At 34.7% G+C, this 51,430-nt stretch overlaps 7 protein-coding genes and 2 non-coding genes across 14 annotated transcripts; 7 read left to right on the forward strand and 2 right to left on the reverse strand.

Moving 5' to 3' along the window:
* The first annotated feature begins 3,320 nt into the window (after positions 1-3,320).
* Positions 3,321-6,408, forward strand: LOC7454337 (deoxyhypusine hydroxylase). The gene is made up of 7 exons (XM_024600496.2): positions 3,321-3,610; positions 4,116-4,249; positions 4,345-4,583; positions 4,653-4,791; positions 5,080-5,206; positions 5,791-5,909; positions 6,002-6,408. The coding sequence occupies exons 1-7, from the start codon at positions 3,445-3,447 to the stop codon at positions 6,035-6,037; spliced, it is 960 nt and encodes a 319-aa protein (XP_024456264.1). The 5' UTR covers positions 3,321-3,444; the 3' UTR covers positions 6,038-6,408.
* Positions 6,409-8,668: 2,260 nt separating this feature from the next.
* On the forward strand, positions 8,669-10,452 carry LOC7476899 (LOB domain-containing protein 16). The gene is made up of 2 exons (XM_002306797.4): positions 8,669-9,329; positions 9,834-10,452. The coding sequence occupies exons 1-2, from the start codon at positions 9,039-9,041 to the stop codon at positions 10,182-10,184; spliced, it is 642 nt and encodes a 213-aa protein (XP_002306833.1). The 5' UTR covers positions 8,669-9,038; the 3' UTR covers positions 10,185-10,452.
* Positions 10,453-18,375: 7,923 nt separating this feature from the next.
* LOC7476900 (uncharacterized) lies at positions 18,376-23,191 on the reverse strand. 2 transcript variants are annotated; one of them, XM_002307602.4, is made up of 8 exons: positions 22,937-23,189; positions 22,583-22,858; positions 22,234-22,433; positions 21,780-22,130; positions 21,453-21,653; positions 21,221-21,291; positions 20,186-20,325; positions 18,376-18,835 (listed from the first exon to the last, which is right to left on the reverse strand). In XM_002307602.4, exons 1-8 carry the CDS (start codon positions 22,974-22,976, stop codon positions 18,477-18,479), a joined length of 1,638 nt encoding a protein of 545 aa, XP_002307638.4. In that variant the 5' UTR covers positions 22,977-23,189; the 3' UTR covers positions 18,376-18,476. The 2 variants fall into 2 exon arrangements, with proteins under 2 accessions (XP_002307638.4, XP_024457851.2); XM_024602083.2 differs by lacking the exon at positions 21,453-21,653 and having other exon boundaries at positions 22,937-23,191.
* A 382-nt stretch (positions 23,192-23,573) lies between these two features.
* Positions 23,574-23,662, forward strand: LOC112327680 (small nucleolar RNA Z102/R77). The gene has a single exon (XR_002982104.1). It is a non-coding gene; the product is annotated as a small nucleolar RNA Z102/R77 (small nucleolar RNA).
* A 72-nt stretch (positions 23,663-23,734) lies between these two features.
* On the forward strand, positions 23,735-23,818 carry LOC112327678 (small nucleolar RNA Z102/R77). The gene has a single exon (XR_002982102.1). It is a non-coding gene; the product is annotated as a small nucleolar RNA Z102/R77 (small nucleolar RNA).
* Positions 23,819-27,062: 3,244 nt separating this feature from the next.
* Positions 27,063-29,938, forward strand: LOC7476901 (uncharacterized). The gene is made up of 5 exons (XM_002306799.3): positions 27,063-27,279; positions 28,090-28,204; positions 28,929-29,018; positions 29,190-29,288; positions 29,401-29,938. Exons 1-5 carry the CDS (start codon positions 27,212-27,214, stop codon positions 29,500-29,502), a joined length of 474 nt encoding a protein of 157 aa, XP_002306835.1. The 5' UTR covers positions 27,063-27,211; the 3' UTR covers positions 29,503-29,938.
* A 1,622-nt stretch (positions 29,939-31,560) lies between these two features.
* Positions 31,561-33,926, forward strand: LOC7476902 (1-aminocyclopropane-1-carboxylate oxidase homolog 12). Its single transcript, XM_002306800.4, has 3 exons — positions 31,561-32,783; positions 32,883-33,204; positions 33,554-33,926. Exons 1-3 carry the CDS (start codon positions 32,236-32,238, stop codon positions 33,806-33,808), a joined length of 1,125 nt encoding a protein of 374 aa, XP_002306836.1. The 5' UTR covers positions 31,561-32,235; the 3' UTR covers positions 33,809-33,926.
* A 2,322-nt stretch (positions 33,927-36,248) lies between these two features.
* Positions 36,249-38,521, forward strand: LOC7476903 (uncharacterized). Its single transcript, XM_024601835.2, has 2 exons — positions 36,249-37,942; positions 38,026-38,521. The coding sequence occupies exons 1-2, from the start codon at positions 37,788-37,790 to the stop codon at positions 38,489-38,491; spliced, it is 621 nt and encodes a 206-aa protein (XP_024457603.2). The 5' UTR covers positions 36,249-37,787; the 3' UTR covers positions 38,492-38,521.
* Positions 38,522-40,388: 1,867 nt separating this feature from the next.
* On the reverse strand, positions 40,389-47,119 carry LOC18099667 (transcription factor bHLH155). 5 transcript variants are annotated; one of them, XM_006383636.3, is made up of 11 exons: positions 45,726-47,119; positions 45,360-45,530; positions 45,026-45,110; positions 44,817-44,858; positions 44,231-44,290; positions 43,318-43,437; positions 41,914-42,978; positions 41,702-41,803; positions 41,206-41,337; positions 40,955-41,080; positions 40,389-40,768 (listed from the first exon to the last, which is right to left on the reverse strand). In XM_006383636.3, exons 1-11 carry the CDS (start codon positions 45,824-45,826, stop codon positions 40,688-40,690), a joined length of 2,085 nt encoding a protein of 694 aa, XP_006383698.3. In that variant the 5' UTR covers positions 45,827-47,119; the 3' UTR covers positions 40,389-40,687. The 5 variants fall into 5 exon arrangements, with proteins under 5 accessions (XP_006383698.3, XP_024456962.2, XP_024456961.2 ...); XM_024601194.2 differs by lacking the exon at positions 45,360-45,530 and having other exon boundaries at positions 45,726-46,860; XM_024601193.2 differs by lacking the exon at positions 44,817-44,858 and having other exon boundaries at positions 45,726-46,860.
* Positions 47,120-51,430: the final 4,311 nt, after the last annotated feature.

Genomic DNA, 51,430 nt, shown 5'->3' on the forward strand with positions numbered 1-51,430 from the left:
AGAGCTCCCTTGCCTTCAGACAACTTGTGTAGCCTACTTCGGTCACCGTTTGTAACCTTTTTTTATGTTGTTGAATTCATTTCATCGAGATTTTTCTAACGGTACTAGAGGTATAGTCACCAAAGCTTCATTGTATCTTTGAGATCTTTTTTTTGCTTCTTTGTTTTTTCTCTCAAAGAAATAAAAAGAAAGATCTTAGAGACACGCCGAAACTTCGATGAGGATACCACCAACACCGTTGAAAGATATTGACGAGATAAATCCAATGACATCAAGAAAGGTCACCAACGTGACCAGAGTGAATCACACGAGCCATCCAAATATGTCAGAGCTCCCTTGCCTTCAGACAACTTGTGTAGCCTACTCCGGTCACCGTTTGTAACCTTTTTTTATGTTGTTGAATTTATTTCATCGAGATTTTTCTAACGGTACTAGAGGTATAGTCACCAAAGCTTCATTGTATCTTTGAGATCTTTTTTTTGCTTCTTTGTTTTTTCTCTCAAAGAAATAAAAAAAAAGATCTTAGAGACACGCCGAAACTTCATTGAGGATACCACCAACACCGTTGAAAGATATTGACGAGATAAATCCAATGACATCAAGAAAGGTCACCAACGTGACCAGAGTGAGTCACACGAGCCATCCAAATATGTCAAAGCTCCCTTGCCTTCAGACAACTTGTGTAGCCTACTCCGGTCACCGTTTGTAACCTTTTTTTATGTTGTTGAATTCATTTCATCGAGATTTTTCTAACGGTACTAGAGGTATAGTCACCAAAGCTTCATTGTATCTTTGAGATCCTTTTTTTGCTTCTTTGTTTTTTCTCTCTCCTCTTGTAAATTAAAAAGAGAGAGAAGAGAGAAGGTAAAAAAAATAAAAAGAGTCTAGAGATACACCAAAACTCTGATGACGATATCATCGTACCCTTGAAAAGATCTCGACGAGTCGAATCCAACACCATTATCAACCGTGATCGAAGTGGGCAACATGAGCCGCCTGAAGGTAAATGAGCCTTGACACATTTGGACGGATCGTGTGACTCATTTCGATAACTGTTTTGTGTCCTTTCTTGGTGTTGTTGGATTTGTCTTGTCAATATCTTTTTAATGATACTGATGATATCATCATCGGAGTTTTGGTGTCTCTCCGAGATCTTTTTCTTTCTCTATTTCCTTGTTTTTCTCTCTCTAATTTCTCCACTGTCTTTATTGTAAATCGTGTAAGCCTATCTTTAGAATTTGAGAGAGTCGCAGATGACACTTGCAACTCGCAATCTGTGACTCTCTAAATTATGTTATTTTTAAAAATATTTTGTATATTGTTTTATTTTATTCATTTCTTTTTTAAAAGAGCAAAATACTCAAATCCATTTTATGTTTTTCTCTTAAAAAAAACCCAGGTAGAGAGTGATTTGGACTTGGCTTGCATATTGTTGTTCGTTTATGAGGATTGTGTTTGTTTTTGCATTTAAAAAGACATTATTAGAAATTTTTGAATTTTTTTTGCTTTAAATGATTTCTTTTATAATTTTAGATCTTTTTGATATATTAATGTCAAAAATAAATTTTTAAAAATAAAAAAAATATATTATTTTAATATATTTTCAAATAAAAAATATTTTAAAAATCAATCATTACCAAAATTTCAAACATTATTGAAGTCTTTGAATTTTTTTAATGGCTTTAATCAGACTCGATAAAATGTGAAAATGGGTGAAAATATGTGAAAATGGGTTCAACCTTTCTAGCGTTTGATATTATAATAGCTTTTGTGGTTATATTTGTTTTTAGAAAAATTTAAAAAATATTTTTAATTACAATTTAAAAAAATAGATTTAAAAACATACGTTTTGGTTGAAATTATTATAAGATGAATTTTTGCATATATAAAAAAAAAGAGTTATTCTAGCTTCCACAAAATTAAGGTTTGAAATGCAATTATACGTGGAATCCATCACAAAAAGCATAAAATTATTTGATTAAGGTAGTGTTTGTGATTGTGATAGCGGTTGTTTTTCAGAGTGATTTTTGTTTGAAAATGTATTAAACTAATGTTTTTTCATTTTATTTTCTACATCAACAAATCAAAATAATTCAAAATCAGTAAAAAATTTAAAATTTTTCAAAAACACTTTTTGAATATAAAAACAAACTCAACCTAACTAGATAGGTTTTTTTTATATGATTGGATAAAAAATAAAAGCTATCACAGTAACAAATTATTTCTATATCTTCTGTTATAAAACCAAAATATATGTATATACAAGGGCGCCATCGATTTTCAAATATATATGTCCATCTAAAAACATTCTGGAGACAACATTCTACAGAAAAAAAGAAAAGAAAAAAAGGATAGCTGAAAAAGAAAATAGAGGGTTGAACCGGCAACTGATCAATGTTGAAGAATATCAATGAATTACTTGTAATTAGTGGTGGATTATCACTAAAACTCTAAGTTAACTAGCTATTTCTCCTTTAAATTCTGGAGGAACAGCAATTGAATATGGAAAACATGTTGAATTGACTCGGTTCAACTCGGGTTAATATTTAGATTTTGCAACCCGTGTTATGAGACTGTGATAACCTCATAGAAAATAAATCAAAAAATATATTGAAACTCAATTTTCAATCAACCAAGTATCGAATAATGAAGTTGAAAAAATCAATTAAAAATGGCAAAAAAAAAAGACTCGAGTCAACCCGGTTTAACCTTCCAAACCTGGATAATGAGACATGAATAATCCAATAGAAAATAAATAAAAAAATTATGAACCTCAATTTCCAATCAATCTAATATTAAATGATGAGAATGAAAAAAAAATCAATTAAAATAAACCCCAAAAAAGTCTCGAGTCAACCCGAGTTTACTTGTAAAAGTCTTGACTCATGTCATGAAACTAAAATAATCTCGTAAAATATAAACCGAACAAATTATGAAATTTAATTCTCAATTAATTTAGTTGTTGAAAAATAAAATTATAAAAAATTAATTATAAAAAAAACAAAAAAAAATTGAATCAATTGAAATAACTTGTAAAAACTACTATTTAAATTATAAAATTGAGATAATTTTATAAAAAAATAAATTAAAAAAATCGTAAAAAAAAAAAAAAGTTGTAATACTGCAGGAGGAAGGCACCGGTGATCTCCCTCTTCAATCAGGTTTTATTTTTTAATTAATTAATTAATAAAACCATGGCCATTGCCAACAAAATCCATAGATTTTATAGACTATTCATCGATGGGTTCTATTATCAAGAGGGGCAAGAAAGTCACTGTCCCCAATTACAATGGCCCAAGCAACTTATATAAATAAATAAAAAACACCGTATTTTTACAAGTTTGCAAAAGAATTAGCAGCGGATTCTTGTAATTCTGCGTGGCTTGGTGGTGCCAGTGCAACAAAGACAACTCCAGAACAGCCGCTTAGCAGCACCGCTATCTCATGGGTTCATTGAAAGCAACCATCCCAACAGATTCCCGGTCCAACTTGGAGCAATTTCTTTTTGATCGGTTGCTCGACCAGAGCCAGCCCATCCACGAGCGCTTTAGAGCTCTCTTCTCTCTCCGTAACCTCAAAGGCCCTGGACCCCGCAACGCCCTCATTCATGGTTCCTCTCTCTTCCTCTTGTTTTTTTATTAATTTTACCTGTGTTTCGGATTTTGTTGCTTAGTTAACCATTGAAAGGTGTCTTATGAGTCGCTTGGCTGGGCTTTCTGGAAACAAATTTTGTTGATTTATGTTAGAAGAAAACATCTGATTTTGGAATTTGATTTTTGGAGCGTGTCATTGTTTAGGTGGCTTCGTTTTGCTCAACAATTGCTCGACGAAAGAAAGTTACTGTCCTTGTTTTTCTAGTTGAACTCTATGTTTGTGCGTGTGAGTGTGTAGATTATGCTTAAATTGGTTCTCCCTTACTACTTGATAATGTATGAGTGATGGACGGAATAAATTATGGGCGAGAAAGTTTGATAATTTCTACTTGTTAACTTGCTAATTTTCTATCTAAATCTGAAGTTTTCCTTCTTTTTTTTCCCTGAAGAAGTAGAATTTTTTATTTTAAAGTTAAATTTGTGGTTAAATAATTTTTTTTTCTTTTTTACTTGCATCTTCAGCAACAAGGGATTCTTCAAATTTGCTGGCACATGAGGCTGCATTTGCGTTGGGTCAAATGCAAGATGCTGAAGCTATCCCTGCTCTGGAAGCAGTTCTAAATGATCTTTCTTTGCATCCTATTGTTCGCCATGAGGTGTGTTAACATCAATGTGTAGCATCGTTTTTTTCTTTGTTATATTGTTGATGGTACTGATTTTTTCTATGTTGTTTTCACTGTTATATTTACAGGCTGCTGAAGCTCTTGGTGCAATTGGTTTAGAGAGTATTGTACCTCTTTTGAAGAATAGCTTGACTGGTGATCCGGCTCAGGAGGTTAGAGAAACTTGTGAACTGGCTCTCAAGCGAATTGAGGAAATGAATGCTACAACAAGCACTGTTGATGGATCATCTGTGGCTGAAAAATCACCCTTCCTGTCTGTTGACCCAGCCGCACCAGCTTCTTTAAGCTCTTCTGTTGATGAGCTGAGGTATTTTGTTTATGGACCATTCGTACTATATTTGGTCAGATTGCTGACCGAACTCAATTAACTTTTCAGGGGATTTCTTCTGGATGAAAAAAGAGGCATGTATGAGCGCTACGGTGCTCTTTTTGCACTTCGGAATCATGGTGGGGATGGAGCTGTTTCTGCTATAGTTGATTCTTTGGCTGCAAATAGTGCACTGCTTAAGCATGAGGTTTATTGAGCTTTCTTAAACCAAGTTATGATTATGCTCATTGTGACTTGTCTTGCGTCATCCTTTAGAGTGGACACGCATACGTAATTATGATATATTCTAGTGGAAACTCAGATTGTCTGATAATTGGTGAGAGTTTTACTTTGGTAAATAGTAATAGTGTCTAATGAGAATCACTAATTAGTTCTTCCTTTCTGAAATTTATTTGGGATTATAATAGTGCTATAACTTAAATATGTTTTTTTTTTTTCTTGTTTCTTTTCTCAAACACTTTTCTATAGTTTTCAGGTTGCTTATGTTTTGGGCCAATTGCAAAACAAAGCTGCTTCAGCTGCCCTTTGTAGAATACTTAGAAATGCAAATGAGCATCCAATGGTCAGGCATGAGGCTGCAGAAGCTCTTGGTTCCATTGCAGGTACATCATTTGATCTTATTTCTGTTGTGTTTTTGTGATTCTTCTTATTATGATCAAGATCCAGCAAAAATGGATAGAAAATTCTTTTAGTTTAAAATCTCTGAAATGGTTGTAGAAGATATATAAAAGCATGGAATTCATTGTTGTTGGATAAGTTAACGATGCTCTGTCATAACACCCTTTGGAGTAATAATCTATGAATATTGCTTGAGGTTGAAGAGAGAATCTTATGATTGTTGTCGCTAAAGCAACTCCTTGCAATTATGTGTGGGTGATGATAGCTGTTAATTTCACATAAACACGAGATTATTTTCTATTAAAAAAGAGAAGGGGAAAAAAAGGCAACTATGTTTTTATGTCATTTATGTGAAGATTGTGTACTTCTATTGCTATTTCCTATACTTAACTGTCCTAGTTGGGGCCGTGTAACTTGTGGCAGATAAATCTTGTCCTTTTTCACTCAATATGCTATGTAATTATCATTCGACTTTTGCCTGTATGTTTGTGCACAATGTGACCTTTGAAACCTAGACTATATTCAGTCTGGCTACTGTAATTAGTTTTTTATTCTGACTCTCTCATAGATGAGAAAAGTGTTGCGCTTCTTGAGGAATTCTCAAAGGATCCTGAGCCTCTTGTTGCACAAAGCTGTGAAGTTGCTCTGAGCATGCTAGAATTTGAAAGATCAGGAAAATCATTTGAGGTATGCTTTTGAAAATTAAACATCAGAAAGACATTATATTTGCTAGTTAGCATACTTTAGAAGAAATGACTCTGTAATTCTCTTCCTTGCAGTACCTCTTCATGCAAGACCCTCTAGCACAAGCTTAAATTAACCGCACTTCTTCATGCCAACTTTACTACTCCTACACGGTACCAGTTTTGTTTTTTATCTCGTCAACGAGTAGGCAGTCTTTGTGGGATTGTAAGCTAGGAAGAATGTCATGGGTCATACAGAGACTCGTACTTTCTGGGGCCATGGCTTCGCTGATTTATTTATATTGGGGGTCATATAATCTCTGGTTGCTTGGGAATATGATTTTGTTCAACTTTTTTACAAACTACTGAGATTACCTTTTTTACTCCATCTCCATCTTGCAACCTGTTGGCGCTTTCTCCTGTGTTTGTCAGGAGATGCGTGCAGATGATTTTAACAAACACTATTCTTTTCATGTATAACGAAAATTTTATTTAGCCTTAAATCTCCTTATACTGATAAGTTCAGATTATATATTCTTTTCAAAAAAATCTTAATATCATTCACGAGTGATGCGTGAAAATCGCTTATAAATGTCAAAACACACCATGCTATTTGCGTCAAATTGTTTAAATACAACAGATTATGGGCATTGGTATTATATATTCAACTCTTTATGGGCTGCCCTATTTTGCTATCCATGAGTTTTTCCCTCGTTGCATGAAGGTTTTGTGAGTACTATGCTGGGATGCAAGTAAACAAGCACCCGGGCCTCAAGTACAGAGCTGTAGGTCGTGGTGGTGTTCAAAATTTAGTCCTGCAATTGCTCTCCTGGAAAGCAAAATTCTTAGCAGGACCAAGACCATCCCAAAAATTCTAGTGTCTGAGCACAGGTGCATGTGGTCTGTGGCCCTTTGTAACGAGCGTGATCAAGGTAAAACAGTCGATCAATTTTGGGTTCTCTATAAGCGTCTACCAAGGATTGAAGGAAGCTTTAATACAGAGTGGATGTCCAGCCACACGAGTAAGGTGGAGAAGCAGAACTATAAATTTGAAAGTTCCCGCTTTCATGCAATGTCACTCGCGTCCAAGAAGAGGGATAGATGTCCCAATCTATCCCGTGAGCATAGAAGGGGAAAAAAATATTGGCTAATAATCTCGAAAATCTAATTATATGATTTTCGCAATACGATCGCATATGCACAATTAGCTTCATTGAAAGCGAACAAGTTTTGAGTTCAGCTCAAATCTCCATCTCAGAAATTCAAGGATTAACGAGGAAAAAGTTGGGAGATTTTTGCGTTTAGAATAGAGGTCGGTGCGTTGGTTAAACTCTTAAAGCTTGCATGTGTGCCATGTGCAAGGACGATGTGAGAAATGGAATCCAAAATGAATGATGATTATGTCATAGTTGAGAGACTAGAAGCTGGAAAGATTTTTCATGTTGATTCCCAAACTGCCTGAAATGTGGCAAGGAAGCTGTGATGCAGTGACAAAGGTGAGGTAAGAAACATGATAGGGTATGTACTTTTCGATGCAAAGTGCCATTTTCCTTTGTTAGGGTGACGAATCCTTCATGCTGTTCAAGCTGCCTGCCCCCTTTGCTTTACATGATGGGCATAATTAATTTTATGTTGTTTAGAGGGACGTGGCTGGCTGGTCCTTGCGCCATTTCCATGCTCTTCCCCATCTCTCTCCAGCTGGTTCATTGTTGTGAGGATGTGTTCCTCACCTTCTTATTGGACAAATTTGTTAAATGTTCGACTTTATGCAGTGGAGTTCTTTCACATGTGCTGATGCAAGGGCAATAATGCTTTGCATATTCTCTCCACAACAAGCTACGTCCTCTTCAACACCTTGAGCTGTAAATCGTTGTCAAGAACATGCTTCACTTCGATTTTGGAGGATGACCACCGGGTGTTATGACCAGAGGAGCAATGGAAATGGCAAGGCAAATCGCAAAAGACTGTCAAGGCAATGCCCCTAACTGAACTTAAAACCATGAACATGCTCGACTGAAGTTTTATTGACGGATAATTGAACGTCTGTGCTCTCAAGCAAATGTAATCAATGCAATACATGTGGCATAACATCATGAATCGCTATAGCATCGTGCTTGGAGTCGAGGGATTTTGCTTTTTCATTTGATTTTTCGATTACCAGCTCTAATAACAACATTTATATATAAAGAAAATGATGGGCTCGTTCCAAAGTAGCAACTGTTGCCTCTTTAGAGAGGCATCATGCTTGTCTCTTGTGATCAATGCAAGCATCATCCGCGAGGGTAAACACACGCTACTTTCACTTCAACTTTTCTAGGACTGAAACACTCTTTAGGCAGGGGAGCACTAATTCCATGACATGATCAACAGGAGAACCCTAGTTTCCATAGGTAACAAAAAGTCAGCTTTGCTTCTCTAGGCAACCAAGTGATAATAAACAAATGGGCATGGTGTACATAAACTAACGTCAATGTCCACCGATTATAATTCATAGCCAGTCATCTCCTATTAAACTACTGCTACAAAAACTTACTTTCAAAATTAGAAGCTTGCAAGTAATCAAAGATTTGTCCCTTCAACATACACTAGTCTATAGTTAATCACTCAAGATGACTTAAATTATTAGTTTAGTGTCGGTAAACAATCACCGGCGGTGGAGGCTTGAGTAAACACAGCCACAAAGCGACAAACAGCAGCAGTTCCCAGGTGCGGCGTTCGGCGGAAAAATAAAAAAACTTGGTAAGCAAAACTCCCAAAAATCAAGCTTGAAAAAGTAGGAGTAGGAAATTTCAAAAGCAAGCTATGATTAATAAATGTTTTTTAATTAATAAAATGATCATAAGATGGCAATAAAATAGAAACCTCATATTTGCATAAACCCATTAATAAATGTTCCCTGAAAACCGTACATGATGGTCTTCAATGTCTCCCATTCACTCCTCTTATAAGAGATCCTTTATGTCACTTAATCCTAAAGCCCCCACCACACTTGATCCCCTAGCCAACCTTGCCACACACATTAGCCTCATTTTGTTTTGCACCATTTCCTAGTGTGCTCGTGTGCCTTCCTTTTTTTTTTAAAAAAAAAAAAAAAACTTCAAGAAGATTCTCTCCTCTCTTTGTTTCTCCCATCATGGCATCATCAGGGACAGGCACTGGCTCCCCTTGTGGAGCATGCAAGTTTCTCCGGAGAAAATGTGCGTCCGATTGTATTTTTGCGCCTTACTTTTGCTCTGAACAAGGGCCTGCTCGATTTGCAGCCATTCATAAGGTTTTTGGTGCTAGTAATGTATCGAAGTTGTTGTTGCATGTCCCGGTTGCTGAACGCTGTGAGGCGGTTGTCACTATCGCCTATGAAGCTCAAGCAAGGATCAGAGACCCCGTTTATGGATGTGTTGCCCATATTTTTGCCTTGCAACAACAGGTTTCTGAAAATCTTTATATATAGCATATTCACCATTCATATAGAATATCTTTCTCTCCTTTTTTTCATATGTTTTTCAAGCATACCATGGATCATAGATGGTACAAGATTCTCCGTTCTTGACTGTGTTTCATTTTTCATTTTTTTTTTGCTGGAAAAGGGATCGTGGAAAAAGAAGAAAAAAGTCTAGTTTTTTATTCCCACTAGGATTTATGATTTTCTTTGAAAATCAATGCATTATACAGTGTTTTTTCATTATTATTTTTTTCTTTTTAATTGAAAGCTACGCCTGAATGTTCAATTCTTACTGTAAGCTCAGAATCTTTATTTAAAGAATTTCTTTTTAAATTAAACCCATCAAGTATTTTTCTTTTGTTGATGATAGGGGGTGGGTCTTGCCGTGTGAGTCCTCAAATCATGCAGCTGGGTCATATCTCTAGAGATACAGTATTTCTGTACAAATTAAGGAAGTTCTAACTTTTGGCAACTCTTCTTGTTTTGTAGGTTGCATGTTTGCAAGCACAGTTGATGCAAGTGAAGGCTCAACTAGCACAAAATCTAATCGATTCACCACGCATTAATGCAGAGAATATTCACCATCAGTGGCAAGGAAATAACATATCTGGGGTGCCATCATTTCCAACTCATCCAAATTACATCAATCCAATCTCTCCACAAAGCTCACTTGATTCAGTTGACCTCATCAGCAACAATATTGATCGTGGGATGATGAATATGCAAGATATACAAAGCAGAGAGGAGTTTGCATTCCAATCTCGTGCAAAGGTCAAAAGGCCATGCAATAGCGACCTGGGTGAGCTTCAAGCACTGGCGCTTAGAATGATGAGGAACTGATACTGATTCATCATGGATACCATCATGTTTCTCTAATTTCGGCGTTAGCTCATCGCATGGAAGATCATGTATATATACTGAGACGACCCTCTAAAGATACTTCAGTTTTGATCATCATAAGCCTAGTTAACAGAGGCATTTCCCTTCTGTTCAATCAGAACAATATCACTCACATTGTAACAGCCTGGAAATGAAAACTCTATTATCTGCTACCTCCCCCTGTCAAAAGCTACTGCTAATATTTAATGTAGTCATCTTGTGTTTTATATTCCTGTAGGACAACTTAATTTAATTCTACTAGCTAGCTAGAGTGGTTAACTTAATTTTTGAAGATAATTTAATTATTATTATACAGCAATAATTAATGGGGATAATTGTCCTGTGTTCTTCTAGTTTAGTTTTGCTTATCAATGTAATATTATAATTTGGAGCAAATGTTCTAAATTCTTCACCTATTATTATGATTATGGGGGGATAAATTAATTAAGATGTATATAGATACAAATTTGAACCTTCTGTTGTCTTTTCTGTAGGTGTTCTAGATGGCAATATTAGTTTTTTTTTTCTTAAATGAACATATTAAATTAAAGATATTGAAGGAATATATAATTTGAAAAATATTTATCTAAATAGCAAGATTTTAATATGTCGTGATTCTGAATCATAATAATTTATTTTTTTATAAAATTAAATCTTAAGGTGTTTTATAAACTTGACATTTATTTAATGTCTCAATTTTCAATTTTGATGTCTTTATACAATCATAAATTGAGTTATTTGACTAAATTTTTTTGACAATTGCATTATTTTATTAAAATCTTAAGGTATTTTTGCGCAAATAAATCAAAATAGCTAATGACTTTGTAGCTGGGATCCCAAGGTTAATCTATCTTCTTCATGGTCAAGAGAAATGGTCCCGACTGTCCTTACTGTCACTTCCAATTAATTATGACTTGGAAAACTTCATCTCAGGATATGGGGATTGGAAATTAGAGAGGAGGTGAGATTGCTATGATTGTAGTGAAGGGCATAGGCAAGCATAGCACCCTCCCTTGTGTTTAAGGACCCACTTGCGGAGGGTCTGTATGTCCTAATAAGTAAGTTTACCTAACTGAAATACTCTTTTATGAGATTTTAATAGATCCAAACTATGACCTTGTTTCCATATATGTAGACAAAGTGTTCCCTCAAGTAGATGCATTAGGCTACATCGATCATGAGTAAGTAGCTAGCTTTGACAACTTTTTATCAAACCCATTGAAGATGAAGGAGTTGCTCTGTTCTCCAAATTCTATAATAATGTTAAGCGAAGAAGAAGAAGAAGAAGAAGAACTTAATTAATTAAGCCAGTGAGAGAGAGAGGACGAGTGATTGTTAATCCATATCATCGGAGATTGATTATTGAGCAGATGTAATTACAAGATTACAACCGTTAAGGAAGATCAAATTGCTCAAACTTGTGTATTGCACCTTAAATATTGATTGTTCCAAAGGGCAAATAGAGGACCTTCAATGGGAGAGGCATGATGCTCCACATGGGTGGAACCAGGGGGAGGCAAGCAGGGACCGCAAAATATTTTAGATTTTTTTATTATTTAGTGTTTATATATAGAATAATATGGTATTATTTTATTTTAAATAAATAGATTTTTTAATAATAAATTATATCTTGAGTTTTGACCCTCCCTGTTAACTAATCCCAACTCCGCCGCCGATGCTCCATATTCCGAAATGCTAAGGAACTTGAGTTTTTGACTATTTAGATAATAGATGATTGCATGTTCATGCCAATCTTTAAATCTTCATAAATAAAAGAGTAGAGGGTTGATGAGAGATCTTTGCAAACTAGTTTGTTTTTGTAGGATTTTAAGACATTTCGATAATTAAATCCATGATTTTAAAATAATCAGTTGTGGTAAATGAGCATTAAATTCTAAAAACAAAAATATTTATTTTTAGTTCATGAATGATAAATATTAAAAACAGATTGTAAATATCGTTAAGATAATGCTACTTTGATTTATTTTTTTTGTTTGAGGGGTTTTTTTTCTTATTCTCATACAAGTGAAGTGAAGAAGTTTTTCCTTAAAAAAAATATCTTTTTTTTTTTTAAAAGTTTTCCTTATATACCATGCGGTATTTCCTAGCACTTCCTACAAGAACATGAAAAAAAGAGATTATTTTATCAATGCTTTACCATTATTATATATTATTTTTTAATATCTATTAATAATATAAATATGAAAATATAAAGAGAAATTCTTTTTCAATTGAGTTAAAATAGAAATACTCTAATTAATATCTAGTAGTTAATGAAACATGAAAACTGTATCTTTTAATATCAAATAGATAATATATAATGAGAATAATAAATGTTTGAATAATTATAGAATAAATAGTGAAGGAGAAATGAGATGATGAAGTGCGGCATAAGGGATAAGGGTGGTGACTTCTGGATAAAGGAAAAAATGTTCATCTTCAACTCTACGACGTGGAGCATAAGGATAGACACCAAGTACGTAGAGCATAGGGATGGTTTGGGCATATGATGTATATTACTTCTACGTATCTCTTTCTCTATTATTATTCAAGGATCGATGGTTTATACGTATCTCTTTCTCTAGAATCATTGGTATTATTTTTTATTTAATTTGATTTGATTTGATTTTTTATATTAAAAACCAAACTAAATTAAAAATAAGTTCAAATTGATGGGTTTTGATTCAGTTTATTTTTATTCTAAATTGGTAAAACCATGATTTTTTTATATGCAATTAAAACACATCTAACAACAAACACACCAAATCATAAATGCTATATCCAATAATACAATACAATTAATTAAATAGACTGTAGCGCTTCCGAATCAGAGCCCCTGGAGAAATTTTTATGCACATTTAAGGACTACGGTTTCACGGGTTTGGATTTCAAACTAAACCAGTTTGGTTTGATTGATTTTTTTCTTTTAAAACCAAATCCTAACTGAACCGAATATTTTTAGGGGTTTGGTTTGGTTTTTTTAGTTTCTTCAATTATTTTTCTGGTTACTTGTTTTTTTCCCCCTCACCCCTAATTAAAAGAAACATGCCTTTTCGACTGTGGCGGTATATATGATTGCCGGATCGATCCTCTTGTCATCCCGGCCGCTGGCCTATTGGAAAAGCAGCCTTCGGGATCTATAGATTGATTGAGAAAGGCTCAGTCGTCCAAGAGAAACTAGAAAAAACAAGATGTAGATCTTGCTCGGAGGGGAAAAAGAAGATAGCACTGTGTATTGAGGAGGGCTATATATTGAGTGCTCCACCTTCCTATAGAGCTTGGCATCCACAACTCGAGGTCGTTTTCTAATCAACCTTCCTACAAGACAAAATACGAGGCGACCTCATTGGATAGAACATTCAAAGGATAATCTTCATGTCTTGGATTCAAAACATCTACGTCCATAATGCTCTCTATATATTGAATCTCTTCAGCTATAATAGATAGAATGTACAAAACCTCTGTTGGGGATTGTTGTGGTGTAATGCCATTAGCTGTCACTAAAAACGTGCTATTAAACTCTTCGGCAAGTGGGTTTTTTTTACTGTTGATGGGTCTGTTCATACACCAGCAAAGTAATGTGAACTTGCTGTTTATTTTTTAATAATTTATTTTGTTCCTCAAAATGTTTTAAGGTGATTTGATGCTAATTGAAGGTTAATTGCTTTTATTTTTTTAAAACAATGATGGAATTGAAAGAAAAGAGATCGAAATGAAAAGAATGTTAAACATGGGTGGCGTGTCAGAGATTTCATGAAAAATACACTTAGATCCTTAAATTTTAAAAATAACACAATTTATACAATTTAGATCCCTTTAAATTTTAAAAAATCACTTTTGATACTAAAATTTATATGTATTATTTTTCAATCCCTGATTAGAGAGAAGAGAGAGAGAGGTTATTAAATTGTAGCGATGAGAGAGAGTCTTTGTTCAAGCCATTTATAACCATCAAAATGGATTATTTATTTATTTATTAACATGTATGGTTCTTGATTTATTTGATTGCATACATGCATAAACTTTTTTATTAAATTTTAGAGTTTTTTAACTAAAAAACACGTTAAAAAAACCTGCATATAATTTTTTTATAAAAAATAAATATTAACTCGAGACAAAACAGCGGTCAAACAGCTATTGATTACCTAATTGGTGTTATGCTTTATGAGAATGATAAAAAGACGTTATAATTTTCTATTTATTTCAATTTTAACTAACCAACTATTGAACTTTATCATCTATGAGTTGTTCATCTATAATTATTTCAATTTTTTTTTATAGCAACGACAAGACAGAAGTTGGGTTCAAGTGGCGGATAAAATGTAAAAAATCCCTATCCTGGAACTGTGCAGCAAAGTGTTTAAGAACCTAAAAACTAAAGAAAAAACAATACATTTAAAAAAACAATAATCTTAATTGTTGTTGATTTGATTAGTATTTTAAATATCATAAGAACAAGAGCACACTTGGTCAAGCCGCATTGGATATTATTAATCAAATCCCATTTTCTTCGAGCCCATGGCCATGACCTCGAGAGAAACGCAGAAGTGTATACTATAAGTTGGAGCCATTGTAGTCAAGCACCGTGTAACATCTTCCACACTTTAGCCCCCAACATTGGACAATTGAACACAAACAAAAAGAAAAAAAGAAGAAGAAAATGTTATTTTACACCAATTCCTCTAATTAAATGGATAATAATTGGTTGATTGTGAGTTCAAGAGAGCCATGTCTCAAGAAAGCTATTTGAGAGTCAAAAAAGAGAAGGCAAGAAACAAGAACTCCACTTCCCTTAACACCACCAATAAATTTAATTGATTATTTAAATAGTTCAAAAGACGAAAAAAAAGAAAAAGAAAAGAAAGAAGAAGAAGCTTTATGCTCTCTCTTCTTTTCAATGGCCTCTCTTCTTAAAGGGGAGGAGGGGATGCTGATTATGATGGAGCCATTACTAACACTTATTCCTCCTGCTATTATTTTTGTCTCTTTAAAAATACTGCAAAGAGATGTTTACGATGGTGATAGTTGATGTTTTTTAAAGTATTTTTTTATTTAAAAAATACATTAAAATAATATATATATTTTTTATTTTTTAAAATATATTTTTAATATCAGCACATCAAAATAAATAATAATAATAATAATAATTTAAAAAGTGGGACAAACACCACCAAAATAATTTAAAGAATTAGTGGCGGACAAATTTCTAAGTAAAGTGCTGTAATTTCCAAGTATATATGGCACTAATATTTGGGAATTAGATAGTGGGATGTAGCTAAATTTAAAACAATTGTTTAAGATAATTTAAATATTAGAAATGTTAATTATTCAAGCAAGGGTCTACCCTTCTAAAAGGAAAGATAGAGAGGGGGAACATTCGCCAAGAAAATCAAGATGCCTCGATTTTGTTTTTCATCAAAATTTCCCTAAGTGTTTAGAAAAAAAGTGGACCACCTGATTTATGGTACGATTGATTTGCTGTAAAGCAATTTTCATCCACATGACAGCACGACAAATGTCTATGATGTGTCTATTTACTAAAAAAATACTCACATTATTAGCCAAATAGAAAGAAAACAAAGCACAACACAAAGTTGAAAGCAACGGTTGGGTAATTATTAGGGTTGAGTAAAAAAATCAAAAAATTGAGAAAACTAAGAAAATCAGAAAAAAAAAATTGAAAAAACCGAACCGTGAAAAAAAACTGATTAAACCGATTAAAATTTTGAAAAAAACCGAACCGAACCCAAACCGAAAAAAACCAAGCTAAACCAACAAAAAACCAAGCCAAAACCGAGCCAAATCGGAAAAAACCGAGCCAAACCGAAAAACTAAAAGAACCGAGTCAAACCGGTTTGAACAGGTTTTGGTTCAGTTTAGGTTTTTTTTTAAAAAAAAATTTGGTTTCGTTACTTTTTTTTGATAAAAACCAAACCGAACAAAAAATAATCACCCCTAGTAATTATTGTCTATTTGTTTTTATTCTTCAACCGGTTTTTAAAATTGTTCCTTAAAAGAAAATATTAAATACATATTTTTTAGATATTATTTTACAGTTTTAATGTGTCAATATTAAAAAATTTTAAAAAATATTTTAATATATTTTTGCAAAAACATCTTACATCGTATAGCTAACAAATACTTGGTACAATTGAGTTATTCATTAATTTTAATTTTAAGCCAAGTTGAGTTTTAAATTAAATTAAGTTGAGTTTTAAATTAAATTAAGTTGGAATTTATTCCATATCATTCGGTCAACTATATTAAAACATATTTTAATTTTTTATTATAAAATAAATCTTAAAATAATATTATTTTAAATTAATTTGAATCTTTCCATGATCACCAAAACTAATTTAATAACTTTACTTGTTATACACGCATGCACATGTATCATAAGTAACAGTGAGGGTTTTGTTTTAACGGTGAGGGATCGTTTTCATATTTATGTTAGATTTCATTATTATTATTATTATATGGCTTTGAATAGTACCAATTACCAAAGCTATTATTGAAAGAAGAAAGAGACCCAAAGTGTTGACTAAGAGAATTTGCACGCACGTGCAACCTTAGCCGTTTGATTGTAACGGAAGAATATGTCCTTACATGTAACGTAACTGCCTTTTTATTTGCGGGAAGAAAAAGAAAAAAAATCATGTTCTGTTATTTGTATTGGCCACAATTTTCTAACCATATCATATCATAAATGTGTATTTTGGGTTTCGGGTTGGTTGCGATTAGAAATGCTTTTATTTTAACTAAAATTTTAAAATTTATTTATCATGGAGAATATTTATAGCGTTCGAGGTCCATTTTAAATTACAGTAAGAACTTAGACACGAGAAAAATATAAATTTATAACTTTTTTTTAAATTTGTTTTTTTAAACTGTAATTATAAAAATTATCACAGTATCAAACACACATCTAAATATTATTTAATGATGCAGCCAACCGCGAGGTTGGCCATATAGGCATTTAATGTGTATTTGGCGTTCTGTTAGCTTTTGCAGTGTGATTTTTAAAAAATAAATAGGTTTTAAAAAAATATTTTTAGTTATGGTTTTTTAAATTAATAGATTTAAAAAAAATATATATTTAATTAAAATTATCACGAGTCAAGTTTTCATATGCAAAATAAATTAAAAAAAAACATTATTTTAGCTACATACCCAAGATTTAAAACACAGTTACATGTGAATTACAGTGTAAAAGACAATTTATTTGACTAATCAAAATTTTTTTTATTAGATATAAAATAAGAAGTACCACATAAGTGTCTTGTTAGCTTAAAATGGGTCCCAAGGTAATTAGAAAATGTGCGAAATAAGAAAAGGAAAAAGAGAAGCCCATAAAAAGCTATAAATTGGGCTGACCCAAGAGTTTCCGAGGTTGCTAAAGCTATTATCCATAAACAGTTTGTTCGGCTTCTTCAAAACATGTTTTTTGAAAAAAAAAGAGGGGGAAAGAAAAGATCGTTCTGGGGTGGTTAAGTTCGAAGTTGGATCATTGTTCTTGACTTGGCTGCGCTGAGAATAAAAGAGAACCACCACCATTGAAAACAAGTGTAGTAATAATCGAAATACGAGAGGTGTAACTCAACTGGTCAGATTCTAAGTTTATTTTCTAAAAATTACCAGTTCGAGTCCCTCAAACTTCAGGGTCACTGGAGGTTTATATAATCGTTAACTTCAGAACCCGTAGGATTAATCGAGGTGTACGCAAACTAGCCTGGACATCCACGTTAATAAAAAAAAATGTAGCAATAATAGCAACCATAGAAATAGTTCAACTGGTCAAGCCTTGATTTGCTCCCCAATAATCACGAGTTCGAGTTCTCTCAGGGTCACTAGAGGCTTACATGATCATTAACTTTAAGACCTGTAAAATTAATCGAGATACGCGCAAGCTGGCTCGGATACCTACGTTAATAAAAAAAAAATTGTAGCAATAATTGCTCCCAGGAGAAAACAAGTGCAGGATTCAGACAGGCATCTGGTGGCTCAGAGAGGATTGTCATGGGCAAATGGTTTCCGGTTCTATTTGGAAGAGTTATGGATTTAGTCCCTGTCAGTCCATGAATGTTCAAGAGAATAGCCCATAACTGAAATAAACCAAGGAACCACGATGGTGCAACTCTTGAGAAAAACAAGCTTTAAATTCTCAAAATTGCCTCTATGATTATGCAGATCTAAAATTAACTTCTGATTGACAACATTTAATTTTTTTATTACACAACGTTATTGCAACATTAATTATTTGAAAATGCTTTCATTATTGGTACCAGGCAAACCTTTAAGCACATCTCTGAGAGCATAGTAATGGCTATCACATTTGTGGTCGGAAATGATGTTGCCGGGGAGGACTATCCTCTCGAAATGCTCACCTGGATGCCTCTTCCAGAGCGTGAAAAGCTCCATGCCTCTGCCACTGATAGTGTGAGCATCAGTGTTGATGTCCCTCTTTAGATAGTAAATGCTCCCAGGAACAAACAACTCCTTCGGCAATGCATTGACATTTCGTTCCTTTTCAGGGATAACAGCATTCTCTGTAGTAGCTTTGGAAGTTGAAGGGGCTGCAGGGATAGCGAGGGATTCTCTTGTGATGGAACCATCTGTCGAAAAGAGAAGCAAAAGTCAGCAACTTTATAGGGAGGGAGGCGAGAATAAAGTGTATGGGATCATGAAATTATCTCAATTGTTATGGATTAAAATATTATTGTAGCTAAAGGGATGACAAGAGGAGCTCATTCATGTGTTCTTTCACATGGGTTCTAAAATTAAAATGAGCTCCTGAAGAATAGACAGGCTGTTCTACATGGCTTCTCCAACATTGTTACGTTCCATAAGACTACTACTATCAACTGCAGTGGGACACATATGAGACAGATTAAAAAAAAAACGCCAAATATAAACAAAGTTCTGAAAAAAATCAACCAGCCTAGGCATCATTCTGAAATCTTGGTTCGAAATAAATCTTTGTTGAAGAATTTGAATTTATCATGGAATGTTAGTTTGTACAATAAGAAGATAATGCCAAGGAAAAGAAACTTAAAAGGTCTTTTCATCTAATCTTGATTTTGGCAGTTTCATGCTTTTCTCTTATCATGTGACCTTCCTCCTCCTGCATACTTTTCTTCAAAACCTTCTGCATTATTCTGAAACTGTCGCAACTTCTCAAGAAATCCACCCTTACTTCTATATGTGCCTCTCTAAAAAACCCTTATTTTTTGTCAAATAGCAACATAAATTCCCAAATTCAGCTAATACTCTGGGTACTACAAATGATCACAGCACCCAGGCAGACTCCAAACCCTCTTTTCTCGCTTTATTCAACTCCAAAATATTGCTGCACTGCTTAATCATTACCAATCCTCAATAACAACATAATTTTCTGCTCTTGGCATCAAATAAACCAATCAAAGAGCATTCCAAACACCTAACCAACAGCTGACAGAAATTCTTGTGTCCAGTTTCCAGGCCAAACAGCCATAAAAAAAAAAAAAAATTGAACCCTAAAAAATCTATTAAACACCAACAACTTCTTGGTTCAGTGATACGGGCCTTCAATATCCTCACTCAGTGATTGGGTTTAAGTCTTACCGCCAAGTGTTAGAACCCAACTCCATGGAGGAACTCTGAGCTTCAGTCATAACATAGGTGCAGTGATGGGCCCCCTCTAGATGTGACTGTATACTGTGGGGCAATGTGCTTTGTTGGAAGTCCAGGTAGTCTATCTGCATCCCGGTTTTTGCCCACAAAGAAATCTACATGCCTCTATACCATTCTTTTAAAGTTTTACCAAATGCTAAATTCCCCAAATTCAAGCTTGCAACAAATAGACAAGGCGAACTCCTAAAACTCTGCCTAGTGTCAGAAAGGTTACCAGATCATTTGATACCAACCTTAAAAATACAAAGGTTTTCCCAACAGTCCAGAATTAGGTCGGAGCAGGATGGTCTTACCAGGAGAATTTTTATTGCTACCAAATTTAGCATAATCAGCAAGTTTCTGAGCTACATCCTGAATAGAAGTGACAACCTGCTTTGCATTTGTGACCAAACCTATCACACTCTTCCAGTCCTCCTTCTCAACCACACTCATCCTGTACAAAAAGCAAAGAATAAAGTGGATGCAAAATTGTTGCCAGAAAGGAACTTCAATATCTTAAAAGAAAACTACATGAATCAAGTAATATTGCTAAAAACAATTTGTTCATAGACTTGCGATATTCTTCTAAATTGGTACCTATGAACTCATTTAATGCTCAGATTTTAGGAAGATCATTAAAAGAAACTACAGATGAACAAATGAAATGCAACTGACAGAGTGGACAAGCTTTGACCTCCCAAGGACCCCATTCCTTATGCATGTAACTTAGTAACAATTTTGGATCCCCACTATAGCCAATAATTGACAACCCTCACTTCTCTTTGTTGTGTCAAAATTCTCATATGGTGTAGACTAAATTACAAATCAAGGGAATTTTTTTTTTTCCGAAATGATATGCTGCCAATTCAGGTTCTGTGCAGTTCTGCAAATCAACAATCCATACATGAGAAAGATCATAAAAGTAGATTCTAGAAACGTGTTTCCCAACCCATCCCAAAAATCCCCACAATAAGATTACACCTATTCTTTCATCATAAAATTGACAAGAAATGCAAAGATAGTTCAGACAACAGGGATGTATACGATTCATCATTTCATCTAACCTGAAGAGAGTAGTGATGGGATTTACTTATGCATTCAAAATTCCTAAGATGTTCCCCATGTCAACAATCTTAATTTCCAATTTTTGAACCCTAAATAATTGAATTCTGAAAGCTCACAACTCCCATAACTGATAATCTAAGCAATGGATGTGCACTTTCTACACACTTGCATGATATAAGTCAAGTTGATTTCTATTCCTTCTAACTGATGCTCTAAGCTAGTCCATAGAGTGCATGTATCTACTGCATTTTTTCCCTTCATGTTGTCAGCATAAGCATACTTACCAATCAGTTTGAAGAATTTCCTTTCTCAGTCTTTCCAGAGAAGCTGCACTTAATCTAGGTATGATGTCGTCCTGCAAAAAGAGGAAATTGAGAAACACTAACAAATGAAAATAAGAGACAACACTAAAATCAAGGAGCACGAAACTGAAAGATCCTTTATCCTTTTTTCTAGGAAGGGAAAAGGCTTCGTGTGAAGAACACCAATGACAGAGAGTCAAGTGCATCAGCCCACCTTCATTACTACGTTTATAACAAAATCAGAGCAACTTTCAGCAAGTTCTTTGGAGACACAGGGTGGACTTGCATAGCCAACAGCAGTAACAATGTCTGGGCTAAAACCAAGTTCCTTAGGTGACTTTTTACGGAGCATGATTGCTAGCAAAGAAGCTATTGCAGCTCCAAGAGAATGTCCCACCAACCTTAATCTAAATCCCTGTAGATCAATTAGTTTCACCATGACAGCTTTCTTAACGGGAAAAAAAAAAACAAGATAAAGAAACCTGATGTAACAGTAAATTGCCCCCTAGAAAAGGTAAGGAAAGAGTTAACTTTTCACCACCTCGTATTTCTCTAAGCATTTCCTTATGGTTCCCATCTCATGACTAAGAAACCAACGAGCAGCTTCAGTTGTGCCAAAGTGGGTTGAATAGCCTTCAAATGTGACTTCTCCATCACTTGAGGAAACAATATCGGTGATAAGGTCATAGACAGTATGAGTTCCACGAATTCCAAGAATTACTAGTTTCTTTCTAGGATCAATGGCAATGTAATATCCAGGCCTCATCACACTAGAATTTTTTACAAACTTAAGAACATTGTTTTCACGGATCATGCTATTCCTTACAAGTCCAGAAGGACCATCCTTATAACAACCTTTTGCTAACTCAACATGATAGATAAGATCATGGACCTATATCACAAAAAAATGCCTGACATAAGTACAAGAAAGAACAATACGTTTAACATCAAGCACACAAAATAGATTCCTCGGCAACAAAGGTTTTAGAAATTACTATCGACTCCGAAAAAACTTCAACTCCCTTAACATCCTCAAAAAGATTTAATGACGCCTGACGCAGATAAATTAGATACAATCCTATCGTGAGATCACTCAAACTCCAACCCTCAATGGCAATCTTGCTCCGCTGAATGCTAGCAATTATTTCCGAAACCGATCGGGTACTCGCTGGAATTTTATTTCCAACCCCATTCCCTACAAAAACCAAAATTAAAAAAAAAAAATCAATGACCCTCAACTCCCAATATCTACATCAATTTTTTTTTCTTAAAAAAAAACTTCATTCCTATTATTATTACAACAGAAAATCATATCTAAATTAAAGTGCTAATTAACTAACAGACCTGTAGAGAGAGCCCACCTGCATAACTGGAGAGCAGGTTCAAGAGCTTTAGTAAGCCAAGCAAGCTCTATTTTCCCCTTATTATCACTCAAATCGTCATCACCAGAGCTGTAGTTGCTAAGTTCACCTCCAGATTTTTTATTAGTCTTTGAAGAAGAAGGAGAAGATACTTGAGCTGATTTTTCTGATTTTGACATTTCTGATTGGCTCCTGTTTATAACACCATACAGAAACTTCCTGCATGTTTGTTGCCTTTTCAATATATTATTGCTACAGTCTGTCAATTGACAAAAACAAATTGTTAAATTTCAGTAATTCGAAAAAAATAGGGAGACGGGGTTCAGTTGTAACGTACACATGTTGTGGAAGAGGCGTTTTAGGTATCGGTTTGCCATTCTGGCGGCGGCGGCGGCGGCGGAGGCGGTCAGGGCATAATATAGGCAGCTTGATTGTGACACGAAGCACGTTATTAGCTGAAGATTGCTAACTATGTGACGGCGAAAGCTCGATTTGGATATAACAAAGCAAGCGGTGAGGGAGCAGCTGGAGGAGACATGGAAGATGTACGGAAGCTAGCGTGTTCAGTTTTTGAAGAGAGAGATGGTTGGTTTTGCTATTATGATACAGATAGGAGGGTGTTATGGTCACTAAAGAAATTAATCAGATGGGCTTAGTTACTGTGGGTCTTCTAGTGCTTATGGGCTGTGGGCTTCACCTTCGATCGACGGACTAAAATGACAGCCTGGCATACCCTGATCTCTCTTCTCTCTATAAATGACTCTCTTTAGGGTTTAGGGTTTGCTTCAATCCACAACCCTCTTCCACATTGTAAATTCTCGCCGCTTTCCCTCTCACCCTTGCTCTCATCTCAACAACATAATTAACCTTTCCAGCAGTGTTCTTGACACTGTAATCACAATTTGATGAAGTAAATAGGAATGCAATAGCAATTTCTTTATTTTTATTTATTTTTCGTATGATTTGGTGGAGGAGAATGAGGTGATGATTATGATATGTTTCCCTATTGGTTTGATTGCCGTGATGATGGCGTCGACTTTGTATTAGCTCTATCTGATCATTCTCTTCCACATCTATGCTTTATATCAATTAATTTTTTATTTATATTTTAGATTCTATAAGGAGGTTCTTAAGAGAATGAAATGATGATTATTGTTTCCCTATTGGTTTGATCTTGCCGCAATGATGGCATCATTGTATTAGCTCTATCTGATCATTCTCTCGGCAATTTCATTGTTCTTCTCTTCATTTGGCTTTTACAGTTTGATAAAATCTAATATCTATTTATTGTATGGATATTTGGTTTGATACTCCATATGTTATGTTTGGGTCATTTAATTGCAATTTTGAAAAAATCATGCGTGTTCCGTTGCTTACTTAGCTCGTCGTAATTCGGCAAGGGACTGTTCCGTAAATCCGCTGTATAACATAAATGTTCAAGGCAGCAGAAATAAATCAATGTGCTTTCATCATTGTTTACTGAACAGTTTTGTCAGTGTTGCTTTAGTTATCTGGGTCTGCGGGAGATTACATGAAATATGATATTCGAGCCTATATAATATTAGTTCTGATATGATGTTGTTCTTGATGCCAGTTTTTCAATCGAATTAGACGTTGATTAACTTCTATGGACGGGGTTATCAACACTGACGAAGCAAGAATTTTGAACTTGATGGTAACATTCCAGAAAAATGCGAGGATGCTGCATTTACATGCTGAAACCTACCCGCGTAATAACTATCATGGAAGGTTTTCACTTGCTCTCGCCCACTTAATTAAGTTTGTGGTTTAATGTCATAATTTCAAGCTTCGTTAAAAGAAATGGAGAAAGCACATTCTATTCGCTGTTAAAGAAGAAATTTGAGGTGAGGGTGTAGCTGGATAATATGAATATTACAAATTAAAAAATTTATGAAATGAATATTATAAGTCAAATCTGGTCAAGTGTTATATGCTTAAATTGTATATTAAATAAAAAATATTTTGATTATTTCAGCTTACAACAATGAAAAAGAATGTGTTTCATTTTTTACGATTTGTAGCATGCTACCCATGTCTTTAAAAAAGTATTTGGTCATTTATTAGTTCTATTAGAATATGCACATATTTTAGGATAAAATAAATAAATTCTCAGCCCCCTCAATTATCAGTCAAGATAGAATTAATTTTGAAATAAGTTATTTGATGTAATTAGTTTCGTGAATAAATATGAATACTTAATCAGGTTCTTCTATTAACTAAAATTAATTCCCCATTAAGAACATTTGTTGCTGGAGCCGAAATTCTAAGTGTGTATGATTCGGGAATAGAAACTTTTTTCACCTTTTTATCTATTTATTATCAACTCAAACAATTGGTGCCTCAAGTTGCTTCTCCTCTCACCTTAAAAGCTTTGGATTCGAGTTCCATTTTCAAAGATACAAGTGCATAATTCACACTATCTTTATTAACTTTATACAAATTATCTCTACCTAAGTATCTACATATACCACTAAAAACTGTTGAATATTAAACTACATGCATTTAGATATACTATATCACAATACATCTCATCTCTATATTTTTCAATGGAAATACTTTATATACATGGGCTACTCTTATATCTCCTACAGATTTAATCCATATGATTTTATATGGTTTGAGATTTGCTTCTAATTGTAATTTTATTGTTTTAGAAATATGTTTGCCAATTATATTTTTACAAATACCACTATCAATAATAAAATCAAACATGTTATTATTTATATTACATTGGGTATAAAATAATATATTTCACTGTGAATCCAACAATCTTTGGTGTTAGTAACATCTTTATAATCAAGTACGTTTAACTTTCATCATTACCAGCATTTTCATCATCTCCATCAGGTTTGCACAAATTGTCTTTGTTATTAGAAAATTCTAGCATATAGTGACCTTTAATCACGTTAATTGATTTTTGTCTTTTAAATCGTGGTGGTCTATTTCGGTCTGATAAAGCTATACGGTCCCTATCAAATTTGTCCTCACCAACACCCTTTATATAGACACTTGGATTTTTCAAGAATAGATATGGTGTTAGACTTGTCTCGAGATAAGTATCTAAACAAGTCCCTCTTATTTTCACGATCCTTGTTTGCGTCAACCCGTCGTAGTTAATCCACTTTCTCAGTTAAGTCTTCTATGGTATGCTCATGTCGATCAGATTTATGTGGTAGGGTTTTTCGTGTTGTCTTTCAAGCCTTCACGGTGCCCTAGATGGCCTTCACTCCTGCATCACGGAATAGGTTGTGACCGTTTTTGTCCATCAAACAAGCCAACTTGTTCTAATAGCAATTGATGTTGTGTATAACGGGGATAGAAGTTAATGTTCTTAAGTCTTAAGCTTACTTATTTAAGTTGTGAAGAAGTTTAAAGAAATTCTATAGTGTTTTATAAAATTTGAACAATGATTTGAATGTGAATCTCAAAATAAAATAAACATCTTTATTTATATTAGTTTTAGATCTAGAATCATTTATATAAAAAAAGATTAATAGCTAAAACTTAGATACTTTATAAGTAATGATTCATAATTAAAATTCACCTAATCAATAGAATCCAACCAGTGTTAGAATTTTTAAAATAAACAAATTCTTGTAAATCACAACAATTAAATAAATATTACAATAAGAATAATCATGCTATAAAAATAATAAATAGTGTTCTGCGTTAAAATATTATCTTGGAAAATAAAAGATTTATTGTATAGAATATAAATGACAACTTAGATATAAATGACAAAATATAATAATTTAGTAGGCCGAATTTATACAATAATAATAATAAAAATGATAATAATAATAATAATAAAATAACAATTTATTTAAAGTATCTTACTAATTAAAAAAAAATAAAAATGACATTTTTTAAAAAAAATCTTTCAAACACAAAAACTTCAAATTAACAGGAATCTTTTATGAAAAAACAATTACAATAAAAAATAATGAACCAAATACTATTTTAAATCAAGAGGTTGTTTTATATTCTTATTTAAAACCTAACCTTAATCTAATTTGTTTTTTAAAAAATCAATTTTTAATTTATTGATTTAACTTATAAAATGCTCATTATTTAAAAAACATTCTTAAAGTCATTTAAACATTACATGAAAATTTCAAAATTGAAAATTTGATAGACCCTCTTAATGTTTAATAAATTAAGAATTATTTTTTTTATCTAAAATTTTCTCAATATTTTAAAATCACTCCAATCTATTTTAAGTTACAAAATAGATTAATTTATGCAATATTTTTCAAAATCTCGAGGGTTATTGTATCAATTTACCCTGCATAAAAAGTAACCTTAAGAATCTCCAGATCAAAATCTCCTTCTTGCCCTTCCTTCACATCCAACTCGGAGACAACAACCCGTTTAACTCGTAAATATAAACAAATCCAATGGCATGTCTTAAAATGAAAGATCACCTTTTATTTTTTTAATATTTTTCTTGATATATTAATTATTTATTTCTCTAAAAAATAAATAAATCCCTCAAGTCTCTCTTTGCCTGTCCTGAAGCAAAGCAAAAACAGAGACAAAGAGATTCACTGCGTCTCTTACTCTGTCCCTCTCCCTGACAACAAAGCACCAAATGGCTTTCACTTCATTTCTTGGACGAGTCCTCTTTGCCTCTGTTTTCATACTCTCTGCTTACCAAGAGTAACTCTCTTTTCCTTTCCATTTTTGTACAATCTTGATAAACTTCTGCTCTACTCCTCTCATCATCATCATCAATTCGATTTGGATCTGTTTAGCCTTAGGTTTTAAATCTAACACTAAACAGATAGATCTGCACTTTCATTACCTCTTAAACTTCTTTTGTAATTTTAGTAGTTTGCAGCTAACTAAGAAACTTAATTTGAATTACTAATGAGTTGAAGCATTTATATGTAACTTATTTGAATTAATAACTTTTTTTTTTGTTTACTAAATATGTGCTATTAGTGAAGGAAAAAGTTATGTGGTCTTTGGATTTATTAGTAAATGCATCGAAAAATAAAATCACTGCTGAAATCATGACCAGAATAGAATTGAGGTTTTGGGTCGATGCTAATTAGTTTATGCATTTGCCCTGTCTTTTTATTTTTCTTGTGCGGGTCAACATTTTGTGCTAGCCCACTTACTTTTTTGGAGACACGGCATAAGTTGGATATTGACAAGATTTGTTATTTGGCTTGGCATTAGTTTTCTGTTAAGAATTTTATTCTTTTCTTTTATGATGCAAGATTGAGAAATTTAATTACAGTTTTCTTGGATATATTGATTTGAAGAACCAGCATTAAGCTTTTGATTCCTTGAATGTGGCATTGTATCTTCCTTTTGTTTGGGAAAAAAATTTATAACAAAGCATTTGATGCTGTTGAAGCAGTTACTATCTTTTGTTTGTGAAATTATGGGTTCCTCATTTTCTTGTTTTTGGTAAAAGGATTCTTCGGATGATATGTTTTTATAATCTTTCCTTGATTTCAGGTTCAATGAATTCGGGGTTGATGGAGGACCGGCTGCGAAGGCACTGAAACCAAAGTTTGGTGTGTTTACCAGTCATGTGCAATCTCACGCCGGCATACAAGTACCGGAAATTGAAGTGAGGATCTCCCATATGCACATGCCATTGAAAGATTTCAGAGAAAGATAATAGGTGTATTAGCAAGATAACAAATTTTGAAAAATAAAAACCGAAATGAGAGGCTGAGACTTATCTTGAAGTTTAGTGTTTAATGATTGCTTTTCTCTTCTTTTTTGTGAGCTTTCTTTTGTTATGGCAATGGGTCAGTTGGCATCTTGGATTTCAAGGTGGAATATCATGAGCATGCTGTATGGTGAAGCAGAGTCTCTCTGTAACAACACACCATATGACAAAACCCTGCTTATTAGAACACAAAAACTTTGCTTGTTAGAACATTTTGGTGGTATTTCAAGCAAGTTCAAAATCAAGGTTGTAAAGAGAGCTGTCAAAATAACTAATACTAAATTCTTAGCATACCTCCTGTGTGTTTGCATGCACACATCTCAAACTGATCTAGTGATTGGAAGGCAATGATTAAATGGCTTAAATTAATGGTGACCTGTTGAATTCTTACGACTGTTTTGCATTATCGAACAATGGGTGTCCATTTTGGCACACTGGAAAATCATTATATACTGGATACCTGAGGAATAGGACTTGTACGGGCAACCTGTGTAGCCATGCAAAGATACACACCCATGATTAATGATTTTGACTTGCAACTAGAATGTCCCACACTCCCAGTTTGTATCTGTATATTGATTTATTGTTTTGTAATCTTAATTGATATATTTATATGCAGATCAAACATTTAGTCAGCGCTGCTATATTTCTCAAGGGCATTGGAGGCATCCTTTTTATCATTGGCAGCTCTCTTGGAGCCTACCTGCTGGTTGGTACAAGAAACATGCTGTGTATTTGACCTTTTTGGTTTTCTTATGGTTATAGCTATTAGAAATGGTGGCTGTGTATTTGACCTTTTTGGTTTTCTTATGGTTATAGCTATTAGAAATGGTGTATCACATACTCTTGTAGTGAATATTGAGGTCCTTTCTTGTTCCAGATTATACATCAGCTGATTGCAATTCCAATCCTATATGATTTCTACAACTATGACAGTGAGGAGAAAGAGTTTAATCAACTTTTCATCAAATTTACACAGGTTAGATTTAGCTGATTCTGTACAATGTTTCTGTTCTGTAAGATAGTCACTATTGTTTTGTTTTCTGCATGGTTTTAACAGTTTTAAATTACTTTTCATTCTTTCTATGTAGAATATGGCTCTCTATGGAGCACTACTGTTTTTCATTGGGATGAAGAACTCATTTCCCAGGAGACAGCACAAGAAGAAGGTTCCTAAAACTAAAACTGGTTAGAAACAATTGGCTATCAGTTGGTAGGTATCTCTTTTTCAGTAAGGAGCTAATAGGAGCTATTGTTGTTTTGTTCATTAAACATTATGTACTTATCTATTTATTTTAGAAGAAAAAGAACCTGTGTGGTGTTTTTCTCCCTTGTATTTCATGGGGATATTTAGAGGTGTTATTTTATGCTTGTCATTTTTAAGTTGTTCCTAGTATGATATTTAGAGGTGTTTATATACCATATCGAAGGAGATCATGGGACCAGTCTATGTTTGATGAGGTCAAACGTGCATGTGTTAGCCCGTGGTCCATGATAGTACTGGTCCCTGTGTGACATGATAATAACTCCAGCTGTTTAGTGAAAGAAAGGACTATGAGATAAACAAAAGTGGTACCAAGATATCGTTGGAGCCATATGAATGGGACTTGACTTTCTTATTTTCACGAATTTCTCCTCCAATGTTATTCCAGCGTTTATTTAGTGGCTTCCGAAGAAGATTGTTATTTTTACTACTTGGCTTGGCTTGGCTTGACTTGGGCTATTTTATTTTTTTGAATAGTGAAAGAATAGCTGTGGAAAAGGTTAGTTGTTTTGAGTATAATAAGTGTCACTGCAATCGACTTCTAAGGTCACAGTTGTTAGTATAATCATATCCTGTAGTTTGATACACTGAAATCCATTACAAACTACATGTTAACTATTCAGATCTCTTCGGGCTTTGGAATTTTGGGCGATTATCACTCATTGTGCCCGACTTTTTTCTTGGTGTTGGTTTAGAAATGCATTGGTCGCCGTGTCAGGTTGATAAGAAATGGTCAATTTGCTGAAAAAGTACCCTTCCTGTGTTCCTCATAGATGGCTGGTTCTTTTCCCTGTTGTCCTGTGGAAGGCTAGTATGCTGATGCTTGTGAGTTTGGCCCTTTGTTAGCGAGGAAGCCGTTGTTTCGTTTTCATTTTACCTGTTTTGTTGTTGACATTGCCCTTCAAATGGTTGTTTTTATTCTGAGTTTGTCCAGGTGTAGCCGTGCATGTTCTATGGAGATCCTGTGATATTTTGGCCCCTGAGCACAATAATCTCCAGAAACCAAACGAGGGGATTGCCTGTTTCCTTCATATCTTCTCCCTTGTTTGTCTGCTTGTTCAAGTATCTTTTTAATAATGCCTTGTATGTTAGAGCAGCCTCCCCCCAATAATTTGCATCGAATGAATGCCACCATCGTGCTGCTACGATTTTCGACATGGCAAAATGTTTGTCCCAGTTCTTTATCCATATATTGTCAGAGCTCATCAAATCTTTTCGAAATCCTTTGCTTGGTTTTTAATAGATTTGTCAGCAATAATTTAGCTCCAATGGAAAACGCGTGCTCAGGTAGCGTTTTATGACTAGCTGCTACGTATATGCTTGACAATTGATATGTAAATCTGGTATGTACTGTAAACTGGAATCTGCAAAAAGAGATGTGAAACGTGGTCCATGCTTCATCATAAGGTCATTTTCCTGTTGCTATGCTTTTCTTAAATGGTTTTTCAGAGTTTAGTTTAACTGTGTTTTTTAAAAAATTTAATTTTTTGTGTCAAATTAATTTTTTTGGGTACTTTTAGATCGTTTTGATGTGTTGATGTTAAAAATAAAATTTTAAAAATAAAAAAATTATTTTGATGTATTTATGAAAAAATTTTGAAAATCAATTTCTATTGTTGTTCCAAACACCTTGTCTCTGAGCCCGTTTGATATTGTGGTAGTGGTAGCTTTTTAAAGTGTTTTTTTGCTTATAAATGTATTAAAATAATATATTTTTTTTAAAAAAAAAATATTATTTTTGATATCAACATATCAAAACGGTCTAAAAATACAAAAAAAAATTATTTAAAAAAAAAAACAAAAATACTTTTCAACTATAAAAACAAACAGATTCCTAGACCTATTTGGATTTGTGGTTGGAATTGTATTTGGTTAAACCTCATCTATCACATATCTACATAGGTCCCATTGAGATTTTTTTGTTCTTGAATCTATAAAACTATAAAAGCTATTACAAAACCAAATAGTTACTTAACACTTGAGTTATATGCCATGAATATGCTGAAGATAACAGGATTTGTTATTCGCATTCTTTGCACACGGCTTGTTTATTAAAATCTAATCTTGAGATCGGAGGTTGCCCTCAGGTGTTAGGAGAGGTGGTGTGGAGCTGGGCATACCTAGATTTTGATTTATACAAAGAAATTTGCTCCCAAGCTAGCCATGTTTTGGGAGGTCTACAACTGATTTCTTCCTTCTTTTTTGTATAGGTTTCCCATGAGCTGAATGTATTGAGTGTTTTAAGTAATTTCGCACATTATCCTGGCTTTAACATGAAAATCCTAGCTCTGACCCAGGTTCAATTATTGGGCAGGGATTTCTTCTTTATTTTTGTTGAAAACTAGAGATCTAACAAGGGCAGATATTCCCAAGAAAGATGCATCGCTATCGGCATTTTGAGGCCAAACAGTGAGGGAAAGGACGTGTCTTCCTACATGTGTTGTTACTTCTCAAGAATAAGATTTCAAAAAGAAATGTCAAAAAAGGGTTGTCTTGGTATGTAGGCCTCTTGTCACATTTGCTTGCTTACACAAACGCATCACTCTACCATTTCCTCCATTCAGCATGAGCATCATTTTCTTTATTCTTGAATTGCCACCACTAAGTGCTCTATTTAGACGCAAGTTCCTCTCGCCAATAACCACCCATTGTTGCTCAAAACATGGAACTCCTGATTCCAGTAGCTGCAGATTCCTTTCTCCAAGATGAGTCCAGCTATGACAAGGGTAAGGCAGTGAAGGCATTTGATGAAACAAAGGCAGGTGTTAAGGGACTAGTAGACTCTGGAGTAACAAAAATCCCCAGGTTTTTTATCCACCCACCGGAGGATGTGGAAAAGTCATCATCCGACAGTATCCATCTGGGACTTCAGGTTCCAGTTATAAACTTCGAGCACTTTGAAAGTTGCCGACGATCAGAGGTGGTCAATGAGATTCGCAAAGCGTCAGAAATATGGGGATTCTTTCAAATGGTTAACCACGGGATTCCTGTTAGTATCTTGGATGATATGTTAGCTGGTGTGAGACGATTCCACGAGCAACACCGAGATGTGAAGATGGAGTTTTATTCACGTGACCGTAAGCAGCCAGTGAGGTTCTTCTGCAATGGCGATCTCCTTGTCAACAGAGCACCAGCAAATTGGAGGGATACAATAGCATTTGATTTCCAAGATGGTAAACTGGACCCTGAACTCTTTCCTGAAACTTTCAGGTACTGTAAATGTGCAACATAACCCGAAACTGTCTTGTCTATAAATTCATTTCTTATAAGGAAACTTTTACTATGGGATTGAAATAAATTGTCTTGCAGAGAAGAAGTCAGTCAATACATCAGACACATGATCCAAATGAAGAAGACACTATCTGAACTAATATCAGAGGCACTCGGACTTCCTAGCGATTACCTCTCAAGCATAGAATGCATGGAAACTGAATCGTTAGTGTGCCACTATTACCCGGCTTGTCCCGAGCCAGACCTGACGTTGGGTGCCACCAAGCATAGAGACCCATCTTTAATGACTGTTCTCCTGCAAGACAACACGGGTGGCCTCCAAGTTCGCAACCAAACTCAATGGGTCGATGTCCCTCCTTTACAGGGAGCTCTAGTAGTAAATATTGGGGACTTCATGCAGGTAAAATACTTTGTTTTTTTAACTCTTTTTTTCTTCTTGCGTGGCTACATTTGCACTTGAGACAACCAGAGGCAAACTAGAAGGAACAGAAATGCTAGGGGGAAAAAAACTAGTCTTGATAGGGTTCTGTAGCATTTTGAAAAGAGCAATTAATTTCCTACAAATTAAGACTTGAACCTACCTCCATTCACATGCACGCACCCGATAATTCTTTGTCGTATAAGCACAAGCAACCCATTTAAAACCCAAAATAACTGAGAAATGAACAGATTTGTCATTCCAAAATATAATTTGACAGTTCATAAGAAAATGCATGACCTTAAATCTGCTTTCTTGCTATTGTATGTAGCTGATCACCAATAACAAGTTCAAGAGTGTGGAGCATAGGGTTCTTGTTGGGCAGGAGGGATCCCGAACATCAGTAGCATGCTTTTTCTATCCAAGCACAGCAAATAAATTTAAACCTTATGGAGCAATAAAGGAGCTTGTGTCTGATGACAATGTGCCCATGTACAGGGAAACTCATATTGCTGAGTTCCTGGCTTTCTTCAGGTCCAAAGGATTAGATGGTACTCCAACCCTTTGTCATTTCAAACTGGCATGAATGACCCCATGCCTGTTGCCTCACAAATTTGCTCAAACTTAAGTCCATCTTTTTTGTAATAACCAATCGAATTAATTTCCATGAAGATTATCTCCAATATCTTCTTTTATTTTCATCACCAGATCATTTTATGGCTGTTTTTTATGGTACTTTTGGTTGAGCGACAATTAAAGATGATCAATATCTGGTTACTGTCCCTTAATCAAAGGTTTTACAGTTGAATATTAATCACAATAGCTGACTGATTATTGAACTTAACAGTGTGTTTATAAGCTAGCTAGCTGGCAAATTTTCTTTCTTTTCTTTCTCCAGAATTTAACAAAATTAAAGAATGAAACACAGGCAAGAACCCTCCAGATTTGCAGACCCTCTAACTATGACTAACAGGAGTTTCCTAGCTCAAATCCCGCAAGCTACTTAAGCTCGAAACCCATTTTTAAACGTTTGTGTTTGAAACCCACAAAGATTTGTCAAAACTCACACTTCTTTCTAATCATGTAAACGGAGCTGCTCAGCTGCAAATGTTTAAAAATGGTCTCGTGGTGACCAATGAGCACCAAGGGCTTGACTTGGAACAGCAGGCAGCGTGCGTGGGCCGGTGGATAATGATTCTTGAAGTTAGGGATGGTAATTCAATGAGTTGATGACATGATTGTTACCAAACTTCCATTATCGAATACTCAAGTTCTCAACGTAATCATAGTTTCGATTGTTGAAGGAAAAACTTTTGGATGTTGAGAGTGTTGTTGTACAGTTACAGAGACTTCCAACAGGGAGAGATGGCGTTGTTGTAGTGGAGACTTGTTTCCTTTCAGGTTTGAGGAAACGAAGAGGAAAATTGGCCTTTTGAATTTTGTTACCATGTAATGAATGCTGTGCTAATAGACAAAATACTGAGCCATTACCTCTCTGTTATTTTCATTACCTCATTTTATGGGTATTTTCTATCGTGTAGTCTCCAGTTTGACCAAAAGGATGATTGATATTTGGCAGTGCGCGCGCGCTTTACTTTAAAAAAAATATATTAAACTCATATTTTTTTATATAATTTTAATGTAGTGAAATTTAAAAAATTATTTTAAATTATTTTTAAGTAAAAAATATCTTTTTTTAAATACCTTCGATTCAATGGTTTAGTATAAATCTCAAACTATTTTTTAAAAAAATATATTAAAATAACCACATTGGTTAGGTTAGGTTTTAATTTTTAAAAACAAAATAAGTTTAATTTAATACAAAACCTTTTAGTTGGATTATTTTTTACAGACGTAGACTTTGATTGACGAGGTCTTTAGTTTATAATGGATTTTTTTTTTGTTTTTAAAATAGATAATCAAAACCAAACCAACTTAATTTTTTTTTATTTTCTAATCAAAATTATCTAAAAATCTTGAAAAATAGTTCAGTTTAGTTAATTGTAAATCAAGTTTTATAGATATTTGTTAAGGTGGTGTATGATAATGTGATAGTAGTTGTTTTTCAAAGTATTTTTTGCTCAAAAATATATTAAAATAATATTTTTTTTATTTTTAAAAATTATTTTTGACATTAGTATATCATAATTATTCAAAACATAAAAAAAATTAATTTTAAATAAAAAAATTATTTTTTTATGAAATGCCATTTGGAACGTGATTAATTCCATCTAAATCTTGAATCTAAGTGATAGTTAGTTCTTTTAACAAGGTTTCTTTGATTCTGTTTGTTTTTACATTTTAAAAGCACTTTTGAAAAAAAAATTTCTTTGTTTTAAATTAATATTTTTTTGGTGTTTTAAATCATTTTGATACGCTGATAACAAAAATAATTTTTAAAAATAAAAAAAAATATTATTTTGATATATTTCTAAGTGAAAAGCACTTTAAAAAACAATCAATAACTCTTCTTTCATGATATTAAGTTACCATTATTTTGATGAAATACCTCTTTCTCTCTTTTAAGAATATTTCATTCCAATTCTTTTCTTATATATAGTTTTTGTATGTTATGTATTTTTCAGCACAATTTGTTTTTGTGTTTGAAATTATATTTAGATGGATTATAAAAATGTGTTTAACTTAAAAAATATTAAAATTAATATTTTTTTAATATTTTTCGATGATTCTGATATACCGATATCTATAAGAAAAAATTATTTTTAAAAATATATTTTAATATATATATATATATATATATATATATATATTTTAAAAAATATCAAACCAAAATTTTCACACATTCATTAGATCAACTGGTGAAGATAAAAATATTTTATCTCTGATTCCTTGGATGTTACGACAACTAGTATATTATCTTTCTTTACCCATCGCATCATACGATCATCGATTATTGTCAACTCTGTCGTTTTCTTTAAAGTGTAAACAAAATTTTCCTCAACTGTCAACTTTTCATAGTCCATACATGTCTTGTCGCAACAGCTCAGAAATCTATCCTGAATCCTTAATAATATTAATTTGTCTGCAATAATTAGGTTAGCACTATGATATTATATTTAATGAAAAGGGCTTCACTAGATGTAAGCATCTGTAAGACTTGTTGCAGAGCATATGTTTGACTTGTAAATCTCTGAAATGCTGTAAAATGGGAACGGAAAAGGGTATAGAATGCTTCGTTTTTTGAGATCAACTTGAAAAGATCATGGCGAAGTTTGCCATCAGGATTCTCCGATAGCCATGTAGCTTTCTCACCAGGAATGCAACCTTCCTGCATTATAAGTGAGATTACTAAATATAAACCAAATTAACATCATATTTCTCGCTCGCATTCCCAGAAATTTGAGATTCTAGACAAACCAAACACAAAATTGTTTGGAATCTTAAATCTCAGGATATAAAACACCCAACACTTCTCATATCAAATGCCACCATAAGGTCTTCTTCCGTAATATTTATCTTTCCCCAGTCTGTCCTGTTCAAATTTAGGAGTCATGTGCCATCAGGATGATGACCCTGCAGAAGGGAATGGAATTGTTTACTTGTTTGTTTTGCACATGTGGTTCATCATTTGAATGTCAGTAATATCAGGCTGGGCAAGCTAGCTAGCTTGAGCTGAAGTTTTTGGAAGATTGTTTTAATGCTCAGGTTGTGGGCATTTTTCAGGTTTTGATTTCCACGCTTATTTTCCAGAATGTGAAAGGAGAACATCAGACTAACCTCAACCCAATAAAAATTCCTAGCTCCTTCTTGATTCAATTGTTGGGTCAGGATGTCTTGTTTTGTTTCTGACGAGAAAAATTCAACTCTCAACCCTTGAACAGTAAAACTCGTTCTAATTAACAAGGACAGGCCACCAAATATACAAGCGAAAGATGCTTTCTGTATAGGTCTAACAGGTGGAGGAAATCAATGATATATTTGCTCATGCTACAGCCTACATGTGTTGCTCTATCTCAAGAACAAGTCGTTAGTGAAAGGTCAAGAAAAGTTGGCACACAGATTGATATCTTTGCCTCTGGACTGTCTAATAGCTCCTTCATAATTTTTCTTCCTTTATTCTTGAACACCCACTAGGTCCTAAGTGCTCTATTTAGAAGCCTCTCGGCTCGGTTCTCGCTGGTATTCACAACCCAATATTGTTGCCAGAATGGAAGCTGTGTTTCCTAATGCTGTGAATTCATAACCTGACGATCATTGGCCCAGCTACGATAGGGCTAAGGAAGTGAAGGCATTTAGCGAAACAAAAGCCGGTGTTACAAGGACTAGTTGAAGCTGGTGTGACAAAAAAATCACCAGGTTTTTTGTCCATCCACCAGAGAATGTGCAAAATCCATCATCCGAGCTGACTAGCATTATTACCGGCCTTCAGATCCCAGTAATAGACTTTGAAGGTCTTGAAAGCGGTCCAAGACTGGAGGTAGAGAATGAGATTCGAAAAGCATCAGAAACATGGTTTTTTTTTTTTTTTCAAATTTTCAATCAAAAAATTGGATCAGATGTTAGCCAGTGTGAAAAGATTCCACCAGTAACCGCAGGATCTGAAGATGGAGCTATACACGCATGACCGTCAGTGCCCAGTGAGGCTCTACTCCAATGGAGATCTCCTAGTGAACAGAGGACCAGCTTGCTGGAGAGATACAGTAGCATTCAACTGCGAAGAATGTAATCTGAATCATCTAGTGTTTCCTGAAATATTCAGGTATATCTTATACAAACTGTGTATCTATATTAAATTCAATTCTTTAAGAGATTTTTGTTGGGTTGATTTAAATTGTCTTGCAGAAAAGAAGTGAGTGATTACATCAGACAGACGATCAAAATGAGGAAGCCACTATCTGAACTAATATCAGAGGCAATTCAGCATAGAATTCATGGAAACAGAGATTCTGTTGTGCCACTATTACCCAATTTGTCCCTAGCCAGACTTGATGTTGGGCACACCCATGCATTCAGACCCATGTTTTCTGACTATAGGCCTGCAAGACTTCAAGGGTGGCCTCCAATTTCGCGTTCAAAATCAATGGGTAGATATCCCCCTCAGCAGGGAGGAGCTCTTGAATATTGTGGAACAATTACGACCTTAATGTTGTTTCCTGCATTTTGTAGCTTATCAGCAATGACAGGTTCAAAAGTGTGGTTGTTGTCGGACAAGTTGGATCCCAGCCATCAGTTGCACGTCTTTTCTATCCAAGCACTGCAAATTATAATTCCAAACCATAAGGGCCAATATATAGGGAAACTAATGTAGCTGAATATGTCAGGTCCAGGGCTTTAGATGGCAGCTCAAACCTTTCTCGTTTTAAATTGGCATGAGACCCCTTGTCCATGCTTGCCGCAAATTCTCAATTTCATGAAAATTTAATCCATCTTCTCTGTAATGAACATAATAGAAGCCATTTACGTCTAAAAAACCTAGATCCTATGAAGACCTTTAGTTTTTAGCTGATTTTTATTGCTTATCCAACTACTGTTCACTACACTTGCTTGGACAAGTTCATGAAAATCCTTTTGTAGATTAGTTGGAAACATTCCACCATTCTCTTCTGTTAATTTCTAGCAGTTACACGAGTCCTCCCTCGACAAGTAAAATATACAGCCGAGGACACTGTGCTTGGTTTGGCTGGAAAGCTCCGGTTCTCTCAGCTGTCGATTATAGAGGCTTCACTGATTTATCACTTGTAAAGTCAATGCTACTGCCTCTAAACAAACTGCTCTTTTTTTCTTCTATAGTTTTCTTAACTCTGAACTAGGTATCAAAACACAAAGTGTTTGGTTAATCTTTCAGAACATAGAAGATAGATACAGAAAAAAACAGAAACAATTTAGGTTGAAGAGACCACGATGGAAACATAAAATAAATGAAAATAGCCAAACACTAAGATTTGTGATGTATTTAATTTTGTTTTGCAAGGAGGCAGTTAGTGACTGTATCAAACACAAGTTCAGACTGCCTAAAGACACTACCTTTCAAGCATAGATGCATGGAAACTCAATCCTTGGTGTGCCACTATTACCAGCTTCCCCTGAGCCGATCTTGACACGAGGCACACCTAAGCATTCGAGCCCGTCTTTCTTGACTACTCCTGCAAGACAACATGGGTGACCTTCAAGTTGTTGCTGATCAAAATGAATGGATTGACGTTCCCCTATACATGGAGCTCTTGCAGTCAATATGGGAGGCATGATGCAGGTAAATTTAATTTCTCTAATCGTTATGAATAGTTAGAGCAATATCTCCGTCTGAGTCAGATCAAAGATACAACACTCTGACAAGTAGGAATGGCATCATCTGGATATTAGTCCAGACAATCCTCACTTGTATTATAAAATGCACTTAAAACCTAAAAGCTCAAAATGAAACACATCACTCGTGACAAACTTAGTTCTTCCATTATTTTCTTCTCCCAGAAAAATAATTGTAGCCTTCATTTGAACGGAGTATGCAGTGGTGATCATAGTATGCGGCAAATTCACAGCGCAGGATAAATTTGTGGTTAAACAAAAATGATCAACCCTACAAGAAAACGTGCTCATGTAGGATCTCCTATCTTTTTAATGATTTTTAGCTCATTTGTTCACGAAGATTATCAGCAATGAGAAATTCAAAAGTGTGGAGCAGAGAGTACAGGTTGGAGGGGTAGGAGCCCGGGCATCACTTCCATGTTTTCTCTATCCAAGTAGACCGGCTAAATATAAACCAGAAAAGGCGATTAAGGAGCTTCTATCTGACAAGCAGACCAAGTACAGTAAAATTCAATTTGCTGAATTTATGGATGACTACAAGTCCAAAGGATCAGATGGAAAGCCCGCCCAACCGCATTTTAAACGAGCATAAGCACTGCTGGTTGCTTCACAATTTCCATAGAAGAAAAGGGCTTGGAAACTAGATCCATCTGTAATATTTTGATTGGGAGGAGGAACTTGTACGTTGGCACATCCACCATTCAGCAGAGTTGCTCCAAATTATTATATGACCAGAGCAAATCCATCTATAAAGTTATACAATCACCATAGCGTTATTAACATCAATTAGTCTGTTCATTTATCTGTTGTCTACTCCTTTTAACAAGCTCTTTTACGGCAATACAATGACTACAGCAAAATTTTCAAATGTTTTGACGATTAAAGAATGAGATGGCTGAGACTAGGAAAGAACGAGAGATTAAACACTCACCACATAAATTATTACACGACGGAATTTGCAAACAAATAATAGGTTTGTGTGCACTGGAAATAAGAAAACCCACAAATTCTCAACAAGGCTCTTCCAGAAATAATAGCTTTCTTTTTCCTTCTCCCCACTATTCATTTTTGATAGTGGAGATACAAATGGGAATCGAAACACATGCAAAAAAAAAATGTCAATCAAAGATCACAAATCACTCACTATTTTACACAGAAGCAATACAACAAGCTGCAAGAGCTGACCAGCCTTTGTTCTTGATTAGTTTGTTGTCTTGGGCTGCAATATTTGCACGAGTGACCATAGGATATCCATTCTATGCATAATTTTGTTGTTCTGCCCCTGAATGATTCAAAATGCAAAACTGATTAAAAAACAAAAAAATAAACAACACTGCAGTCTGTTGGATAGAGAAGGCTCAGATCTATAAATGTTAGAACTCATCGCTTTGATATATAATTCAGATGTACTGAAAGAAATCATTGTTCCCCTTGTAACAGATAATTCATCCAGAAGATTCAAACATACCTCAACCACGAAACATATCCATGTCTTCTCACCCTGCACTTCTGTAATTCCTTTCAATATTGTCAGACCTAAACTTCTGATAGCCTCTGCTATCTCAAGAAAATGACTGCATTCCTCGCATAACATCTGCATGGATCAAATGAATACTTCTAAATATTCAGAAATAAACAAAACCAATGACAAATACATGGCTGCAAGCCTGAAATAATAATGGACCTAGCTTGAAATTTACAGATCCAGCATGTATTTACCTCTACAAGCATCTGTCCATTTTTGTTTAGATTTTCTACTATTATTGATGAGACCTTTAGATGGCCTCCCACTTCCACTGCCCAGCTCGAACCCTGTTCATAATTGGAGGCATCTGTTCCCTTCTGATGCATCTGCAAATTCAGCCATTCAGATACATGTAAGCAGTAAAACAATAATAGAACAGAATAACATGATATGCTCTCCCCATGAAATTGTATAGTTCAAGTTGCTGATTATTAAACATTAAGTTGATAAAAAACACCAGGCAACAAAGACTCCAGACTGAAGCATGGTACTCAACAGTGAACCATAATTATACTATCAACTGATAGATAGAATAACAGAATTTACAAATTTGCATTTATTGGTGTAAATTCCTTACAGAAAGCAAACATGAATGGAGGATTGAGAATTTTAAATTTCCATGAGTAAAGCAAGTCGCTGAGCACATAAACAGAAACAGGGCCCTTGCAGGGAACATATGTCAGCCCCTACCTTCGGTTCTGCACATTTATTGAGCTTGTCAGCATGCTTTGTAATGTTTTCTAGAAAGAGCATGTGCTTGATTGTGCGCTCCAGCAACGAATCTATACTGCACTGCACAATTTATAACAAAATATTCAGAACATGTCATGCAAAAGATTTTCCTGAATAGGAAATGTGACTACTAAACTGTCAAAAATTAAGCTAGACCATGGAAAAGTTACCTTTGATCCATTGGGCACAAGCTCTCTCAGCTCCTTGATGCGATCTTGGATCAGTTGTCTGTCCCTTGGCCGAGGCCTGCAATTTTCACCAGGTTTAGCCCTTTTTTTGCTGTTCTTAGCTGATTCTGAACGCTTATCCAACTGCTCACTATAGGTACTTGGACAAGTTGATGAAAATCCTTTGGAAGACATTCCACCACACACTTCTGTTGAGTTAGATAAATTATGTACATCCTCTTCAACAACAGAGGACTGATTAATTGAATAACCTGCTGAATTCATGATATGCTTAGTCTGGATAGAGGGCTCAGGCAATTTCTCAGCTGTTAACAGAGACTGCACTGATTTACAACCTGATTTCTCACTTTTAACATCACTGCCACTATGGCAAACATTGCCTACTACTGCTTCTAAAAGATTCTCTGAGCCAAAGTCAAATGTCATCTGGCTACTACTCATCCCCTCTGGCATCTCAAAAATATTTCCAGCTTCACTCTTCCCTGTTTGATAATCAAAGGGCATACACCTGTTCAAGAAAGATGGTCCTAGCGCTTCAAGCAACTCGCAGCCAGCAGAGAACTTAAAAAATGTGTCCGAGGAGTTGAAGTGAGTTGATTCAGCTGGGTGGTCCAGTTTCTTCTCCAAATCCCTTTTGAATGTTATGTCTGAAGATTCAGGTGCATTCAACACCACATTTGGACGAAGATTAATGCTATCTGACTTATCTCTATCACAAATGGTAGAGTCAAAGAGGTCTGCAGGGAAGCCTGCAAGATCAGCTCCAAGCTTTTCATTTGGAAGTACAAGATCAGATAGACTAACATTCTCCCTCATAAAACTATTTGAATGCATTGTCGTATTGTGCTCTGATCCCCGACCTAGATCTTTCCAGACACTAGTCTCCCCTCCAAACATCCGATCACTAATTATATTCATCCCTAGTTGACTCCGGTGATCCAAATAGGAGGCATTTGATTTCAGATTAAGTAAATCGATGCTTTCATCATTTGTTGGTGTTGGTATTTCAAGCACTTCTTGTTTATTTTTCAATTCAGCTGCTGTTTTCTGATGAATACCAGGAAGAGAAGAAATGTAAGAAGAGATATAACTTTGTTTTTGTCAATAATACAACACAGGCAACAAGTCATTTGGTTCTTTCTTTGTATCTTCATTTATAACTGCATAAACCATCAGGAAAACCTTGAAGCCAAATAGGTAAATCTGGCTGAGAAAGGGAGCGTTTTAGTATTACCAAAACCTCTTACATTCAATCTGTTGAGACAGTTCTACTTCAAGAAGTGAGTGCGCACACACCTATCCACATGCACACACGCACACACACAGAGAGACAGACACACACCCACACCCACAGAGAGAGAGAGAGAGAGAGAGAGAGAGAGTTACCAGACATAATGCGTTCTTCATACCATGTTGTGATGGACTAGTAACATGTGAGACGGTGGAATCTTGAAGGGCAAAAAAGACATCTTTAATATGTGTCACCAAATTCACATCCTCACTAACCTGCTCAACCCAAATGTGAATAGAAAAGCAAATTTAGATGGCAATGATTTGTATATGAAAAAATTATAAAAATTGGAGCAGAATTTAACACATTAGCATGCAATTACATCAACCATGTGATGATGAAAATAACTTCAAGAAACTAAATTTTGCAAGATATTTTTAAATGTAACACACCCCAAGTCCAATGTCAATTAAGAGTGCAAGCTAGTAATTTTGGATGATGAGCTTATGACATTACAAGTAGTAACAGAGCCAGTTACACATGGCTAGCTAGCATGGTTTGTGGGCATCCCCATGTCTTAGGGGAGTGTTAAACTGGAATGCAAGCAGCTCAGGCTAATGGGTGCATTAATTTTTGGGTGGGGCAGTCATGCTCCAAATCAAATATTAGGGGCATGGGAGAGAGGTCTTGAGTACATAAATCAAATTTGATAATCCCAAGAGCATCTCTTGCTACAACTTTGACAAATATTAGCCTGGGCATTATTGGGCGATCGAGTCATAACTAGACCCTCTGTTGATTTTTTATCTTGAGAAAACCTTGAACAGAAAATAAATGCCACCCCTTGGTCTCTGCAAAACAATTACATATGTCATCCTATGACTCTGATTGTGACTGCTTCCAACAGCCTAGTAGAATCTAAAAATGAGGATCTCAACCAGGGCAGAATTACATTGTATATTTCAATGGATCTCATAGAAAACACTGCTAACATCAATTTAGTTCAAGTAATCAATAAACATGCATGTGCTCGATAGTGAATAACAAGTTAATCAGAAATTCTCTTACTTTATTCAAAGAGCCAAGCTGTACAACTCCATACGGAACAACAGCCACAACAACAATGGTCTGTGGAGAACAACAAAAACAATCCCATTAATATAAAGCAATCTCATTAATATAACAACATCAGCAAGGAAGCAAAAACACAAGTGCTGGAAACCCAAATATTCAGCATATAGAAATCAATCCACAGTCACCATAGGACAAGAAAACCTCAATTATATCTAACATTACCAGGTCAGAATTCAATAGAAATTACAGGTTGTGTCCACTTATATCAATCTCAACAAAATGAGCCAGGCAATCATGACTCATGAGTGAACAAGGCCAAACAATCCATCAGAGTATATCTCATTCACGCATATGATGTAATATTAGTTTAGTGATCACTTTTTATGGTCAATATGGAAATATTTAAAGCAGTGGATTCAGTATCCTGTCCCTGGAGTCTTGCTTACAGACAAGAACCATAAAACTAGCAATGTGACAAAGAAATTAGATGAAGTTATATTGTTATTCAGTCCCCGCAAAGCCTTTCATCCTATGTCATTACGAACAATAAAACATAAAAAGAAAAATAACGCAAGCATACCCTGATCCCAGCAGAAAACTGACTTTGCCAGCCATCAGAGAACTGAAAATCCCACCCACAAAAAAAAAAAAAAGAATAAGAGTAAGATTTGATAACAGAGAGATATTAAACCAAAAGAATGATGCTTAAGTGAAAAGACATTGTTTCATTTTCCAATGGGAATGTACAAAATAGCATATCTACTATTTCATTTCAAGGATAACCCTCACCTCATATGATGAGAAGGAATTAGTAACATGTTTATCTGCAAAGATCCACTGATGTTTTCCACTGACTGCCACCTGTCCAACAATCCTGCAAAACCAAGCATGAATCCAACTCAAACATGCCGACATGCACAGGAATATTTCAAAAGTCACAGACCAAACGTTTCCAAATTAAATTTTGCTTTATTAATTGTTTACGTGCGGATAAAAAATAAAGCATGCTGAATTTGAAAGGAGGGCAACTAAAATGAAGCATGCTTGAATAAAACCTCCACTAACACAGCATTGACAATTAAAAATACAAAGGAAAAGAGTCTATCAGTGAAATAACTCATACCCTTCCCCGAGAGAGTATACATGGTAAGACATCTTTGCCACAGCCAATCCAAGCGGGTCACGTGGATAATGCCCACCATGCAAATTTTCTTGTGTCTGCCTGAAGCACTTGTTCTCTAAAGCATCATGTTGCTCACAATTATCATAGTAGCCATCTTCCCAAGTTAACACCCTATTAAATATATTTTTAAAAAAAAAAAGAATGAGTTTCAAGGAACAATCTTACTCATAAGCTCTCCCCTCAAACAAGTGACCAATAAAAAACAAATGCTAAACATCACTAAATTATAAACTAACTGCATAAAATCACAATCACTACAGGTAACTAAAATGGAACAAAATTGAAGCAAAATTCGAAGTAACATACATGCGAGCACGATGTTTAAGCTTCCAAAAAACAGCATAATTCCAATCAGTATTGAAGCAGAGGCTCCTCAAAGTATCATGCAAGTCAGTACCCATCCCCATCCTTCCCCCTCCCCTCTCAAAATTCCTAACTCAAAGGCTCCTCGGTGCAAATTCCACCACCAAGAACCCAACTTTGTTAGTGAAACAAAATCCTCACCCTCAAAACAAAAACCCTAATTTCACCTTACCTAGCTTCCTCTGTAAGATCCTCTTCCTGCCTGTTTTCTCCTTAACCCAGCTCTTGCTTTTATCGGTGGTCCTACTGTAGCCAAAAGCAGACGATCTCTACCCATTCCCTCACTCATACACCACCCTCTTTTCACTCACTAACACCCAATTCAGCAAAAATAGAAACCCTTAGAAAGCTCACAAGTTGAAACAGCAGAAGCAATAAAGCTCGAAACTTTCAAGATCAGAAACAAAGATTTCAAAAGAGCAACATTCAGTGTAATTGGCCATGAAATTAGTAAAACAGAATTCAATCTCTCTCAAAAATCAAGCCAAATGAAAATGGGAAGTTTGAAGAAATGGACTAGCTTATATCGGACGACATGGATCACACTCAAATCCTGACCTTAATTTTGAAAAACCACTCACTGAATTGGAAAATGATTTTCTGATTTTCACACACAGAATTTGATCCCAATGAATCCTAGACAGTAGAGAAAAGGAACAGGGAAATCAAGGGTTTGTTTCAGATTCTTGAAAAAAAGAGTAAAGTTGGAATCTTTTAAGCTAGGAGAAATAAGAATTGATGAGGTTAAGAAATTCAAAGCTTTTTCATTGCAAAGATATATAAAGGTGTAAAGAGTTTTTCTTTCCCCTTTTATAACTCTTTTCTTTTCTTGGAAACAAATTCTAGAGAGAAAGGGGAGGGAGAGAGAGAGGGGCTTCAAAGGCTTTAGTATTTCTTTTCTGGTGTTGAGATTTTTTTATATATATATATATAGTAAAACTAGCAGCAGCCGCTATTTGGCGCACCACCCTGTTCACTTTAGCTTTCTTGACAGGAGAAAGAAAGGGTGCAAAACGATGACACCTAGGCGTCGTTTCACGCCTTGGTGCTGTGCGCAAGGGCATCATCATCTCTTATCCTACGCATCATGATGCGCACTTCAAACCTCTCCTTACTCCTTAGTGGTTGCTGCCATTGTTTTTCACACACAGGGGAGATTAGAGTTTGGAGGGTTTTGAGGGGTAATATTTATGGATGGAAGATCAACCAAAAATGGGTAATGCTATGAGTACACTTTCTAGGTAGTGTCATTTTATGGCCAACAAAATGATGCCCAAGTGAAGAAAATGCTTCTTATCTTTCTATACAATTTCATGTTTTTGGAGGAAGGTCTTCTCTTTCTTTCCTCTCCCCATACATCTCTCGATCACCCTTTTTAAACCCAATGAACTTACCCCTCTCATGGCCCTTTTCAACAATCATTTTATTGCTAAAAAAGTTGTGACACCTACCGCACCCCTCCCTTGCCGGTGTCCCCATTCACTTTGTATGAGTTTCAACAACAAAATAATAAAGATTGGGATTGAATTTCGATTCTCAGATTGATTGAGGGCTCTTCTTCTTATTCCACCACTCCCCTGTTGTTGCTCAACTGTTCGTTGAAGAACTAGTTTAGTGATCTTGTATTTACTGTTTCTTTTTTATTATAACAAGAAATCAAACCGGGTTTTTTATCCGGTCGACCCATCAATAAACTCTAAATTGATTTCCTCTAACATCAGGTTGGGGTTAAGGACAAGTCGGCCGAATCCTATATCAATCCGCGAGATCAAGTCAGGTTGATTTCCTTTAACATCATGTTGGGATGAAGGACGAGTCGGTCGAATCCTAGATCAATCCACGAGACCAAGTCGGATTGATTTCCTTTAACATCATGCTGGGTTTAAGGACACCTCGGCCGAATCCTATATCAATCCACGAGACCAAGTTGGATTTAATAAAAGTATAAAGTAGCTTTTTATAGTGAAATATAAAAAAACTATACAAATTCACGATTTATTAAATCTTTCACTAAATCAACCCCAGCAATCTATAGGGAAAAAAAAAGAGGAAAAAAAGAAGAAGAAGCATTCATCCAATTTTGTCCAGGCGGCTCCATTGTGATTTTAATTGTTTATAATGATCTCATGACATATTCATGAAATAATGTTTCCTGCGCCATACCAGCTCAACATCATTGTCCGAATCCCATGATTTTGTGTTCTAACAGTGGGATCTATGAGTGATTATTATTGCCATTGATTTCTAATCATTTTCTATTATTTATTTATTTCTTTTTTCACGTCGTTCTAGTTATTAGGGATTGGAGCTGGGGGCCATATATTTGTTGATCATGAACAGAAAAAATACAAAAAAATAAAAAATCATCCCATGATCAATAATCCAAAACAATCACCTACCGTTGTTCTTACTTTGATCTTAAAGATTTTATTTGTCGGAAGCATATCAAGAGAGTTCACCCTATTTCACTAGCAAGTTTATTAGGCATAATCATGGTTTTACTCTACTGTGTACATCTCTATCTTTTATGGTTACTTGTCATTTGTCATACTTTACTCTCTCCCTTGCCACTGTTTAGATTACATTTTGATTTTTTTTTCTCTTTTTTATCAAAGTAAATGACCGTTTGATACTGTAAAAATTAAATTAATATTTTTAAAAATTTATTTCTAATATTAATTGAATTCATTAAATTGATTTTTTTTGCGTGGAATAAATTAAAGCTTTGAATTCGTAATCTTTTGGGTTCAACATGAATAATAATGGCCTATGAACAACTTGGTTCGAAATGTCCAGCAGAGATTCAAAGAAGACTGTCTGTTCACCACTCATCTCTTTCTTTCCTAAGAAACTCCATCTGGGTCAATACTGCAACTTATCTAAATCATGATGTAAATTTGTGACCATTGTCTTTCCTAATTTGACAGCGAAAAGATTCATGAAATGCTTTGAACAGTTCATAATTTTTCACTGGAGCTGCGTAGGCTTTCCTTTTCTTTTTTTCTTTTTCACTCAAAGATGCTTGTAGAATAAAGTCAACTGGAATTCTCCATGAATAAGCTGAGTTTTATAGTGATGCAAAATGATATGTCATTTTCCCATGTATATAGAACAGTAAAGAAATGAGTGGGATCATGAATACTAAAGGACAAACAAGAATGATTCAACCTTATTTACTGGCGTGTGTTTTTGTAATATTTTTATAAAAGTATTTTTTATTTAAAAAACATGTAAAAATATTGTTTTTTTATATTTTAAAAAAAAATTAATATTAAAACATGAAATTTATAAAATAAATTAACAAAAAATAAATAAAATTTGAAAGAACGCGGTTTGCATTGTGTTCCCCAAACAGCCTATTAAGTAAAGTCAGCCCACAACCATGAGGGGTAGCTCAATTGGTCAGGTCTTGGATTTGCTTCCCAATGGTCATGAGCTCGAGTCCCCTCAGGGCTATTGAAGGCTTACATGATCGTTAATTTTAGAACTCGTGGAATTAGTCGAGGTACATACAAGATAACACGAACATTTACATTAATAAAAAAAAAAAGTAAAGCCAGCCCACTACATGGTCTCATTCCCAAATGAGGTAAATATTATGTAATGGTGCAAATAATGGAGTTGAGAAATTAATGGCGTTGCAGGTTTTAATTAGTTGTTTCTATGTGAACTGCAAGGTCACCTTTTTATCATTTCTACCATCCCATCCTTTTCCTTTCTTTTCTTTCTCTACTCTCTATCAGAGGAGGATTGGGAACCAAATCATCCCAAGTAGATCTTGTAGCTTAGCTTTTCACTAACATGTAATCCAGGAGGGTGACTCGCTGGTCTTCGAACTCATGAGTGCTGGGTTGATATCTTTCTGACTTTGCATGATCTCCCAGTCAATATAGTCGGGCGTGAAAATGGAAGACCCATTTTCAAGTACATTGTTCCTGCATATGATGCATATGTGACACTAGTGGCCATTACCTGAATAAACTAGTCCTTCCTTGTTAGGAAACAAGGATTGTAAAGAAGAAAAGTTGCAACCTTTCACCAAGAGTCAACTTGCCCTCAACTATGGCGGATTCAATTTTTTGCGCCACCCCTTCTTAACCCAGTTCATTACTGACTGACTAACAGTGGCCCCAAGAAATCTAATGGAGGGAATCTAATGATCATTAGCACCAAAAGGGATTCTAGCCAGCAAAGCCCCTTTCACCACTGCTTCTATAAAATATATGCAGGTTCATGATTAGTCTGATAGAATTGAATTCCTCAGGCAAATGCAAATTATCTTAGTTAATGAAAAGATTAAGAAAGATGTGCGTATGTGATCGAGAATCACAGATGGTTCCTTGGCTGCAAGCCATTAACATCATTGACTACGTTTCAACGGTTCTGACTTGGGGTAAAAAGCCATCGGCTTTTTCTAGATTAAGTACATAGAACCGGAGGTATAAGCCAGAAGCTATGTAGCCTGTCGTCTTCTACTTGTTCAACTTTTGTTTCATGTGATGTGATCATCGTAATTAACGGGGCAATACCAGTCCAAGCCCTTGTGTGTTCTTGTCGTTAAAAAGGTTAATCTTTGAGTGAATGTTAAGATCATGAAATCAATGCAATCTATTCAAGTTATTGGCCGAATCAGGCCATGATCTTGAGTGATAAAGTTGTCAGGAAAAATCCAAAGCTCAAAGTTGTTCCATGGAATCAAGCCTGCATGCTATATTCATGGAAAGATGAAACGAGGCTAAACCCAAAAAAAATAAACACCTAGTTTGTGTAGAACAATCAGCCTAACGAAATAGATCTATAACTTTCGATCAGATTAATTATTGGTTGTTTTTAAACTTTAATAAAAAAAATTTAAAAGCCTAGTTTTATAAAAAGATTAACTTACTATAACTAGATAAAGTCCAAAAAAACCTTTAATTTAGACTTAAAAGATATTATTTAAGCTAATTTCGTTATTTTTTTTGCTTTTCATTTCTGGATTTTCTATTTTGTTTGGGACTTTCATTGTTTCTTCTTTTATTTCTTGAATTTTTAATTTGTTGAAGTTGGTTTTTAAGTTTATTTAAGAAGTTATAAGCTTTTTTAAGAATCAAAAAACATTTAATAACAAAATTTCAAATTAAATATTGTATGCAATAATCTTATTTAATAGAAGGATAATTCATAATAGTCTTGTTTTGATATCAAAATGACGCAACCCATAGAAGAGCTTTCTGCCCACCATGGGAAAGAGGCACACTGAATTTTTTTTATTTTTTTTCTTCAAATTATTTGTTTATTTATTTTCTTCAAGAAAACAAATATTAGAGAACGATTTGTAGCCTCAAGTAAGTCGGGTAAGATTAGTTGGTTAATCCAAGTTGTAGACTTGGAAGATAAGGTGGGCTTAGTGGCCTTAGTCACTCAATAGACTGCATAAAGTAGGGTAGTAGCTACCCACTATTATATCCAATAATCTTTTTTCCATTAGTTTATTCCTTCTTCTTGGCCTTTTTCTCAATCAAAATGAAGCAGTCCTCGACATTAGTAGGAGAATATAGCCACCGAACAAACGCTAGTCGGAGGCAAGCTTTAAGTGCTATCCACTTCCAAAATCATTTTCTGGGGCTTTTTTTTTATACAGTGCACTAGTACCCCTTTAAATAAAA

Source organism: Populus trichocarpa, chromosome 5, assembly GCF_000002775.5.
Source record: "Populus trichocarpa isolate Nisqually-1 chromosome 5, P.trichocarpa_v4.1, whole genome shotgun sequence".
Taxonomy (NCBI): domain Eukaryota; kingdom Viridiplantae; phylum Streptophyta; class Magnoliopsida; order Malpighiales; family Salicaceae; genus Populus; species Populus trichocarpa.

What these genes read in the sequence shown, in the direction of transcription:
- LOC7454337 (XM_024600496.2), top strand. Translation starts at nt 3,445, where the DNA reads ATGGGTTCATTGAAAGCAACCATCCCAACAGATTCCCGGTCCAACTTG. An exon ending in CCGCAACGCCCTCATTCATG is followed by an intron (nt 3,611 to 4,115) that starts GTTCCTCTCTCT and finishes TTGCATCTTCAG; the next exon opens with CAACAAGGGATTCTTCAAAT. An exon ending in GTGCACTGCTTAAGCATGAG is followed by an intron (nt 4,792 to 5,079) that starts GTTTATTGAGCT and finishes TATAGTTTTCAG; the next exon opens with GTTGCTTATGTTTTGGGCCA.
- LOC7476899 (XM_002306797.4), top strand. Translation starts at nt 9,039, where the DNA reads ATGGCATCATCAGGGACAGGCACTGGCTCCCCTTGTGGAGCATGCAAG. An exon ending in TTTTTGCCTTGCAACAACAG is followed by an intron (nt 9,330 to 9,833) that starts GTTTCTGAAAAT and finishes CTTGTTTTGTAG; the next exon opens with GTTGCATGTTTGCAAGCACA.
- LOC7476900 (XM_002307602.4), bottom strand. Translation starts at nt 22,976, where the DNA reads ATGGCAAACCGATACCTAAAACGCCTCTTCCACAACATGT. An exon ending in TTATAAACGTAGTAATGAAG is followed by an intron (nt 21,292 to 21,452) that starts GTGGGCTGATGC and finishes CTCTTTTTGCAG; the next exon opens with GACGACATCATACCTAGATT. An exon ending in GAAATTCTTCAAACTGATTG is followed by an intron (nt 20,326 to 21,220) that starts GTAAGTATGCTT and finishes CTTTTTGTACAG; the next exon opens with GATGAGTGTGGTTGAGAAGG.
- LOC7476901 (XM_002306799.3), top strand. Translation starts at nt 27,212, where the DNA reads ATGGCTTTCACTTCATTTCTTGGACGAGTCCTCTTTGCCTCTGTTTTC. An exon ending in ATACTCTCTGCTTACCAAGA is followed by an intron (nt 27,280 to 28,089) that starts GTAACTCTCTTT and finishes CCTTGATTTCAG; the next exon opens with GTTCAATGAATTCGGGGTTG. An exon ending in TTTTCATCAAATTTACACAG is followed by an intron (nt 29,289 to 29,400) that starts GTTAGATTTAGC and finishes CTTTCTATGTAG; the next exon opens with AATATGGCTCTCTATGGAGC.
- LOC7476902 (XM_002306800.4), top strand. Translation starts at nt 32,236, where the DNA reads ATGGAACTCCTGATTCCAGTAGCTGCAGATTCCTTTCTCCAAGATGAG. An exon ending in CTCTTTCCTGAAACTTTCAG is followed by an intron (nt 32,784 to 32,882) that starts GTACTGTAAATG and finishes ATTGTCTTGCAG; the next exon opens with AGAAGAAGTCAGTCAATACA. An exon ending in ATATTGGGGACTTCATGCAG is followed by an intron (nt 33,205 to 33,553) that starts GTAAAATACTTT and finishes TATTGTATGTAG; the next exon opens with CTGATCACCAATAACAAGTT.
- LOC7476903 (XM_024601835.2), top strand. Translation starts at nt 37,788, where the DNA reads ATGGAGCTATACACGCATGACCGTCAGTGCCCAGTGAGGCTCTACTCC. An exon ending in GTGTTTCCTGAAATATTCAG is followed by an intron (nt 37,943 to 38,025) that starts GTATATCTTATA and finishes ATTGTCTTGCAG; the next exon opens with AAAAGAAGTGAGTGATTACA.
- LOC18099667 (XM_006383636.3), bottom strand. Translation starts at nt 45,826, where the DNA reads ATGGGGATGGGTACTGACTTGCATGATACTTTGAGGAGCCTCTGCTTC. An exon ending in GTATACTCTCTCGGGGAAGG is followed by an intron (nt 45,111 to 45,359) that starts GTATGAGTTATT and finishes TTGGTTTTGCAG; the next exon opens with GATTGTTGGACAGGTGGCAG. An exon ending in AGCTTGGCTCTTTGAATAAA is followed by an intron (nt 43,438 to 44,230) that starts GTAAGAGAATTT and finishes TGGGTTGAGCAG; the next exon opens with GTTAGTGAGGATGTGAATTT.